The sequence below is a fragment of the Salarias fasciatus genome, chromosome 12 (assembly GCF_902148845.1).
Source record: "Salarias fasciatus chromosome 12, fSalaFa1.1, whole genome shotgun sequence".
NCBI lineage: Eukaryota > Metazoa > Chordata > Actinopteri > Blenniiformes > Blenniidae > Salarias > Salarias fasciatus.
Genome location: NC_043756.1, coordinates 19,463,965 through 19,531,437, shown reverse-complemented (window position 1 = coordinate 19,531,437; position 67,473 = coordinate 19,463,965). Strand labels below are relative to the sequence as shown.

The following is a 67,473-nucleotide window of genomic DNA, read 5'->3' as shown; positions in this document are numbered from 1 at the left end:
GTTTTACTGAACATTTTATGTTCATTGTTGGCATTTGGCACTAACTGGTCTGTCTTCTTACCCTGCAGATGTTCGAGGCTCATTTTGTCAAGTCAACCAGAGATTTCTAGCTAAAACTTTAGATTTTGTTAGTATATAGTTAATAAAGTAAAGTGGGTCTGTTGGTGCTGTACTGTGGCTATTAGTGATTATTGGTTCATTGCTCACAAAGGAGAGGTGTGATTAAATGTGAGAGGAAGATAAATCACTCAATAGACCTGTGAAAAAATTGTCCCCTCACTTCTGAGTTAATGGTTAAGCCCCTGAGTCTGTTTCGTTAAATCTGATTGAAACTGAGTATAAGTTGCTAAAACCAGGATTTTCTCAGTTTTTAAGTTCTCCTCTGGTTCATTTGTCGTATTCATCTGAGAAGTAATCATAGGTGGGACACTGAACAAACAGAGTGCCGCTTTTTCAAAAGAGTTAGTTATGTACTGATTAAAACATTTGCTTTATTACAACCCAGACCTCTACTGTTTTCTAAACCAAAAAGCGGGGTTCCAGTGTGAGGATTCTGCGCGTTGGTGAGCTCAGGATGTGTCAATGTAGTGACATTTTGATTTTTTTTCTCCACAGGGGAATAAATGAGTCCAAGATAAACGACCAGGGCAGGATAAAGGTGACTGAAGACAAGAGGAAAACAAAGGAGAGGGGAGATGAAGAGCAAAGCAGGAAAATACAAAGTCCTGCTGTGACACAAAGAGATAAATAGAGGGATGAAAGTCTTCATCTACCCAGCAGGGGAAAAGAGGAAAAGCTGGTGGGTCTAGCAAGGCTTCCCGTCGATTCAGAAGCAGCCCGGTCCAGTACTGTGGGATCTTGGGACCCCACAAGCAAGACCTTTCAACTCTGCAGAGCAACAGACCAGCGGGGACCACAGAAAGAAAAGAAAGCAGCACATTGTCACAGTATCACACCACTGGGTACAGTGATATCGTCAAATATCTACTCAAACACACTTTGCAGAAAATTGCGAGTGAAGTGAAAATGAGAATGGATGAAGAGCAGATCGAGACGACGTTTCCCATCGCTTGGGACAGATTATGTGCATTCCGGGGGAATATACACTTACTCAGGCCGTTCTGAGAAATCCTGACGGATAGATGTATTAATCGCAGATGAGAAAGGAGAGAAGAGTGAGACAAGATTTCCAAAGTGAGAGTAAAAGAAGAAGATAAACGACTCAGAGAAGATAGAACAACATTAAACAGGCTGAAGGAGAGACGGGAAAGCACACAGGGAAGATGGGAGGAGTGGGGGATGAAGATAAATGCGATAGGATGGTGGGAGGAAACACAGGCGAGGGAGAAAGAGCTGTTTCTAGTTCAAACAAACTGATGCATTACAAGATCTGAGGTGACCACAACATTTACTCAAAACAGAAAAGTGGAATGAAGAAATATAGAGGAGGGAAGGTATGAGCCAAGGAGGGAAAGGGGAAAGAAATAGGCCGAAAACGATGGATGGTTAAAGCTGACATTTGTGATAGATGTGGAAGATTGAGAGAGAGTGAGAAAGTCATTTGAGGAAAGAATAAAAAAAGATGAAAAGAGGAGGATTTGAGAGTAGGAGAGAAAGGCGCGTTATATTGAAGATGGAGAAAGAAATAAGACAAGCAGGAAGGCAGAACGGTCTGTAATATGAATTCATGAAGGCAGCTGATGGACAGCTGAATGTCAGTTTGGCTGTCATTTTTTGTAAACAGCGACGCTGCGTGTTCTCATTTCATCACATGGCTGCGGCCGGGAGACAAAACAAGCCGGCAACAGGCAGAGAGATGAAAGGGGAGAGCAGGAGTGCGCCTGACTGAATCAAAGACAGAGCAGGAGTGACTGAGTCACACACATTTGAGGTCAGAGCGATTATGAACATGACACATTCAAAATGGCAGAATCTCAGAGGCCAGCAGGCCAGAGTGGGGACAGATTTGTGTCACCAAAGATGGCACTGTGTCAATTTTTCAGATCTCTTTGCCCCCAAACAGTCACGCTCACTCTTACAAATAAGCAGTGACATGGAATCTAGCATCAATACATGAAAGCCCCCGTCTGCACGGCATCGGTACTCGGAGTCACTCAAGGTGAAACTTTTTGAAACAGCTGCTACACTACAACCGTAACAAATAGTTGTTCTGCACACGTGCAGGTAGATGAAAAATAACAGCGGGCTCCACAGTGCCAATATTCTCCTGATTTCATAGTTCAGAGTGATCTATAATACATAGATCACTCTATAGCCATACAAAAGTCCTCGTTTATGTTCATCGTTTCTGCTGTTTCCATAAATGTAAAAATCATTTTCTAAATGTTGTCGCGTTAATGCATAACGTTTCTCAAAAACGATGGGTTTTCACTTGAAACTTTGTCGTGTCAATGGGGCATAATACCTTTACCCACCATGTCAACTGGTAATATGTGTATACAGACCTTTGTTGCTTTTTGTAATTAATTTCTATGGAAACTGAGCAATAATAATAGAAACTCAAGTCTTGTTCTGTATTGTGGACATTGTTCCTAACTTTTGTGTGTATAAGGACTAATTCAGAGCCTTCAATCAACAGCACTCCGAGCAGGTTGCTTCCAGTTGAGCTGATGAAGTTGGGCATGGCTCAAGTGGAGAGCTAATCTGGGATCTTCTGTTTTCCTGACACAGCATAAATTCTGCTTTCTGTTCATTGTCTAAACAAGTGGTTCTCAAACTTTCTACACTATGTACCACCTGAGAAAATGTTCAGCTCTCCGAGTACCACCACTATGACCAACTTGAGCGTCGAGTAGGTGAGGCTTACACGATTAGCCATGGACAGTTCACAAAGGAGGCATTGATCATTTTTCACCAGCCACTCTGTACAAAGCAGCAGCATAACAGGCACTTAAACTCACAATAACAAGCTGCGGTGCCTCTGCTTCCTAATACTACAGCCAGACAGGAGACTGACAGCGACAGCCAATTTTCATCCACATACACAAACAGCAGGTTGATGAAAACAATGTGTTCAGTATCTCAAAAACAAAAGAAAAAAAAAAACACTCAAAACAATACGCACGCTAATGATGCAGTGAGTGGATGTGGAGACGAAAGCAAAGAAAATAGAAATACGCATTAAACAAAACTCATTTATAAAATAAGTATTTAAGTTTCAAGTTCGACATCTAAGGGGGAACATATTTTGATTTCAAAATAAAAACAGCTTCTCACGCTAAATGCTAGTTTAACAAATATAAATAAATACATGTCAGTAAATGGGTGCATTTATCTTCAGTTCCTCAGAAAAGCAGCACTCTGACATTTTGTGGGGCCATGAGAGGCAATTCTGCTCTGATGTCTCTGTGTCGGATATTATATTGTCTCCAACAATTTGTAAGCTTAGTGGAGTTGTGCACAGGGCAGCCTCGTGGGGATTATAGGTCACACAACAAATTACTCTACTTTTTTTTCTAGTTGATTTAAATAAATGCCTTTGTAGACAGAATAAAAAACAGGACAGCTTTTGATCAACACAGTCAATATGAGGGCGTCTTGACAAAGTGTTCAGAAAACTATGAATTTAATGCAACATTTCTTTGGTTCCTTTCTTGATGTAAAGGAATAAATAAGTTACACAATAGGTTCACACTGTAGATTTATATCAAGTAAGCAGTGATAAGTGAGGAAAAAGCCTGACAAGCATTTATTTTTTATCTTTAAAAAAAAAAAAAAAAGATTTGTGTCTTTACACTTGCTTAATGTTTCCTTTTATCTGAATACAACTTCAGTTTGTTTTATCCAAACACTTAGATTCTTACTCGAGCAATTTTTTTGGACGCCTGCTCCCTATTTTTGAGTACTATGATACTAAAGTACCAATGTGTTAACATGAGTAAACGTTTGAGGCATTTTGAGCAATGAGCATTTATCTCCAACAACCACTTTTGTGTGCTTGGCTGGTTCCAACACAACACATGCGTCAGAATAGCTTAACCATGTAACTTAATAATACTTTCTGTTGCGGTGGTTTATTCAACAACAGTTCATTTAACTATTTTATCCCCCTGTGGCCTATTGGCCACTTGAGCAATAAATATTCCCAATGAAGGACCTTCTTCTTTCCAGCAGGCTGGAAGACAGTGCAGCAGAGATGGAGCTCAGATAAGACAGTCACGTGACGAGCATTGTTTGTAGAAATAACTCATGATGTAGCCCAACTCCTGTTGAATGTCATCACACAGACACAAGTACCTGTTGTTTGTGCACATGTCATAAAGGTTGGTCTTACACATGACTAAAGGGTACATATTTCTCTGCATCCAAGTATTTATAAGCAGGCAGATTTTTAAATTCCGCATCCAAAAGGAAAATGTTCCACATTCAAAAACAAAAGTCTCTCTGAAAATTTCAAGGTCACCAGTGTATTCATGCAAATATGTGACTCATATTTTCCTCAACAGAGCAATGTTTTTGTACTCCAGGTTACATGTGGTCCCATGCTATTGTGAAGAGGTCCATATTGACCCAGATCGCAGGGGTTAAAGTTGATTTACTGCAAATGTACACAAATGTCTATAAACATCTGCTATTAATCTAATTTCTGTGAGGACGGCTTCACGAGCTACACACTGCAAAGACAGATCAAGGCTATATTTGTCCAGGAATGCATTTGGCCTCAGGTCATAAAGCAGCAGCCCGCTGGTTTCACCCTTTTCCTTCTTGCTTCCAACCTCTGCACCAGAGTGGGAGAAAACTGTGGGAGTGACCTTTGGTGAAGCAAAGCACTTCACTCCCTGTCTGAGTGTTTAAACGTTTTATGTTAAGGTCAAGTTTATAAGACTCATATCAGCTGAGTCCCACTGGCACAGGATGGGAGAACTATGGGCTGTGCTCGCTCGGAAAAGAAAGGCAGACAATAAAGAGGTCTGCTTTTCACTTGTGATCAGTACAGAACACAGTCTGCTGGACAGTGACAATTACTTGATTCATGTGTTGCTCTACCATTAAATCAATATGCATCTCCTTCATCATATCGACCACAACAGCTAAAATAATTTGAAGGAGATGCAGCTCGAGAAATTAAGTTCGTTTTTTAAGATCAAATCGGTTTTTAAAAACCATTAAATTCAGGATTTCAGGCTTCAGTTGTTTTTTCCCCCAGAATCTTGACGAAGAACATTGACGCAAACAGGGAAAATTGTGCGCCTGCACAACTAAAACTGTCAAAATAAACCCCAACAGCCTCCACGTTTCAAATGGTGAATCGTTGACACGCAGAGAGACCTGACTGGGTGACTAGAAATACACCAAGCTGACACAGAAAAATCCCCAGTGAGGTTTGGAGAGAGTAATTCATTTTACACTCCATCTGGCTGAACACAAAAGCCCCCTCTTTAGCTGAATAACCAATTAAGGTGTAACACGGCACCTTTAACTGCAACAGTGGAGTTTTGTTCCCCATTAGCAGTGTGGGAATCAAAAAGCACATTCTGCCATTCTTCAAAGCGTCGAGGTGGACTGAAAGCGTGAAGACGAACAATGAAAACTGAAGAGCGAAAGGAGGGAACATAGGCTGAAAAAGGAGACAAGTGGAAAACTAGGGACCGAAATCTTTTTCCTTTAAAGGATAGTCCTCTGAAACAACTGTGACATTTCAAAAGGCCAGACTTCCTGAGAGGCATTGACTCTTCCTCCATTAGAGTAGGGCACTCCATGATTACACATATCAATAACATCTGAGCACAGACCCTGTGCTTTATATAGGGCCATGTGCTGTATATGTTTATGTGGTGCTGTGTGTGCATGCGCGTGTGTGTGTGTGTGTGTGTGTGTGCAGAGAAAGATCGAAGGATGCCAGTGATCTGGCTCCGGCGTCTCTTCTGCTCTTTTAAAGGATGTGCTGCTCAGTTAGTGGACATAACCAGATTAATGAGGACAAACAGGATGTGTCTTTGCAGGCATTTAGTGTTTCTGGGAAATTTAACAATAACTGAGAGGCACACAAGAACAAGTGTTCGGGTGCGAGAAAAGGAGCAGGAGACCTCATACATTAAATACACAGCAAATTACGTTGAGGAAAAAGTAATAAATTGTAATTTGTTTTGGCAGCTGATATTTCTGGGCCAGCGTTTGGATAATACGTTAAGATGACATTATCATGACCTCTGCTTCCTCAACCACTTCAAACAACTTCAGGGTCGGATGTTTTCCATGTGGGTAAGTATGAAACGGAACAAACTGGCAACTTGAACTGCTATTTGCTTCGGAAAAAACAATACTTCAGTATCTCCAGCTTCTATACATGCTGGACACAAGCTGACTAATCCACCATGAAACTTACAAAAAAACCAAAGACTTTGGTTCATGAAGATACCAATATTTATTGACGTTGCATCTTTGTGTGGCATTGCAACAGCTCATTGTCAAATCAGTCGAAATGCTTAAATTATATCAGATTTTTTTTCCCCCAGCAAAGACTAAACACACGACGGTGACCTCATGTAATTAAAGGTGTAGTAGACATTTTTAGTGGGGCAGCAGAAGTACACACTTTGTCTCCTAGGAGGCGTTCAAGGACAGGTTTGACTGTTGATTACCGAAAGTCAACAAATTTGAGCCGTCACTTCTGGAGTTTCTAACATTCAATCGGACATGAGGAGAAAATTTCCAGCTGTATTTACCCATTTGAAATGGGTCTGTAGGTCTGCCAGACAACAGAAAAAAGATACATTTTGTCTTGGAACTCAAAAGATGGCGCGCTGAGAATTCACTGTCAAGTTGGCCTATTTTGTGCCCTACTGACCGATCAGTTAACATCACTAAACAACGTTAACATGCTGCTCTCATACAAAAATCGACTATGAAGAGCACAGCTGTCCTTAGTGGATAAGCATGACACCAAAAACACTGAAAAGCAGTGTGGAGAGATTTTGAGTTTTACGCTTTGTCCACTTTGATACAGCTACTTATTACATTCTTTAATGGCAAACCAAAATCAGAATTTTAACGATCAGCTTTGTGTTTTACGTCATCATTTCAGAGCTGTCAGAGCTTTCTCCCGTTGTCTTTCTTGCACTGTTACTTTTCACAGAGGCTTTTCATTGTATTATGTGCTCGACGTTCCCAGAATTAAAGCACTTTCAGACAAAGTTTCCCCATGAACCCGCTACCTTTCTATTTTTGTTTGTTATATCAACAGCAAACATCAAGAAACTAAAAGGTTAATGCAGCTCTTCAGAAAATAAAGCCGTCAAGTACAAATTCATGACAGAACATTGGGAAATTCGCTGCAAGTCAGTCGGGAGGATGACTATTCTCCAACTATGTTCTTGAAATTCAAGCACCAAAATTTTTAGTTTGTAAATTCAATCAAAGATAAAACTGTAAAACGTTCGATTACAAAATGTTCTTTTAGTTTTGATATAACTGAAATAGAGCGATAGAGAGAATTAAACGGAGAATATTTAAAACATTCTTAAGTGACATTTTCTTGCCTTCATCATCAACTTCATCTATCTACACCCTCAAATATGGTGTAATTTTTACATTAAATAATTTAAGCTTTAACATATTGGGATTATCTTCTCAGAGAACATTAAAATCAAAACTGGATGAACACAATTAGGCGTGTGGCCCCTCCAAAATGACCAAGGAGCTACCAAAGAGGTTTGAAAAGTGGCTTTCAAGTAATGAATGGCAAAAAATTGAGACTGCTTATCAAAGTGCACATGCAAAAGGAATCGTGAGCTCAGATTGTCAGAAGCTGCGTACACCTCCAACACATCGTCTGTCTCTCTTTCTCGGTGTCACATGTTAACCCGCCCCGTTAACCTGGCGTGGGAAAGATGTGCCAGGTGGCGTGACGAAACGGGACCCAGTCCAGCACCTCCTGCTGCTGCAGATGATGCAGCATAAGTGAGTGGGCAAGTCCTGGCCAATTAACCTGGCCGCGAACAGGTGTGCGAGTCACGGGCAACAGACGGGAACCACCTGATGTGTTCGCTTCCAACAAGGCATCCAGAACCGTGGCGCGGTGCTGCACGTAGCATCCGAGTCAGTACGCCCCCTGTAGCATGATCTTCTACAGTTCTAGAGGGCTCTGGGGAAATTTACAGACCACCGCAGAAGTGGAGAACAGAAGAAAAGCATTAATGTGGACAACAAAAATTGGATGAGACAATGGTGGGACAGTGTCGAGCAGAAAAGGCGACAGAAGAAATCGCACAAAAATACCAGAGAACAGCTCTCCTCAATCCCTCACACAGGACATGCTTCTTGTTTTCTTTAACTGCTGCCAAGTTCTGACCACATCAAAGAGTGGAGACGAATGAATATTTACCTTGTGTGATTTTATTTGTCCACCTGATCACTGATGCTCTTTCATGGTGTGCCTGCAGCAGGAACAATCCAAACAGTGACGTCGACAATCAGGCCAAGCGTTTCTGTTTAACTCTATTAAAGAGGGCAAGGGTGCCAGACTGCCGAAGCCGAGTCACATGGCTGGGATGCAATACTGCTGGCCTAATGGGAAACATGCTGCTGCCACACAGTATTTAATTACAGGCAAAGTCCTCTGACAGGCCCTTGTGTGACCTGGCTAATTCTCCCAGGAAGGCACACACATGCATACAGAATGAGGCCACACTCGGGTAAGATACTCGACTGAAGAATGGAATCAATGTAATTCGATGATGATGGTGACTATGTGCCAAGACAATCTGTATTAATGATACAAAAATCCATCAAGGCCCATGTACCTCAGTCCCACAATCTTACGGCCATTCACTCTCCCCTTTCAAGTCTAATTTATGATTCAAAGAGAACCATTACCGCAGAGCCACAAGCAGCCTGGCACCGTCATGGAGGCTGCAGATATTCAGAGTTGTGCACAGCCTCGAGATCAGAGCACACAGCAAGTGCCACGGACGACAAACAGATCTGAGAGAGTGGCAGAGTTAGAAAATGTCACCTGATAACACACACGTGTCACAAATTAATACACAGGCACACCGAGTGTTGCAGGACGACCCTGGTGTGAATAACACTGCTGATACCAAAGAATTAGAAACATTTCTCAATATTGAAACTAAATATGTGGTGTGGTAAAAAGTGTGTCTCTCAAGAGATTTTTTCCATATCTAATTTATGGAGCATTCAGCTTTGAAAAGTGGAAATAGTGAAATATTTTTCAAAAATTCAGACTGTAATTAATTTATAAACTAACCCATCAGATAAAACATCTGCTACTTTCAGTAGACGGGCAAATATATACAAAATAATCCAACAAAAATACAACACCAATTCACAAGTTCACCCTGACTTGCTACTGTTTTTCCCAATATCAATGGATTCTACTTTAAAATCTGTAACATTCTCTACAAATAAATCAGGGATTCCAGTGCATTATATAAATGATGACGGACATAACCTTAGAACTGTGACCTAGTTTAACACTTCGGACTGGCCCAGATCTGGTCGATCTTCATCTGAATTCCTCCGACTGTGTCAAGGCAAAACCTTAAGAAGTAGAATGAGGGCATTCTCCTCGGCATGGAGGGATTCAAAATCCTTCCAAAAAGTGCTTTTTTGCCTATACAATACCTGATGAGGACCCACTTGCAGCTGATAATATGCCAAAGATTTCAGATTATATTCTTATTCAAAAAGTTAAAGAGGTCATTTCCTTTCACTGGACCGCTGAGGATACGATATGGTATTAGACTTGATAATTAATAGCTAAGATCAGATCTACCGTTAATGAGGGTTTAAGCTTGCAAACACTTGTAATATTTAAATAGGATATAGCTCTGGGCGAAAAAGGGGAAAAGTGGCTGCAGGCGATGATCAATGTACAACTTCAACTCTTGTTTAAAGTGTTTGCAGAACACAACGTGCCAGTAAGACACCACCTTACTCTAAATGTCATGATCACACACAAGGACATCTGTCCTAGCTTTGCAGCTTGTCCCGAACTCATGGGACGCAGCAAATGCACAGCAACTCTTATGAAGTTGCCTACTGGTGGGGATGCAATGATTTTGACTCAAACACCTACAGCACACCTGTAATCTCACTCCGCATTGTTCAGTCAACATATTTGTTGTATATATACAAATTTGTTAGAGGGACACCAAAAGTCACACGACTCTCAGCCACGTTCACATAGCGCTGGGCAATATTACCCAAAATTCATATCTTTATATTTTTCTTAAAATGGCAAAATGATTGAACTCTTGTATTTTGGTGCAAAATACTGTCACACATTTTAAAACTATCGAATAGGGCCGAGCTATACGGCAGGAAAACATGTCAAGAGATAAATATATGTCATGGTATGAAACAAATTTAGAATTTTAAAAGTTCCCTGCTGCTCTAAATGAGATTTGAAAATCATTTTTATGGAAATATAATCTGTTCCGTTGTGTCCAGGCAAGGCAGCGGTTTGGTCTCTTGGGATTATGTCCAGCCTGGTGGCGTTTGGGTGTGGACTCACCATTCCCGGGCTCTTAGCTTAGGAACCAGCAGGCCAGCTGGCCGGGTTTTGGAAGGTTTGTTCGTGTTTGGGCATCGCTGGGTAGGGTGCGGTCTTGGCTTAAGGGACAGTGGAGGGGAGACCGGGGTGCTGGACAGGTTGTCTCCCTGCTGCTGACGTACACGACGGACATGTGTTGGGACTTGATGCTACTGAGCTGTGTGCTAACTTGGCGGCATGGCTTTATTCCAGCCATGTGGCCGGGTCAAGGAGGAGTAACTGTCATTATCATTAGCTATTTATGTTGTCTCTCAAAACATGGACGAATGTGATCTATTAAAAACTCTATCAACCATGTTACATATGTCTATCAAGCAAAAGTTATTTTGGATATATATCTTTATTGTTTTATTGCAGAGCCCTATTCAATTCATGAAAAGCAATTTAAAAGGAACTGAATTCGTGAGCCAGCACATACAGTCTGTAAACACAGTCCCAGAACATGTCTAAAGAGCTCATATTGGGATTCGAAGCCACTCGGGAAGCAGAACCAACAGTGTCACAGGCGTAACTCGATAATCCTAAGTCCACTGAAGTCAAGGGTTTCTCATTGTTGAGGACTGACATACAGTAAACAAGAACTTCTGGCTTCAGTGTGTAATGATAATCTACATTTCTGACTCATTCTGTGGGAATAAAAGAAAAAAAAAATCACAGATCTTTGACTCCCACTGATACGCACTGTTTAAATATGAGTCCAAAATCATCATCACTCAACTGGTAAGAGGTTGCTATCAGAAGGTAAAAAAAAAAGATTAAATCTGCACCACAGTGGATAACGTAACCACGTTATTCCAAGTTAATTTACAGGAAACGTGACAAAAAGGCTTGTTACTTTTCTACTGCATTGTTCAATATGAATGTAAATGAGTCGAGAGTGAACTCATTTCCCAGCTCTCATATCAGCAGGATAAGGAGAACACCTGTTCCATTAGAAAACTCACAAAGAGGAAAACCTAAGGGATTTTCAGATACATTTCAGGACTACGTCCTTTCTAGGTTCCCTCCTCACACTGCTTCCATAACACACTCTTTTTTTTCTTCAAGCAGTAACAGCAAAGTTTTTGTGTGTCGAATAAATCTGTGTAGAAGTGCTGCAGTCAGAGATGACGGAAAGTATGACATTGGTATTCTGCAGAAACCGAGCGAGATGTTATCTCTATGATCACACGGCTAAAGCCCTCTCCGACTGTTAGAAATGCATCACAGGACCAGTTCCATTACATTTCTGACAGTCATTTGTAGAAACGAAATTCATTTTCTATGACTGGCTGACACACCCCAACACCGCATGTTTACTATTTAACAGCGTTAACACTATTTAAATCACTCATGAATGTAAGGCGCATGTGATCGATTTAACAGCTAAGAAAATGTAGGAAAAAAAATAAAGATTTGGACTTTCAATCAATTCAGCTTTATTTATAGAGCGCTTTTCTTCTATGTTAATGTCTAGAAAAAAAAATCCTCGCTACATGAAAGGCAAAAGAGGGAACAGAAGAGAACAAATAACAGGAAACCCACAAAAAATGAAGACAAGAAATCCGTTATTTAAGGTGAGATAGTTACTTGGTCATGCAATATCCTCAGAATGCATGTACTGATGGCTGCTGGCAAGCTCTCAATTTCTTTCCAAGACACACTATACCAGTTGTTATGTAAGGGAGGCACTCTTGAAAAATTAAAAAAAAAAATGGACAATCGTGAATATTTTGATTCATTATCAAAAGACCCCAAAAAAATCCACTTAAATGTCATGTTAGAGGAGAAGTGGGACTCATCCTGCAGTGATAATATATGTTTCTATAGCGTATTGATGCGAGTTGATTTGCCATTTCATGTCTGTTTAGCTTGTGTGGATACCATCATATAAGCAGGACTGCAAGAAACAACAACCAGTAAGAATGACACTCAATAACTCAAAATCTGCAAAGAAAATTGACAGAGGCTGGGCCTCTCTGGGTGAAGTGTGCCTGTTCCCCCTGCGTGCACTTGGATTTTCTTCTGGTGTTCCAATTACCTACATCTGAATAGGACGTCGACCCAGGACGCAGCTGAGAGATTATATCTCTGGTCTGGTGTGGAAGGAGATTTGGGATCCCCACCAGAAGAGCTGGAATAAGTTGTGAGGAACAGATATGTCAGGGGTTCATTGTTCTCTCTACTGCTATCATGATCCCACATGGACAAAGCAGGAATGAAGATGAACAAACACAGTACTATCAACAACATTCTGGTAGGAAGACCAGCCCGTTCTCATTTTCATGGAAATATCAGCACTGCATCGCACAGGGAAAGTACCAACAATCTCATAATGCAATGTCAAAGAGACGTTCTGAAGAGCAATGAGATTGAGGGGATTCGTATTTTTCTACCGAGACTCATGAGTGTGTGCATCCTCTTATGATGGTCTCTCCCAGATGAGTGACTGTGATCTGACAAAGATGTATGTATTTTTTCATCACTCTTCCTATAATGCATTCATCACTCTCTAGCCTCAGGAAATGGTAATTTTTCCAGTGGCATTTGATTATCTGTTTTTTCTTACAATCCTTGTTTGTCTATGGAGGTGAGCATATCACATATAGTGTAAACTGGGAACCTTTAATTATTTTACCAAAAAAAATGTGTGAATGTCTGTTTTCTTTTTGTATTATTTTGTTATATGTAGCCCATTCAGAGTATTTCATATTATACACCGCCCATTTCAGGGGTATATTATATTATTTATTACACATTTCATTTCATGTTTTATGGACTTTCCACATTTTTGTTATTAAGCTTAGTATTTCAAAATGCTGTTGCTCTGTTTTTCTCAGTGATATTCTCTTTTTATTATTCTATTGTTAGTGATTTATTGTATATATTCTCTATTTTTTTAATTCTGGGGGATATACACGTCTACACCATAGAAGGGAAAGCGAGACAAACTTTCAATTCTACTGTCTTACAATAATGCTCGCACTGACTTTAAACTGACATTTTTAAACTTTTGGGGCAATTGCTTACAACACAAATTGCATGCTAGAAGAACGCAAGTATGGTTGACGTCACACACGGCAGTTTTCCATCCGGTGGTCATGGAAGCCACTCATGCTGAAGATTTCCTAGAAAATGAGCCACGCAGCACCTTTTATGGGCGGCTGCAGAGCTAAACAAACGTGCCCTCAAGAAGCAATGCTTAAAAAAAATATATATATATAGGCTCATTTCTCAAATTGTCTTTATTCTAAATCACACAAGGACATGAGGTGTATTATATAATAAATCTCCAGAAGGGTGTCATGCACGGAAAACAAAGCGCTCCTCCACTTGCCACCGAGGGGGAAAAATATTGCTACTCGTTACAACAAAGCTGAGACAAAATGATTGCTGACAATATGAGAAATGAGGAAATATTGTGGAAAGGGATTGATGTGGCAGTGAAACTGATGGATGGCTGCTTCACCTGCGTGAATACAGCAGAAACAATCAAGCAAACTTGGTTTAACATTCAACAATCAGTGGCTGCATACATTTCAGCAAGATAAAGATAAAGTGAAAAAAGGACTTGTGCGAGATTTCTTTGTAGCCAGTAATCTTCTAACTTTATCTCCTCCACATGACTTTATATTGTCGATACACTCTAAAGTGTGTGCCTCTAAGCTAAGCCAGCCTCCACCTCAACGTAATTATTTCTCCTCTCATTCACACTCGCCGTTCCTCCCCTGCTCGTCTCTTACTTCTCCCTCACCGCAGCATCCGGCTACTTAGCAGCATCTTAACTCCAATGACAAACAACAGACCAGTCATTCCCCTATCAATCCCTTCATCCCCGCTCAGAGTCCTGGAGGCTTTGCAATTTCTCAGTCCTATCGAGGTCTGATTTACTCCATTCCTTACTGTCTGTCCGGGGTTGTTCTCTCCTCGTGGCTTTCTTTTCTCCCTAAATCTGCGCCGTGTCAGCCTCTCTGCTCCTCAATCTGAGAAACACTCCTGGTTTACCTCATCAACCACCGTGACAAACGCTTCCCCCAATTTTGCATTTTTTTTTTTCCACAGAGCAAAGACAGATACACTTCGTAGTATGGTAAAATTAAAACACTCCGACAACTGAGGGTGGCTCATGAATATTCATTAGCATCTTAAATATCAATCTGACAGAAATCTAACATATGAAAGGAAATTAAACAACAGTGAGGACATCTCGTGCATATTATGAACAATAAATTGCCCTCATAAGACTTCATAATAGCTGTTAAATGTAAAAAAAAATAGCAATAAAATAAAAAACACTCACAAGAGAGACAACAGCATTAAAAGCAGCACAAACAGCTACCCAGGGTTCCTCATGCTGCACCATGCTTCCTCCATTAGATGTAAAAAAGATTATTGGGATGAAAAACGCCAAAAACAATCATCAATTTACTACTTGAAAGAAAGTGGTTTTAGCCTACAGCCTATGTCTCAAAAGAATCAAATTAACTAAAACTTCTGATATTACATTTCTGAGCCAATTTAATCACGGCAGTACAAGGGGAAGAGAGAGCGAGAAAGAAGAGACAACAGCGAGTAATTGGAGGGAAACTGTATCTTAGTGGAGGATTTTCTACAGTGAGCACAGCTTTTTCTGCCTCTTCAGCACAGTGAATTATGAGGGACAACATCGCAGTCCTGTCTCAACCCTCACTGTGTTCATCACTCTCACCGACGCTACGTTGCTCAGGTTATTACTTTTTTCGAGAGTGCCGTAGCTAAAGTGGTGCAGAAAGACGACAGGACGAGGAAATCAGCATTTCATCCTGGCTGTGTGACGTCTGGACTATCAAGAACTAATGAAGTCTGAATTTCACCATTTCCATCAGATCACATGAACGCCGTTTAATTCACCAATGGGCGTGTGCAGACCGCCAAGGACAGACCACTTGCAAATGGAGTCTCTCTCAAAACTAAGGAGGCTCAATAGTCATTTGTGTCGGGTCAAATGACGACAAGCCATTCTGCTTGAGGTACAAAACAGCTGATGTGTACATTCAGACAGAGGGCGAAAACAGTTTGGAAAACCAGTATTAACCTGTTAAACAAAAGTCATTTATTTTGATTCCAATCTGCTCCATGATTCAGTGCGACATCGCTGACTTTATTTGATTTGGGTGTTTCAGTGGCCATGAATCAGCACAGTCCCATGTTGGTTATAAAAGTGAAATTGTACTTGCTATAAATGTGTGACAGGAGAGTCGTTCCGTGACTGATTCCTGCACTCCTCAGACCTCACAATTAGACTGGAAGGAATAACTCCCGGTGACAGATCTACATGGGGGTGGACAGTGCCACACAGAACACAATATAATGCAATGCAGCACAGCAACAGTGCCATAAATATCACCATACTCCTATAGCTTGTAAATCTGCTCCTTTGAAACAACCCATGGCTTTTTTTTTTTCCACGATATGTGACTTATTGTTCGTAAAATTACTCAATTGGATAACGCAGTGTCAAGCTCACAGTGCAACTCATTTTTATTTGTCAAACTACTGAATGCCCTCAAGCACTCTTACAGAAGTATCTGAATTTTGTCGACTTATTGAGAAGGTTTTCCTCCTGCCTGGCTTTGAATTCCCTTCGACAAGAGTGTCCTCCTATGCCGATGTAAACAGCAGGCAAGGCTCTTGCTAGAAAACCTAATTGTGGTGGACAAAGATAAGCAAAAACCATTTACTGGCCTTGTTTGTTCATTTTCTGTTTCTGCTCTGCCTCCTCATCTAAAGAAGACAACGATAAGCATTTTTAACTTGCCAGCACTGGCTATGGAACAAATGCTCCATCCATCAATCCACCCATCCATTCATTTCTCCCCTCTTGTTCAGGTCCCGGTCATGGTCCCAGCAGCAGGTTCTCCTGCCCAGACTGCTCCTCCAGCTATTCTTTTAGCCAAACATGATAGGTTATCTCTCCAGTATGTTTGTGTTATTTCCAAATGGACCAGTACACAATAACTCCACAGGGAAGCAATCATAAAGCAGCTTGATCCAATATTCACATTGGATTTACTGGCTGATTTCAAGGCAACTAAGCTGTGGTGCTTCTTCAAACTCTCATCTGATAACTCACCTCATTACTCAACACCTGAAAAAGACAGGCGGTCTCGGAGCCCTGCAACAGCCTTGCCAAAACCACTAACCTTCACTCATGGTTTTAAATCTTTTAGAGCTTTATTCACAAACTCATGACTCACAAGCTGATCAAACACCGTATAATCTGTGGATACCCCAACAGTTCCTCGTCCAACTCCAAGGCTGAGATTTGTGATTTCCTGTAAATGTTTTGCAGGCAATTTGTAAACCAGCTTTGTAAACAAATTTAGATTCACACATTCTGCCTGTTGTTGATCAATCTAAGTATTTTCTTCATGACCAACACAAAAAGTACAACAAAAAAACATAGTGGGACAGAATCTTAATTACATAAGTTCTAATTTCAAAGCTACGGTAATGAGGGCTGCAGTGGTACAGGTATCCCACAGTTCGGTCTGCACCTCAGATTCTGGGCTACAGTTTCAGTTTGATTTCAGTGCGAGTTGTTTCTTCACTGGTGTTACCTTCTCAAGTCTCTGGCTGTCAGACAGCGTTACATCAGGGTGCTTGCAACGGAGATACACACTCATTGTTCGAGTTTCCTTTTACATAAGGCACATGTTTCAAGCGTCATTTGCAGACAGCGAAATTTCAGTCAACTGTGTTCACGCCGTCATCGTAATCTAAATGATCCACACTCGTATGAAGCCGGTGCGTCGTGTGCAACAGACCGAGGCTGAAATTCAGCGCTCATGACCTCTGTCTTCTGAGAAACCATAGAGCGCAGGAATGGAACCAGACGCCAAGGCAACATTAAGACTCCTGACAGGCAGATAATTCAAGAAACGCTGGCACATCGGATGGCAAAAGAGGGGGAACAGCGCTAGCATGCTAACCATGCTCAGGGCAAATCACGAACCCGCATTTCGAACTCCGTTCGACTGGAAAAATCTACATAATGAGCTAAAAATACATAATTCGGTAAAGGATGGCATGCGAAGAGTTGAAATCAGAGAAAATGTGCAATAGATTAGCCATGAGACTCAATCACATCACTGATCAGGCTTTTTTATAATTATTAATTGAAACAGAATCACAGATGTGAGTGGACAGCTCTTGTCAGAGGCATCACAAACTATAAAATGAGAGCACATCATTCTTTTTCTAGAGAGAAAGCCATTTCTGTTTGGTTGGCTAAGCTCATGTTAGCTATCATGCATCGAGATAATTTCTTCTTTTTGCCATTTGACAGCTGTCAAGTGTAATCAACTATGTAGTCTTTTGTAGAGCCATATGAAATCCGTGTTAACGGAATCGCGGACGGAATCGCGGAAATGACCAATAAAAATGGAATTGGAATAAAACGCGGAATATTGCGGAATTCGTCCTAATCTGGTCTGAAATTCAGTTTTCGGGAGAAAATGGAACCTTATAGTGCAAAGCAAACATGCCGGGGGGACCGCCCGAGCTGCTGCAACGTGTACTTCACTTCCACAGCGCTGCTAACATGCTAAAGCTGCGATCACAACGTCAAATGCTTTCCGCGATTTTGCGTCAAAATACAATTGAAAACAAATGTGAACGCGCGTTCCAGCCGCGACGAGACGCGACGCAACAACACGATGTCCAAGCGAGCTGCTCCCTCCCCTCTCACACTTTCAAAAAAGTTACGAAACTCCACGCTAAGCGCTAAATACAGAGCAGAACAGTACACAGACTTTTATGCCTCAGGGGAAAAGCTTTTTTCGTAAATGCTGTCAACGTACTGTGGACTGGACTCGCAAAGACGCATGCGACTAATTGAAAATTATTTCTTTGTTGCAGGACTTTAAACATTAAATCGACTGTTATATCCTATTAAATTGTGGACATTTATTCATTTCCACTTACCAGACACCTTTTTTTAATGGTAAAAATGAGCGTAAAAAACAAAATACCAAATTCAGAAATATTAAAACGGAAAAAACGGAATTTGGGAAAAAATAAAACGGAATTGGGGAAAAAAATAAAACGGATTTCATATACCTCTATCTTTTGTTAATGCTAAAAATATATATATTGAGAGTGTTCAGTGTAATTCAGCTAACTTTTGAGTTGTTTTCTGTTGAAGACTGCAGGTCAATATTACTGGAAAAACTGTGCTTTGAATGTAAGACGTTTTTCCACTAATTTAGCCTTGGAGCCTGTAAGTCATGCTTCTGTTTCTTGTGCTTTAATACGACCGACTCTGTAGCTTTCTGAGGCCGTATAGTGGTCCTATGCAAAGCAATCCCATGGAGCTACACACAGTAACAACCATTCAGCTATTTTCGATAAAGTATTTATTTCCCATTATTTCATTAAAACAGAAAAGTCCGTTTCATTTTTCATCTATGTTTTTTAAGTCATTCATGTCCCCCAGTGTCTGTAGCTAAAAAACTTGTGTGCCCATACACCATACTTGGCTATCCAGGTCCTGGAGGGCCACACACATGCATATCCACAAGGTCTTCCTACACTAACACACCTGAATGTAGAAAATGTGGCTTCCAGAAGCTCTGCAGAAAACCTGATAACAAACCACTCATTACAATGCAGCGGGCTTAAGCAGGGACAAATGAAACCATCCACGAGGCCCCTTCAAGCTGAGGAGCACCCAGCTCTGCCACTGAATATACAGAGAAGGTCAATACTTGTCAGGTTACTTCTAGGAATGTCTTGGATGAATCGACAGAATTAGATCAGGGACGACTTTTACCGTTTAATTGATTGGAATGCAACCTCAAAGTCAACATGAGTTTCTGGTTCAAGTGCATAGCAGCTTTCCCGCTGTGACAGCAGGGATGAAATGAGCAATACAGCTGACTTTTCAAAAGGATTGGCTATCCAAACACACAAGAATATTGATCTGCATGCTGTGTTCAGTAAATGCCTGACGGAGAGGGGGTTTATTCACTCCATGTACAACAATGAGCACAAAGGTGAATAAAGTCATGCTCAGTAGCCATGTGACTTTCACGCTTGATCCACATCATGTCTTGCTGCCTCGACAACATCTTTCAGCCAAAGCCTGACTGGAGCTGCACGACTAAATATGTTACATGATCAAGAAGTGGCTATTATGGTGCGTTCACACCGGACGCGTCGCGGGCGTCGTGAGCGGCGCTTTTCTATGCAAAGTCTGTGGTGGACGAGCGTCGTGGAGCGGCGGGCGGCGTGTCAGGAGTGTTGACTTTTCAAGCATTCTGAGCGTTTCGAGCGTCTGACGCCCACGACGCGCGTCCCCGGCGTCAGGAGCGTCGCTTTTTGAGAGTTCGGAAAACTGAACTTTCGATGCGCTGCCGCTGGGCGTCAACCAATCAGAGACGATCCCTCAGGTGCTACGTCACTACGAGTGATCCGAGGACCGATGCGGGCCAGCCAGTGTTGCCAACTTGACGACTTTCTCGCTAAATCTGGCGACTTTCCAAAGTTTAATTGTCAAAAGCGACTAGCGACCTTTTCTGGTGCTCTGGAGACGTGACAGGACGTCTCGTTGCTGTCGTCAATGAGCAGTGGGTGCTGCCGTGAGCCCCTCCTCCGTCCTAAAGCACTCACAAGCGGTCAGTCTCACGCAGCTCTCCCTGCTGCAGTCAGAGCAGAGGAGCAGACCAGCCAATAGCGACTTTTCGTACTGGGGAGTTGGCAACACTGGGGCCAGCAGGTCGTCAAACTGGGCACGGGAGAGACGAAAGTAGCCCCGGAAGTGACCCTTACCCTCACGCAGCTCCTGGAGCAAATGGTGAAACTCCGAAATTCAGAACACCTCTGAATAACAGGATGAACCCAGAGAAGACGCCCATGTGCCCGACGACGACGCGGTCTAGCTTTATTTAACAAATAAAGCCGAGCCGCTCTCCTGATGCGATCCGCCATAGCTGGAAACGGAAATCAGCCTCCCGCGCGCCAATAAACTGACGCGCGTCAAGAGCGTCGCAAGCTTTGTGGCCACCTGGTTTCAAGCGTCGTGCTTGAAGCGTCACAAGCGTCAGCTCCGAGGCGTCCCAAGCATCGACGACGCCCGCGACGCGTCCGGTGTGAACGCACCATTAGTTTTACTACCGATATCAGGAGCTACGATGTTCAGTTTGCACTGGATGGATTCTGACACTTTTCAGATAAAGCCCAGGGTTTAGCAGATGATCTCACTGAGCAGAGCACCTGAAAGACTGATTTTGTCATTAATTTCCATCTTACTTTCTTAACTATAAAACCATGAGTTTCTCATAAAGTATGAAACTCCGCAGCCACAAATAACTTTGTCCCTGTTCGTGCCACCTCGAAAAATGACATGTTCCTCTGTTTTTACAGAGAATGCTTTCACTCCCAAAGAGCAGCAAGTAAAACATCTTTAACACAGATCTTAAATCTCAGGTGCAATACAGCTGGGAAACTGCACAAGTTTATATAACAGCTTAATCAACTATTTTCTGCCTATGTGACATACTACTGCTCACAAAACTTTTTAAACCAAGTAGTTTATATTTCACACGACATGACTCTGCCACCTCTCCAGCTTTAAAACTTGAGTTTGTTTTATATGTAAATCGAGCAAATTACATTCAGTGTTTAGCCAATCTGGATGTGTAAAAAAACAAATCTCTTTTTTTAATTAAAATAATAAAAAGCTTTTCACGTGACACTGAAAACGCCCAACCACGAAATAACAGTAAGCACTGAAGTGAGGAATAAAAAGGCAAGAGATGACACTGAGTATATCTGATCTTGTCCAAAATGACCATTTTGTATGATTTTCTACTGGTATTAAAAGGACTACAAGTAATGTGAAATACTACCGGATTAACCATTTATCACCATGCCAAGAGCATTTGGAAATAACTTTGCCTTAGTTTCTCAGTGTCTGAGGTCAGCTTCCTCCAGTGCTGAGAAACTAGCCTTTAACCCCAGTGAAGGACGCTGAACTGAGACGAAAAGCAGTCATTGGGCTTGAAAATGACGCCCAGCGCATTACAAATCAAGCCCCCCAACTCGTATCTGAAGAGGAATGTACACAGAGACACAAGGAAGTTGAGAGCCCCGAAGAGCAGCTGATTAATGCATGGGAACACAGGAAGAATGTCCACAAACGCCAGTTCAAACAGTCAATCTGACGGCCGCAAATATTTGATTGTTTGGGAGTAAATGTAAAAAAAAATGTAAACAAAAAGCCCACTTGGTCACACTTCCTCCAAGTGAATTGTTTTGTCAGCGTTTCACTGTGTTGCCAAGTAAGACACTACGGTATACAAGGAAAGTTTTATGCATGTAATTTAGCCATTATATTCAAAACATCATATTTGTGAGAAGTAAGGCATTACAAAATGGCACATGACTACTTTGAGGCACAATCTCACACGTGCACACTACAGTCAAAGTGAATAGTCCTACGCATGCGCAAGAAGGATTTATTCAGAAGAATGAATGCAGTGTGTGCTCTCTACTCTTAAATTTAACAGCGCTTCTCTAATAAAGCATACATGCACTTCATATTCATGTGGATCAGATGTGGAGGTACATTATATGAGTTGGCCAAAACTATAAACCAAGACAGTTTGAAGGAGCTTCTGAGTTTTCCGTGTTAGCTCTCAAAAGCTATGTTATTTAAGCCTGGATCATTCATCCTGCATTCACTCAGCACCCTGTTTTCCCACCGTCAATAACATCAACATGAGCCTCTTTCCACTGCAGCTGGGACGCATGTTTATCTCAGCTGTCCTTCCACAGTTACCTCTCAATCACTGGGCTGCATGCAGTTAGAAATACGTTAATAATGACTGATTAACGGAAACAGACCAAGCAAACGTAAATCACAGTACACAACCAAAACTCCAATGAACTGGCATGATGCATTACTAAGTACTTTTTATTGAAATAACTAGTAACTGAATTGTATCAGAAGTAATTTTCAGGAACGTGCAAAACACCACCTTTTGATGGCTTCTTGCTGAAATACCAGAACACATTCATACTAACAAAAGAACTTTGCAAAGTTGCATGAAGAAGGGAAACTCAATATGTACTCTACATTTGAAAGTCTGATTACGATATTTATATGCGACAAAAAAAAGGGAGAAAAGAATGAACTCGAGAACGGTTCATTATTCCCAAAGTGTTAGAGCGCATTTGTAATCCAAATAGGAAAAATAAGATATCAAATTACAACTCCAAATCCCGGGATAAAGCTGGCCCAGTGCGAAAACTTTTGGGAGCAGTACAAATGAAAAACAGACCTTTGGGAATTCTTCTTAATTACATCAAAATAATGACCAATTTGCTTCCCCAAACAACGAAACAGATAAACTCTTCTAATAACACGCCTGCTCTGTGAGATCAAGCCAAACAATTTATCAGCGATATGTGTAAACATCAGAGCAAACGCACTCCAGCTCCCGAGTGGCCCCGCACAGTGACAGGAGGGGAAGAGGTTGAGATGACTTCCACCCAAACAGAAGCGAGGAGTGGCGGAGAAGAAAAGGCAACAAATTGATAAATGGAAAAAGAGTAGTGTTAGAGGAGGCTGGTGAAATTGAAAATGCAAACAGCGAGGTAGAATGAGAGGCATTACAAAAACATCACTGGAGTGTTAATTTGGTGGAGGTATGAAGCCGCTCATGCACTATTAAAAAGCAGACTCCTGCAGGGATATTGAAACAAATAAACACTCCACAAGCCTCTTCACATCATGCAGATGTGATGGTACTGCAGGCACTACAATGTGAAGTGGTAAAAACAATGCAAAAAAAAAAAAGAAGCACCACAAAGGACTCTGGCACACAGAGGTCACCCGTGTGGATGTGAATGTACGTCAGAGAACCCTTGACGCACAACACATTTCGCTAATTTTATATGCAGGAAGGCAGCATGTGAGCAGCAGGCGCCAAGGGAGTCGATCTATGTTATCCATAGGAGAAAAACACAGTCTAACATAATCCACTGTTCCCCCTGAATAATAATAATGTCCTCTGAAAGCTACTTTTAAAACACACACACACATACTGAATCAGCGCCTTGTCAGCTTCCATCTTGACAGGCTTTTCCAGAATATTGTCAGCAGTGATGTTAGAGTTACACAACACCAAGGGTTGGTTCACATAATTCAGAGGTGGAAATATTTGTTTTTGGTCCTTTTCTGCAAATTTATATACTTCTGACTTTGCGCTTAGCCAGAAGATATGAAATAACAAGCACAATATTTGTGAAATAATCACAATAAATCACTTGTCATTCACATTGAAGGTCCTTTGTTATTTGAATGTGCATTTAGGCACAGTGCACGAACTTTTCTTGCAGTACTTTAAGTCTTAAAATATTATGAGCAATAGATATTGCATGATAAATGTGCAGCATAATTTGCAATTGTTGTTTTATTTATGATTCTATTTATTCTATTTATTCCCAAAGCTCAGTGCTAAAATGTTGGATATTTCTATTTAACATCATTCAAATCCATTAATAATAAATCATAGCGATAATTACGTTGCACAATACACTCAATTTTCTGGCCTTTTCATCTTTTTCAAATATCCACTGGAGCATTGATACTTCGGGTAATATGGACCGTCACACAAACTTTATAAGAGGCAAATACACACACACACACCCAAGCCACAGGCACACTTTTTCTCCAGAATTGATGGAAGGTTAACCCACAGCAGGAGTGTAGCTGAAGGGTTATTTTACTGTTAAAAATAAATTCTGGTCCCTGACGGACAAACTATATACTGGCTGAACTGTTGAACTGCCATTTCCACATAACTGCAGACATTTCTTTGGTGCACCAGCTCCACACCCACCAGAAAAAAATAATGTACAGGCATTTTCAGTTACATACAAGTATGTCTAATTCAATCAACAAAGATTAGAGTATTATTAATAGATGTTATTTTAATAAAGGAATCAGTAAATCATGACTCCAGACTGTGTTCGATGCTCAGAATGTGTTCAGTCATCGGTGTTATGTGGCTCATTTTCAGTCATGCTGCTCCTGGTTCGCACTGCCACAGACTCTCACACTGACCTTTTCTGTGAGGTCAAGTTTCCCTCTGATCTGACAGTCTGGGTACGACTTGTCTCGTTTATGTGCTCACTCATTTTTCCATTCATTATTAACACCCTATAATTAGAGCTGAACAAATTAGACAATTTTTCCTTTTAATTCAGTGTCAATTGTATTGAAGTTAAAGTTTCAATAAAGTGCAAATTCAATGACTTCGGAACTTCCATGAATTTCTGAACAGACCATATCTATTAATGCATCTTGATTAATCAGCTTTAATTTATGTGAAAGTCTACATTCATTCAATCAGGTTTATCTGTTATCAACAGAAATCTAGACTCTTTAAAAAGCGCTATGTGTAAGCTTGCCACACCAATGCATCCAGATGCCAGAGGCTTTTTCTCGCCCTCACATATGACTCAGGGAAATAATTACACAGAAAGTTTTTTGTTTCCACCACTTGTACTATTTGAGATGAATAGTTGTTTACAAGTTTTTCAGCATAAAGGGGTGGATCATAGCACATGGTGGAAGTGGTGGTTTAGGGAGTTAAGATAAAGAGATACTTATAGATGCATTTGTACCCATCGGACTGCAGATGCCCACCCACTGTCTTCTGGCGAGCAGAAGTGTGACACGATGTGCAGCTGAGCGAGAGAATACCAGCTTTGTGTGAGAGCATACGCTCCAGGAGAATGAAAATGAGGGCAAAAGTGAGAAGAGAGAAACAGGATTCAGACAGTCTCCCTCAAGCCTGTTCCTGTGGTTCTGCAGCCACTGATACCTCAGGAAGAGGAAAGGGAGGCGGAGGGAGGGGGCACAGTGTCATTTGACTGGAGAAGACAAAAACAGACGAGAGGTACAATCAGCTCTTTGAGCTAGCGCTCACCCAGTGACTAAAATAAGTTCTTTAGAACAGAGTCAGGGAGTGAAACTTCAAGATGCTTCTTGGAGCAACGATTAGGCACATGTCTGAATGAATGCAACTACTTTTAAAGTTACAAGATAAGTTTCTCTGATACTTTCCCATCCTGCAGATGAAATGTGGGATCAGAAAGGCAACTGCCGGATTATTCTAAGAAATAATCAACAAAAGCATGGCTCTTGTGGTATCATTTCTTTTTAGAGCATGAGCTACAGCGTTTTCACACTCAAATCACAGTGAGAAGACACCGTCAGTAGTCACACGGCTCACATTCAGCCATTCGTGCACACAGCCGCCACATATTCATCGACCAGTGGTAAAGGCTGTGATGGGAATTGCTCACACATTACTGCAAGAATCTCGGGCTTCAGCGCCTTTACCCAGGGGCACGTCAGCATGTGGACAGGACCAAAAAGCAGGACTGAACCACCAACCTTGGGATTGGAAGATGCCCCACGGCCACCCAGAGAGCGTGGGACATTTCCGTGTGGTGTGTAACGTTTTTCCCAGGGCCTGCAGGAGGTTTCTCTGAGTCCGTGGGATGTGCAGGTGATCTGTCCAGCGTGTACTGGGAGTCTCATCCAGAGTCAGCCGGGTTTGATGCCAGCGCTCTGCAAATACTAACTTGGATAAAGCGATGTAGAAAAGCAATGGAAGTGCGTTTTAAATTGACTTCTGCTCATGGGAAAAAAAGTACAGGTAACATCTTTTACTTTTTCCACAGGATAACAGGTTTTAACATTGAGGATTGAAATAAAACGTTGCTGTGAAAATCAAAGACTACATTAAACATCAGTTGCAATACTATTTATGCTTAGCTCTGTCCTGAATATTGACAATAAAAATATATATAACAAAAAATGACAACATGCCCTGACAGCCTGTGGAAATCGTGTCAGTGACAGGGCTTCATTTAAGGCCACTAACGTGTCTTCATTTAGACATTTTTAGGAGCCAAAAATCAACTTTTAGTAGCCAAAAACATAAATCCTGCTTAATGTGTCCTACATGCATTGAATGTGAAATCATTTGTCTGTGTATGCTAGATGCAAACCAGAGGTATTGTTAGTGTATTCTGTCGAATTCACATTCACCACCTACCAATATCACCCCCACGACACACTCTAAACCGCCGTCCATCCACCCAGAATCAGTGAAAAGTTGTAAGACAGGCAGCTGTGAGGTACACCAACTGTCCCTGAGCCACACATGTCCAACTTGTTTGTTCACAATCTTCTCTTGAAAACTGTCCACTCAAGACAAAACCATCTTCTTTCTTCCGATGGATCTTAAAAGTGTGCAGTCTACGGAAGAATGACACAAAAGGATGTGGTCCATATGTCAGGCCTTTAGGTGGCGCTGTAACTCAGCCACAGATATACACCAAAAAATGAAGACGACACACAGCGTGGACATTCAACTTGCTTGTTGTAAACAAACAACACAAAAAGATTTGGTCTTGTTGAACCAAACAGCATCCGTAGCTTCTGCAGACCAACCAGCTGATAATATATTTTCTTGTCCAAACAGGCATTTCATTTGGCCCGGAGGATCGGACACACGTCAATATCGAGCCCTGCCCACGAAGATCACATTATCTAAGTCCAACTCTGTGATTTTTGACCAAAACCATTATTCGGAGCCCAAAACAAAATATTTGGACGTCCAACCAGCATGTTCTTTTGTGATTTTTTTATGACCAAAATTGTTTTTTTTTTTTTGTCACAAATGGTGACCTGCTAACCACCTAAGTCGAGCGCTGCAGTAATATACAGTATATATGAGAGCAAGCTTTCAGCATTTACAGGTTGGCTTAATCAGACATACACCATTCATCCACAGCGCCCATGTTCTGATAAAGTGTCGTTCTCTTATTTCTGCCACGTATAAAACAAACTGATGCACAGTGCATCCTAACTTCTGCAGCAATTTGCGCTTCAGTAGCTTGTCTGTTGGGTCAGAGCCTTTACCCCACAATAATAAAGCAGATTTGACCACCCATGAATGTGCCGCTGGTTCAACACTTTTCCTGCATTGCACAACTTTGAACACACACTGATCGCTACAGACAGGGCACTCACCAGAGGACCTGCAGAGATGTGCAAGACCCAGTCATCTAACCATCACCATTTGGCCCTTGTTAAATTCGCTGAAGCCCATTTTTCCTGCTTCTAAGTCATCAGCTTTGAGGACAAACTGGTTGGTGACTGCCTGGCACATCCTGTCCACATCCTGCCACAATAAAGAAAAATAAAATCTGTTCTTCACTTCACTTGTCATTGGCTATAATGTTACAGCTGAGCAATAAACAGGCCCATCATGTTTTCACAGCACTTGTATTTCTTCAATTCAGGAGCTTCTGAATCACATTGAGTCGGTGAATGTCTGATTCTCAGGAAAATTCATTGGGAGCTCTTTGTCGTACATGCCCTGCTACATATAATGTGTACTGATGCAGAAACTCAACCAGTACAGGGGCAGATATTATCCTAATTCGCACAATCTTTGCCGACCCAAAATGAAGGATTAACTTACGTCTTTAAAAACAATGAGATCAGGTTAATTCCTAAACATATATTTTTTTGATGTGTACACACGACTCACATCAGCATTAAACTGTTAAATAAAACTTGCACAACATCACACTGCATGTTCAATGCACTGCTTGCTATCCAAAGTCTTGCACCCCACCTCAGCAGGTGTTGATTGGTCTAGTTTTTTTGTGACAGACGTCAAACAATGGAAAGAGCCAATGAACCACATTATTCTATTAGTCAAGTCATAACACTGAAATCAAGCTATAATACAAAAAGTAAGTCAGTCAGAGAAGTGGCAGAGAGAAAAGCTCATTACACGAAAGGCTTAAATAGCTTTTCCTGCACAGGATACATTCACAGACAAAATATGGAGCTCAGACATCTGGAGGCAGCTTGAAGAAGAATTCCAGTTTGTTCAGGTTGAAAAGAGCCAGCTGAGGTTGTATAGCATCTGATTAGTATGCCTGTGAGCACCTCTTGGGAGGATTTTTCAAGCACATCCAACTGGTACGAGACCCCATGTAAACCTGGAACACTCGGCAGAGATTACTGATATAGATTATAGAGAGCACCTCAGGAACCCCCAAGAGGAGCCCAGGCACACCGAGGAGACAGACATCTGGACAAATCAGCTTGGATTGCCGCCATCGCCATAAGCCGAGGATAAGCAGCAGAAAATGGATAGATGGATTCAGTTTTGGAAACTTTTATGTAGTGCTGCACGATTATCGCAATCGCAGTGTCAGCACGTGCAATTACGTAATCGCAAAAGGGGTGCGATTGTGCAATTATTAAAAAAAGTGTAAAAAAAAAAAAACAAACAAACCCGGAGAGAGAGCAGACGTCTGCTGCAAGTCGTCTGCACTCGCTAACAAGACAGCTGGAGCGCAACAGTTTGGGTGTGTTTGTGCATTTTCACAGCGTGTCCCGACGTCGTGCGGGGTTTGTTCGCTGCGTTTCATTGGTCAGGTAAGCACAGGGTGCGCTCGCGAACAACACCAGCGTATCCAGGAGAGGTGGTAGCCATAATGGCGGACGCAGAGACTAGCGGCTCTGGGAGCGACGCTAAAAACTCAGGTCTTTTTTTCTTTCATGTTGTGATTTTTTTTTTAATAATTGAAGTTACATAAACCAGAGTTTAAAAAATAAAACGGGACAATGAGCAAATGTGACAGTTTGGTTATTTTTAAACCATTATTTGAATTTACAGGGGAAAAATACATACCGTGATGTATACCGTTACCATGAGATGAAATTTCTGATACCGTGATATAATATTTTGTTCATAGCGCCCAACCCTATCTGTGGTAAAGTTTTGTGTTATCATTCCAGTATATGTATCACACAGAAGATACTTCACACTGTTTACAGTTTACAGAGATGTGCCTTTTTAGTTTGTACAATGCATTATTGTGCTATTCTGAATAAAAACAAAACAGTACTGTTGTGTTGGACAATGTTGTTTGTATACAGTAAGTTTGGATATTTTGAGAATTATTACACAATTAAAATCCTCAGTAATCCGTCTCTGATTTTTCCTTGATTTATTCCCCGTGATAACCAAGCAAGTTTGTAGACTCATGAACCAACTTTTTTAATTAAATCGCAAGCACAATCACAATATTTTCCACCTAATCGCCAATCACACCTTTTCCCCAAATCGTGCAGCACTACTTTTATGACTGCGTGCTTATGGCTTCACATTAAAACCAGTAGCGTCATTGTAGCTGCTACTGACGGAATCATGGGTTTCCACTGAGTTAGCCTTTGATAGCAGCGAGAAATAGAAGAACAAAAAACATCTGTGACATGCGTTAAGTCATTGGAACTGGATGAAAATTTGATCTACAAAAGGTGTGAGAATATCCCCAGTTTCAGTCAATGTCAGTTGCCTTTTTGTGTGGCATTTGCAAGGTCTCCTTGTGTATTTTAAGGTTTACTCGTTTCCTCCCAGAGTCCAAAAATGTATACATAGGTTCACTAATGAATCAAATCTTGCCTCTAGGAGAAATGATTGTTTTTTTTCCTCTGCATTTGCACTGCGATGGACTGGAGACCTGCTCACAACGTACCCTGCCTCAGCCATTATTCAGCTGAGATTGGCACCAGTGCTCCACAACCACAGGTTGGCTGATGAAGGATTTATAAACGGACAGACATGCTACTGACACCAACTGGAGACGCGGAAATTTTCAATCCTCTGTACGTGTCGCCTGTTCAGTTGTTTCAATTGCTTGGCAATGCATGCAAATAAACAATAAGCTATGTGATGCATACATGGCAGAAGCGCGGCGACTGAGACCTGGCGGCTATAGCGCTCACAAACAAACATGTCTATGGAGTAACCGCATGATTCCCTCAAGAACACTCAAGAAGATACAGATGCAATCACAACCCACCGGCTAGCATGAATCACTGTTTCAATTCCCCCGGCGCAAGACACTCACAGGTGCAGCACTTCAAAGAAGCACTTGCAAATCAAATAGGCTACATCCCAGTAGGCAAAAAAAAAAAAAGTAAAGAAAGAAAACTAGCGCCATATTCATATTCTCTGTCCAAGGTTTATAGGGTGGTTGCATTCAGAGTGGTAGTGAGACGCATTCTGATTGTACCTCACTGTTCACCAGGTACAGATGGTCCATTTCATTTGATCAGTGTCATCAGCTACCACTGCATTTCCTGACAAAAATACCTGCTTTGAGCCTGGTCATTACACATCGACAATCAAATTTCTCTACTATCATTCCACTCAATTTTCAAACACAAAAAATAATAATAAAAAATCAGCGGGTCATTCTCCCAATTCATGGGTTGCATTCCACTTCAGAGTATAAAAAAAAAAAAAAACACTTGCAGTGACAGTGATGATGGTCTACTGTTGCTATGGTCCCTTGTAACGTAGCAACTAAGTGATTTGTGCAGTACATGTTCCAGAGAACATCTGTGGATCTCCTGACCAAGGCCTTGAGAACAATGTCAAAGGCAGCAGACCCCCACCCCCACCCCCATTGCATCAATGAGCTTCCACATGCCAACAGACACACACAGGGGCTACACACAGATCTGAGCCCAAGCCGCATTTTGCTGTGCGCTGTTGGCGACAACAAGAGTGATGTTAGTCCTACCTTATCCTGATGCAGCGCCACGGTTTGACTGATGACACAAGGGGGGGTGGTTACAAACGCGGCACTGCCTTCAAAGAGACAAAAGACTGGTTAGGAGCATGCAATGGTAAAACAAACTATCAGTATCAGGAATTCATTATATGCGAAATGGAGATCAAACCTGACTCATTTAAAGATTGTTCAGTGAACTGAAACATCACTCTTGGTCAAAGAAAGTTGTTTCTGAAAGAAAATTACTTCGTTAAAATATTGAGGTTTTATTAACTAACTAAAGGAACCTCTTTACAAATGTATTATAATCAGCAATATATGACTTTGTGTGCGTGTGTGTGGGAGCAAAAGAGGTGAGGTCACACACACACACAAGCTCCTACTGTTGTTGCAGAAAATTACGTGTGGCACCCACCACTGCTTCCCCCAGCAAAATAAGAAAGAAAAAAAAAAATCATCACCTCCTCAATGATGAAATGAAAGGAAAGTAAAACGATGGGGACACAGCCTTCAAGAAACTAACGCATGGAATCTCCAGGGTGATGAAGTATTCACAACCAAACAAGTCAAATCAGTGGAAATAGGGAAGACATCAATGCAGCAAGCAAAAACAAATGAGAGGAAGAGATGTGTGGGGAAGGGAGAAGAAAAAAAAAACTGACTCAGAGCTCTCCTGACTGCAGCGAACAAACTCCATCAGCCATAATGTACACCTACTGTATACACGTTGATTTAGTCACCATGTGTCACTCTTTCAGCAAAAAACCAGCACAGATGGACGTTAATGTCTCCTTTAATAAACTCAATCCATTTTACTGCCAACTGTCGCTAACACAACCCCGTGTGGTGCACGGGGGCACTTGAAATGTGGATTAGCTCCTCATCCAACATGACACACACACAGGCTTCCTCTCCTCTCCATCAGAGGGTGAAATGACATGATACCTCTGATCCGGTGGGAGCTTAAAAACATATAATAGGGTTGAGCGGCGCTTTCAATTTTTCTCACTTTTCACCAGTTGCTCCCTTTTTCCTCCCCAGCATCAACCCGGCACATCATGAGGTGTTTAGAGAGACATTCTGGCAACGATGAAGTGCAACATAGGTACATCTTCTGAAATCCTGAAAGGGAAGCTCGTTACATGTAGAGACTTAAAATGCGTCCCTGGGTTGATTCTTAACCTCTACTGTGGGGGACCAATTGTTGAATCCTGCAGCAAGGGAGGTCACCCACCATAAAAATATGGGGATTTATTTTATAAGAGACTTTTGATGAAAACCATCAGACGACACCCAGACGTTCGCTTGAAACACCAGCTAACCTCATCAGGCTTCTCCGTCTGTGGATGCCGCCGTAGGCTTAAGCCAACTGAGTTCATCAGTGACTGACAACACGTGTCCAGGTTACATGTTCACTTGAACTGAACTGTAAATAAAACCAAACCAGCTCTCCGGGTTATTTCATACCAATTTTCTTCTTGATTATGTGTATTATGGTCTCAGTTTGAGTAAAATGTCAGATCCATTCAGCTCCACTCCCTCTGAACATCTGACATCTGCGCGCGCTCCTGTCAGTTCATCAATTATCAACACTACGCTCTGCAATTAAGTCAATTTTATGTAAACAAAGTTCAGCAGCGTGTCCTGAACTACACTTTCACAGCTTGCCAGTCAGGGGAGACTCGTGAAAATCTTGCTGAATGGAACACAAAGCTGCTAACTGTAACATATCAATATGCCATTGAGGGGCTTTTTTTTTCCATTCCATTAATTAAATCAGGGCCAATGTCACACTCATTTTGTGTTCTGAGCACCAGCCTAGTTTCAAAAGACAACAGGACGTCTGTGACCAAGTGGTATCATCTAATAAAAAGCCTTTTCAGAAAACAGCAGGTGGTATTTTGAGTGATGTTTTCTTCCCCAGAGTACGAATCACATGGTAACCCATGACCTGTGCACCTGATGCAGACGGTGAAGTAGAATCAATCCTTCCAGTTCCCATCTGTGTAAGGCTCACACCGAATGCTGCTGCAAGACCATTCTGCAAGTCCAACCTGAAACTCTTCAAACCCCGTCGTACAATAGTTCAATAGGCGATTATGTTTACTGCCAAAGTAACAAAAAACATTTGCAATACTTCTCATCACTGCACAGGTACGTCAGTTCAGCGCACTGCTGCACCTCGCTGAGAGGGAAAAAAAAAAAAAAAGAAGGGAAATCTGAACAACAGCCCTTACAGTTAACACCCGTTTGTGAAAAAAAACGGCCATTTCTACACTGCGCTGCTAAGGGAATGATTTACTGTTAGAAATTGATGGTAAAAACAGAGAAAAGACAAAGAAGACATCAAAGGTTAGGTGAGATGTTTCCTGCCACCAACATCCTAATCCTTTGTAACAGCTTTACTATCAAAACCAAAGCTTTCATATGTGTTAACTCCCCACATACCAGCATTAAAATATGACTGCAGATATGGCATGCGAGGTTAGGAACCCTTCCTGTAACTATATCGTTTCTGGAGCTAATGATTGGGCGAGCCTGATAGTGCTCAGAATGCTTGTAAAGTATGTCTATCCTTAACTCTGTCATGCGTTAGTGGTTTTTGAAAAACAGTTCCCTTAAAGCAGTGGCACAGTCCATCAGAGAGAAAGGTTATCTCGAAGATTTATAACCCTAGTATTCCTGCACGCAGGAAGTAAATGTATATCTCTAGATTTATATGACAGAAGGATTGTAAAATTCTATATCGTTATATTTCTAACATAAAGGAGCCAGACGGACTCACTCCCATGTACAACCGCTTACCTTCAATACCTGAAGCAAATGCAATAATTACCTAAATGCTATGTGAGAAGAAGACTCCGCTCATAACAACTGGATCAACGCCATCATGTTACACAGTGATAACCTGGTTAACACCGTGGGGATCCTGTAGAGGTCAAACTGGAACATTTACGCAGTGCTACACATTCACATATAAACCAGAGACTGTAAAAACGTCAAACAGCATAAATTCTAATGTATACTGAAATGGAAATCCATTCAGCTGAACTTCACCCGACTCCTCAGAGTATTTCCCTCCAATCACGTTATCTGAAAAAAATTCTGATTTGAAGAAATCCCATCAAAAAATCTTTTATATTTCAAATCAATCAATATTTTAAATGGCGACAGAAAGTGACGTCAGAGTTGATTTTAGAAATTTGACACGTTCATCGAATCGGACATATGCGTTTTGAATTTCCACATAAATTCAACCATAGTAGTGAATAAATAACTTCTATGTTTCTTAACATGAACACTCCTTTAATTATCTGCTGAAATTTGATGGCAATGCCTGAAAGTGCAGGTCTCCTCTCCCAATATAAGCCTTTTATACAAACAAAAACAGCATGGAGTATTTTATTTCTTCTATTATATTGTCATGAAGCACTGTAGGCAGGTTATTGAATTGAAACATCAACATGTCCTTTTGATCATGGTATAAACGGAAGCATTTTCTATTAGTTATTTGTGAAACATGCAGCTTTCATGACGAGAGAAGCAGTGCTGGAAAAACATTTTGAGAACAGACAGTACATGTTAGGAAGACTAAAATATCAAGCAGAGTTTGAACAGCTGGCAATACACTAAAAGAAAATATAAACCAAACACTTGTGTTTTTTAAAGTCTCAATGCGACTTTCCAGGTTAAGGCGAGGTTTGGATAAATGAGGTGCACTTATGATGCTTGAAAATTTTGACTCATCTACTCCTTCGAGAACAATGCTTGAGAGAAATAGGACTCTCGTTTACATAGAAAACATCTTAGATCTTTGAGTTTAGCTCGTGAGAAATAGGAGCAAAAACAAAAGGGTTGCATATAAATTTTTGTTCAGTGTATAAGACGGTTGAAGAGGGGAATGCTGCTTCTGTTTTATCATTTCAAATCACAGGTGAAGGAGCAGAGGACATATGTCGCTCTCAGGATTGAAAAAAAAACATGCCTGCTACTACATTTATCTAAAACCTCCATTTTACCTGTAAGACTGAGATTTGAAAAACCTCTTATTCAAAGGAGACCTGATCAAAATAGGCAGTGGAAAAACTACACAAAATAGTTTCAAAAATCACACATTTTAAATGCAAAAACATAAGTCAGAATAACATCAACTTACAAGAAAAAAAACAAGTATATCTTGTATAACACACATTATCATATAAAACATTTAACCAATTGAGAGGTATGGAACAGAAAGTATCAAATAATCACCAGAATGAAAAGAAAGAGGACTAGCATGTTTATTCACAACCAGGTCACAAACATGGGAAAGCCCAAGGATTCTCTTGTAGTTAAGTGTACCAATTACTGAATTGCCAATCCAGTCAAGTGAATAAAACTCAGTGTTCATCGGCGGTGTGTCAGTGATCAACCTCAGAGGAGGACAGTAGGCAGTATCCAACACATGGAGGCACTGAACAAAGGCATCTGTATACATAACAGCTCCGTAATCCAGTGAAGTTTGTTCCTGTTTGTTTGAAGCCAGCTATTGCTTTGGGTCCATGTGCTGTGAACACATGGACCCCGAGTTCTTTCCCTTTCAGAAAATGTTTACCTGTGCAATTACATTCCAGTTTTATACTAATTCTTAAACTCGGAAATTCCAATCTTATGATAGCCGGGCTTTCATATCAGACGAGTTCTACTTAGAAACTGTTAATGTTAAATCATAGACAGAAAATCACAGGTTTAATACAAACATCTTAATCTTGACACAACCTGCAGAGGAACTACGTAACTGCAGCCAGGTTGTAAAAGCTCCACGAAAATGTTATCTGATTGAAGCACCAATGTGAAAACCAACAGGTGCAAACACTTCAAGCGATTTACTTGATCTCCAAAAGGCCCAAAACGCTGCATTTTATAGATTACATTTTCTGAGCTAAAACTGATGCATAATGAGCAATCATGTATGATACTGAAAGGCTCCAAATGTGAGTGAGAGGACAAAACACTGACATTCTCAGGAAATGATCCCAGTTAAGAACAGAATTTTAAAAAAAGTAAACTCCTTTGCCAGATATGCTGAAATCTAATTCAATATGGGATATTTAATTTCTTATCCACATTCTGGAACTGATATCTTTCGGATTGTGCATTTTGAGTCACTTTGGGAATCAGTCATAAATCAGTCCATGTTTACAAGAACATTTGAGACCTATCCGTCATGGATTTACAATGGATTTGCCACATGTTGCTGAGTCTGAATCAAGAACACAAAAACTCAACAACTGATCCCAGATAAGACAGGAATACAACAGGCATACTGACGGTGGTCCATTACAAACCAACATGTCAGTAGACTCAAACTACAATCCCACAGGAGCCTTCAAACCTCCACTGTGCGCAGCGTAGACTTAATTGTCACAGCAGGTCCAGAAAGCAATTTAGTTGAAAGATCTCTAAGAATACCATGCAGCAAACATATAACGGAAGAAATCAGTTAGACATGAGTAAGTGCCATGAGGGAAAAACTGACTCTTGATCGTATGCCAACAGCCGGTGCACAGAGGCAACAAAAAAAAAAAAATTTTTTGCTTATTCTAAGTAGGGCTGGATTTGGATATTAATTTTGCGATCTGAATATTCGCTCTTTTAGTCAAACTGCCTGCTTATCCTAAAGGCATTTCTCACACTCACCATTTCCACTACATATACACAAACGCTGCCTGGACAGCAAAGGACTTTGGTTTTCTCACTGGATGGTGAGGAACAAAGACTTATAGTTCAAACGTCGACTAGCACTGTCAGCAACACGCATAAAGATGTGCAAGATCAGTTTCTCCTGCAGAACCTGCAACTGTAAATACTGAAAAGCAGACAGGATCTGAAGTGGAAGAATAAAAAAAGCTTGAGTTTACGGCCACACTGAATCTGATCTGTGTTTGCAGGGCCAAAACACAGTCCCACACCAGCTAATTTACAAAAGACATTAAACATTCATCAAAGTCCTGCAGATTTACGATACAGAGCACAACTGACCAGCCAGAGGAGGGATGTACTGTATGTGGCCAGAGTTTCAGTGAGTGAGTAGACATGAGCAAGCTGACACAGTCAGAAACAACCCTGCCAATCAAAGTATAAGCATATATTAAATAGTCTGGTGAAAATGTTAGGGTTACAGATAGATTACTTTAAGAATGTATTCTTGCAAGTAGTAAAGAATTTTAATATATTTTGTTCAGCTGCAACATACAAGCCGAGGCTGAGAGAACAGTAATGCATTCAGCATCTAAGCCATGGTGTAAGGGAGGATTTAACTCATTTGTAAAAATACAGAGGTTGGATATTTTGCATCAGGAGAAATTGTTTTTTGTTTGTTTGTTAAAGATAAAAATATTGAAAGTTAAATTTGCACTCATATTTTTTCAAATTGTGTGAAAATGTTAGAAATGAAATTCATTCTTCTCAATAATTTATTGAAACTCCTTTTAACCAGTGGTATTCCTGGAGGGCCTCTGTCCTGCATGTTTTAGATTTCTCCCTGTTTCAACACACCTGGTTCTAACGATCCAATCATAAAGCTTGTAAAATAAAATACAACCCAGTAATGTGCTGATTGTAACCAGGTGTGTCACCCCTAAATTCCACATCCTCCGGTCCGCTCCGTCTGCGCTCAGCTCAGCTCCGGTCCGACCGCCGCAGCAAATACGTTGCTATTTTAATGACTGTAGCTGATTTCATAGCCTCCGTTCTGCTCCGGTCCGGTCCGCTCCGCTCCGCCCCGCTCCGCTCCGTCAGTCCAAAATAGAGCCGAGGTCTATTTTTCTCTCCGGTCCGGTCCGTCAGGTCTCCGTACGCATAAATTTCCACAGTTCAGATGCACCAAAAAGGAAAGAGAACTCCAACAACCTCCGGTTTTATACAAAATAAAATCATTTTGTCTTTATTAAAAACTTTAAACTGTTAAAAGACTTTTTTTTTTCCGTCACATTAATTGTCGGATATATCACGAATAGACGTACCATACTGATTAAAATATACACTTTAAAAAGCGGGCAAACAAAAATTAAAGCACACTATCAAATTTTATTTGACAAACTTCTGTTTTGCCTGTAATCAAGCTATAGTCAAACGTTTCTGAATGTTTACACAGCTGCATATACGGCCCATTTGCAGGCTATTGTCCATAAATTTCGTGTTTTCTACAAAATACATAGCCTATTCAGGACCGTGTATGCATTTTATTCTGAAAGGCCCGAATGTCAACATCCTGTCGCACGAAATTCAGCGTGTTGAAGCACAACAACCAGGATGAAGAGACGCTGATTTTGGAAGTGGAGAATCATAAAATTTTATATGACCCCATCATCCTTTCTACAGGATGTACAGAGAAAGATGCCAGTGTGGCCCAGACTGCTCAGCTTCTGGAGGTCGATGTGAAATAGCGCATGCGCTGCTCTGCTTCTCCGGCCGGGCGGAATAGAGACGCAGCGGAGCAAAGCGCACGCAGTGGAATTAAGCAGTCAGTGAATTGACAGATGTATTGGTAAAGCCCACTCGCCCAAATTCAGCTGTATGTGCCGCCTTCTCACCTTCAAACAGGGCGCTGCCCATGAGCTCTTGAGCATTGAGCTCTGAAGGACTGCAAAACGAGTGGAGACATTGTGTGAGAGCTTTCAATCAATATGACAGCACTTTTAATATCACTGGCTGGACGGCAACAACAGCTAACTTATTAAAAACGAGTGTTTTTACAATAGTCACGCATGGGGTAAAGAAAATCACGTCAAAACGAGCGGAACTTCTACAATAGCAGAAATACAGTCGGCAACAATCACTTCATGGTTCAGTAGATTATTGTCATTACTGGAGACGTGACTTAAAAGCAGAAACACGGTGCAGGATAATGAGTTACGCTGCAAGGCCTGCAGCCACGGACCACCGCCTGATGTATTCAGCACGACGTTCTCTCACACATTAATTCACTTCACACGTGCTGACCTATCCGTCTCCGCCAAGCCTGTAACAACCCCCCGGAAAGTGATTTCCACAGTCCACAAAAAGACACCAGCGTAGAAAACAAACCAAACTTACATTAGAGGGCGTATTTCTCTGGAAACTCGCCGTATTTCTGCCGAAAAGCTCAACGCGTCGAAGTATCCGCGAGGTGTTCTTCTTCTTCTTCTTCTTCGTTTGCGTTGATTGGTAGAATAAAGCATGTGAAAGGTGTTCTACCGCCATCTAACGGCCGCTGTGGGAAGCACCTCAATGACAGAGACAGAATGGGCAACTTAGGTTTTACTATTGATTCAGTGGAGGGAACACATGAAACACTTATGATATCAGATAGATAGATAGATAGATAGATAGATAGATAGATAGATAGATAGACAGATAGATAGATAGATAGATAGATAGATAGATGGAGTAGTATACTCTGTAGAAACTTGTTGACCAAATTACTTAAGTGAGCTTGTTGTGCAGTTCGGTCATCTGCCTGGCAGGACTCCAGTGATAAACAACCTCTTACCGATATGGTTGCTTCACAGAGGGAAGGTCATGAAGTTAAGGCAGATAAACTCCCCCTTGTCTAAAGGAGAGGCTAAAGAGGTGAACACGGTGAGTCAGATAAGACATTCTCTCACACATTCCACCCAAGTACAGAAATGTGGAAGGTTTTTTTTTTTTTTTTTGCAGCAAAAACAATTCAAAATCAAGTCCTGAAAGCTTACCTGCAAAAATGACATTCGATAGATTGTAGCTGGCTGAGTGGGGAGCATCAAGATTCTGCACAGGTCTGCTGTGCTGTGTGTAAGTGAGCTGGATTTAACAGATGTGGAAATGAAGAGCTGCGAAGACCTGACTGCGCACAAAACATCAAGCACTCTGTGCATTTGATCTCTCTTTTTACTCCATCTTTTGCAAAGATACTTATTTTTTAGACAAGGTTCTCTCTATGGTAAGCACGTACACAAGTTCTGACCAGGCATTGATGGATTACATATTCATCTGAGGTAATTCCACAAATAAATTCCACCCCTCTAAGTGGAGAAATGCTAATCAGTAAAATCACCAGGAGTGATCCCCAAAGGTCCAGACTCGTTCCTGTTTTCCTCTGCGACATAAACATCGACGGTGGCATTAACTTAATTAAAGAATCGAAATAAAGAAGCTGGTCTTAAAGTGTCCTTTGGCAGAAGCATCTGCGTTTCCTCACCAGGCTGGAGGTAAAAAGCCTCAGTGGGGTCACACACATCATAATCTACTTCCAGAAAAACATTAAACTCAACTATTATATCATAATATATTATATCATAATGCCATAAGTATTTAGAGAATGTGTGCAACAGAGCAAAATAAATCATATTGTAGTCCTAGGCTGTTTAACGTCTCAATTAAATTAGCATTAAATGATTTTATGGCCTCTCGGGGACAACATAAGAAATTATCAACTATCATCTACTTGTAAATAAAGAGACAGAAAAGGGACAGCTCATGTCGGACAGTTTAATGTGAAAGTGAGAGAGGTGAGGTTGGGATGGCTTTGCCATGTTTGTTGGAGAGATGATAACTCTGTAGTGAAATGGACACTGTGGACTGAGCTGCCAGGCAAGAGGAGGAGAGAACAGCGTGAGAGGAGGGAGGTCATGCAGGTGATTGGTGTGAGGAAGGAGGTGACAGGAAACAGGGGATTGGGAGAAGATTACATTCTAACAGAAGACGGAGACAGAAAAGATCTCCTGATATAGTATTTGAAAGGGAAGCAAATGCTGGAATTCATTTATAAATGCATCTCAGAAAACTTCAATTCAAGGTCATAATTCACTCCTGTACACCTGCTGGGAAAAGCTGGTTAAAAAAGAGCCAGTGGCTGGTGTTCAGAGCAAGGCTTATGTGCAAAGCATGTGGGCAGGAAAATGAAAACAAATCTTAAAAAAAGAGGCAGTAAGCTCACTTGAGCACAAGTAAACTGTGTGTGTGTGTGTCCGTCAGTCGAAATGGTGACTGAAAACTAAATTGAGCAAATGACTCTGTTCTATAAGACAAAAATACCGAATAATGCTTGAAATTATTATTCATAGTTGGTCATCAACTTTGAAAAGGCCACACATTTCGCATGAACTGTCAGGTGTGCGGCAAGATCAATTTCACATTATTTTAACAAGACCTGCAGGAATGTGTGAAAGTGAATTCCTTGTCCTCCCCTTCTCCGTTCGCTTCATCTTCCTGTCATTAACTGATGGAGGGAGTGGAGGTGAGATTGCCAGAGGAAAATTAAAAAGCTGCACCACACCGTCCCATCACTCAGAACTGCTCAAGCCGTATGAAATATACAACAGGATCTCCACGCAGAAATAAAATAAATCCCATATGCTTCTGTCTAATTATGTCTCTCAACAAAATACTTACTGTGGGTGTAACATTTCAAACCTTTGTTTAAAGCCAATTGTTGTGACTCATCTGCTTCCACATGAAAGACGCTGCCTCTGATTCACCATATACTCTCAATCTCTATAATAGGACTCTTTCCGTTTGTACTTACAGTATGATACCAATAAACCGTTAAGTGCAGAAAGAGTGTCTGCAGGGTCTGGACTCCGCCCACATATGAATTGTTTATGTAAGGCAGACATGTATGGACGATCCAGCCTGCCAGGTACATGAGGAGCCTCTCCACATCATGTCAGCGTGACGCTTCAGCCAAAATGCACTTTTCTACTAACGTGTCAACACCATCATTAAAAGGCTCACATGTGTGCACAAATGTACCTTGATATAGCAAGATATCAGACCCAGAGTTGCCTCCGGCCATGTGACGCCTCAGAGGGTGTTTCAATTGTGTGCTTTGTATTCACCAAAGCTCAGCTGATTTCAGACTCAGTATGCATCACTGCGCTCAGAGGTCTGGCGCTCTGCTGCTGCCGAGAGAACTTGTACGTTGCTACTTTAGTGATGAAAAAGTGCCGAACACTCATAATGTCACACATGCACTCACATGTGTGTGTGCTTGCGCGCATGCAAAGTTACAGGTACACAGTGAGAGCAACAGAGGCCCACAGTTACCACTGCCTTAAATTAAACACAGTTAGGTGCCAATTTTGCATTAGCCTCATGTCGGGATTCATTATAGCTTCGTTCCAACATTCAGTGGCCGTGATGCTGGATAAGCCATTTGGGGAATGCAGCTGCTGTCCATCAGTACCACCAATGCCAATCAAACTACCCCGGTGTCTTGCAGCTCTCCTTTTGTGTCCGATCACACAGTTAGCTGCTTTAGTCATGTGGCATGCAGTGATAACCACAGGAGGAGCTCTGCCTTCGACAATCGTTCGCAGCTGCACCCTGGTTCCTCCGCAACCCCCCCACACTGGAATAAGAGTGTGAAATTGTCTTCAAGAGGATAAAAGCATAATCACACACACGCACACAAACAGTGCCGGTTCTGAACTAAGTGCCAAGTTGCATATTTGGCCCGATGTTCTGCAGCTCTCAGATTCTTCAATATACAGCCTGGCTCTTTGTTCGCCAACAGGCATGGAAGTGTAAAATTATAAAAAGAATTGTTTTCAGATACATTACTGCATTGGAATCCAGATGCTGTTGTTTTAAACACTGATTCCCAAAAGGGGGGGTGGCTGGGGGTGGGGGGGGGGGGGGGGGGGGGGGGGGGGGGGGGGGGGGGCTGACCCAGGCTTTTTGTTTATCTCCATGATATCCTGATCTTCCCCCCCGACCTCGACTCTCAACAGACTCTTCGAGAACCAGCGAAGGTCGACAAAGTCAGTAAGTTCCACATAACCGGAGTCTCCGCCTCCCTAAATTGTAAATAATAGCTTTAATAGAAGAACGATGAAGAGGTGAACAATGTGACCCCTTGGCTGTGCTTGCATGTCATTCTTCTGTGTTGCCACCTTTCCAGTCAATCTTTTATTAGGAAAGCAAACACATTTTAAAACTTCCACATTTCTCTGTTTTGCTTACATATAACAATAATAAGTTGATGGCGTTCACAAAAATATATAACTCACTGATGACAAGGCATGACGTTTCCGCTTTATACTCCTCACAATAACACAACGCTGTTGTGTTTTGACCCTTCACTTTTGAAAAGTGTTTTTTACTTTCAGTAAGTGCACACCTGCTGATGGTTTTAATTTGAACATCTGAAAGAGCGTCGCTGTATTTCAAAAAACCCGATGTGAATAACAAAGCCGTTGCAAAATAAAAACACACACCTACTGCATTCAGTAAGTCAGATTTGAGGTCAGTTCTCCGCAATTAACTCATGGTATGGCTGCACGGCAGAACTCAGTGGGATGTGGCCAAACAACTGTGTAACTTTCAACCAAAATCCCGTTATGTATGCCATTTACATAAGTTTTATATAATACAATGGTGAAAAATATGCTATTTGAGATTTTGAAGTATTATTCAGCAGCACAATCACAGTTATTTCAGCGAGTGTTTCATAAAGTGTTAAATTCATTAACATAATTGAGTTATGTAGTTCCAGTAGCACTCTTTATTAATATGTTTCAGGATTCCTCAGCCTAAAAATAGCATAATCAGATAACTGTGAGTGGCTGGAGATGTTGCCAGCCATGTCCTTCAAACATGAAAGAAACAGTGATTCTCAGCCACTGGAAAGACTTTCTGGTAGTGTACTATTGATGAGCTGCCTCTTTAATCACATCACACCCGGGTAGCAGTTTCATGCTTTCACAACTCTTACAGAATGTCTTTGGGTCTGTTCAAAGAGCTTAAAAAGACTAACTTTATTAATAATTTGCATGCAATATTTTTTTTTTCATAAAAAGTTAATATGCTTGCCGTGATCGGTTAGTAAAATGACACCTATGCCTCATCACTGATTAAAAAATTCATAAAGTGTAAAAATTATTACTCGTTTTAAAATGTTTGACTGGGCTGAGGCTGGCTTTAAGCTATGAATTAAGACTTTGGGAGAGCAGCTCATTCTGCACTGCGAAGGCCAAACATCCGAGACAAGTAACAGTGACCATAATCCATCTGAATGCATGAGGGCTATAAATAACATATATAGTCCTGCATAATCTATAAGGCCCTCGGTTTACTTGTGGGGATTTGATGTATTTGCAGTGTGTGATGCAGGAAAAGTCACATCAATGTCCCATGTAAATGATTTGGACATCTGACATTTACCATTACATTACTCAAACACTTGCATGGGAACACTGTATGTCGAATTCACCCTCCTGGAATGAGCGTTACACTTTTTTTTTCTGGATATGCTTTACAGAGTGTTATCTACTTGGCACAGCGAGACTCGCAGGAAATATTTATCTTAAACGTCTCAGATGACTTGTCTCAAATCTGTTGGCATAGCTATCAAGAGAGAACTTCTTCTCTTCAGAGTTGGATTCACACATTTCTGCTTAAATGTTGAGGAGTGATGGATATCAGCGATATTAATGCGTTAAAGAAGTGTAAAATGTGCCTACAGATGGAGATGACATCGATACACTACACCTACACATTCTAAATGCATGGCAAAACGACTGAAAGTGTGGATCCAGTGTCGTGGACATGGAAATACATGCAGGAAAATAGATAAATGTAAGCAGCGGTGGAGAGCTAAATGAGCAGAGGAACCTTTGATTCACATCAAAACGGCAGCAGAGCATGACCTATGCTGCGCCAACAGTTTGTGTTATCCTTTTCTGCTGGCCTCATTCTTGACTTTTAAAGTTGTTTTTTTTTTTTTTTTTTTTTTTTTTTTTTAAATAACATGTCGTGAAATTAAGATAGAAGCTCAAAAACCAAAAAAAAAAAAAAAAAAAAAAGAAAAAGAAAAGGGAGATTCTTGATACAGAAGCCGTGACAAGGATTGAATGTTGAGTCTGTGATAAGGAATAAATGCCTCTTTCTTTTTGGAATGCTAGATGCTGCTCTCTTGTTAGTCACATGGAGCTCTTCATCCACACTGATGATGAGAGGCCAACTACTGAAATCAGGCACTGTTAGAGCTTCAAAGCACAGAGGGGAGAAACTGTCAGATGGTGCCAGGAAACTAAGGTCAGTGGCCTCATTTCATTGGTGTTGCAGTCACATTTCTTTGTGCAAAAGACCCAAATGTATGATCTATGATTGCAAACACAAGAAAACTTTTCTCACAAAAAGAAAAACTACAGGAAAATAGTTTATTTTTCTGTCTGCATTATCAGTTCATTGAGAAAGTATTGTGTACAAAAAAAAAAAAAAAAAAAAAAGGAATGGATATGTTTTTGAAGCAAATTGAAGCACATTCCACAGAGCCATGACCCAGATGAGGGTAAGAAAGCAGACGGGACCCCTGGAGTCAGGATGCTGGTGGGCGAGCGCAGTGGTGGATGGTTGAATGGTGGCTGACCTCCCCGATGGAGCGGAAGGATGAAGGAATGATGGGGAGGATGGCTGCATGTCAGATGTTGCGCAAGAAAGGACGACTTCTATTTTCCAGCTCTATTTGTAGAGCAGGGAAAAGAAACCGACCGACCGACCGACTGATTGGGAAAACACGGGCAGAAAGTTCACTGGACAGAAGCGATGATATCAACATTCTAGTTCAGGTGTGTAAACAGAGAGAATGAAGAGATGAAAGTAAAAGCAACAGTTGATGAATGAATGAAGGTTTCATTGTAAGCAAAACCAAAGACATCAATGATGAATGTGAGTTTAACACGCTAGAAGAGGAGGAAGCATATCAAATCCTACTGCCTTCGCCGCCCCACCGCAGTTTCACTCCACAAATGGAAATAATGACAGTTTCAAAAGATGTGTGGGCAAAAGTGTCTAAAATTTAGGCCCCCCCTTGATTTATAGTCCCAATCTCTTTGAAATAGCTGTTGTGGATGTTAGCTGGGAGTCGGTTATTTATGGTGTCTTCAAATGATTTGTACTGTTTGAACATGAACCAGATCAGTGAATTTGAAAGTCTTCGACTCTGGGATTTATGGGTTTGTGAGTTTTCTGTAACTGATGTAGTGAATTATTCTTATAGCCTGTTTTTGCGGAATAGACCGTGGTTTTACTGCATTTTTTTAAGTATTACCCCAAATCTCTGCATGATCATTTAAACATGGAAACATTAATGAACAGTAAAAAACGTGGCGTAGGATTGTGGTCCAGAAATGTTTTTCCTAAATTGGTTACTGAAACATTCAATGACTGATTTGCATGTTTACCCTGAGATTTCCATTTTATACTGTTATCTTACTTCCTCCTGTTACTTAAATAACTTATCACCCTTTGCAAAACTATTCCCTTGATCCCACACCATTCTAGTTTGTTGATCAAGATGTCATGGTTTATAGTGTAAAGCTTTTTCAGATCAATGAATATTCTAATTGTATGCAGTTTGTGATCTAAAGTCTGACTGATTTGTCTAATTTATTCCATTAATGCCATTGATGTTGCACCGTTTGATCTGAACCCATACTGACTGCCGTAGAGCAATTAATCTTTATCAATGAATTTGTCTAATCTGCTACTGACTATTTCATCTGGAATTCTTGAGAATTTTCAGAGTGAAGAAACAAGCCTGCCGTTTGCAAAGTGGTGTTTATCCCAAGTTTTACACAGTGGCACAACTTCAGCTTTTTCAATTCGGTTTGCAAATGTACCAGCTTGGCATAACAAGTTACAGATGAAGGTGAGTGGTTTTAAAAACCCTCTCAATGACACCTTTCACTGTTTTCTTATCAGTAGATGTTTTATATTAGCATTTATTTGCAAAAAAAAATCGAAGAAACTGCTTTTCAGTTTTGCTCTAATTAGTCATCTTAAAGTACATTCATGGCTTCGTCTGTCATCAGTCGGCTGTAAGTTGGTCTTTCAGTTGAGTGATTTTCTTTTAAATTGCTGTCTTACACTGAAAATACTGGCAGATGGTCACCGATGTTAATGATGAGTAATCCGCTCACAGTATTGTTTTCAATGTCATTGGTGAATATGTTTTTTATTAATGTGGAAGAGTGAGGTGTGATTCTGCTGAGTCAGGTCATGTTTGAACAGACCAGTTTTTCTCTTTTGAATACATAATTCATAATTTAGCATTTTTTTTTTAACTGACTGATGCCAGTTCTGGCATTTTGGTGAATTTTCTTGCGTCGTGTGAGAAAAGATTCACTTGATTCAATATCAGGATATTCTCACAGCTGGTCGAGCAGCAGGTTTGGAAACAGATCTAGTTTAATTTGGTCTAATAACTAATCCGCCTTTCAGTTTCTGGAATTGAGAAACAAACTAGAAAGTAACCTGATAGTTTAATAAACAGTTTTCATGCTGCCTTTTCTGCACTTACAGGTATGGAACTGAAGTTCTAAGATGTCTAAAAAAGTGGGTCTGATCAGTGAAAAAGTCTGCAACTCCAGCAAGTCTTGGTCTGAAGAAATTTCCGTGCTTCCTCGAATGTTCACTCTTGAAACATTAAATGCATTTCAAACGAGCGTTCTCAAGAAATAAAACTGAAATTTCGCAGTTTGCTGCCACAGTGGTGTCTAATCTTAGCCTGTTGCTTCCAGCCTTCAGCATACAATTTTTATGGCCTTGATGCTCATGATGTTCCTCTGAAAATAAGTTAAAGAAATTTATATCTCTGATCTCTCAACTCTGAGCAATGTTGCAAATTGCCGTTCAGTTGCAGGTGTCAGTGTTGCATTATGACTCACACTTATGAGAACAAGGAGAGCAACAGGAGCAGAAATCAGTTCTATCTTTCCTTATTGTCCTGGAGGCCAGATTGGGCAGCATGTGGTCCGCCCTCTTCTTGTAATGCAGGGTCACAGAAGGCTGGAGTCCATCATGTTTTTACAGAGGGAGAAATCAGGGTAGAGCGAGAGAGAGAGAGAGAGAGAGAGAGAGAGAGAAAACCACACAGTCACATTCACATCTAATGATCTAATGATCATCGATTTGCCTCAATTAGCCTATTTTTTGGACTGTGGAGGGAAACGAGAATATGTATTGGAAAATTCACAAATGTACTGAGAGAACAAACAACACACACACACACGCACACACACATACACAATGAATAGCATACAAATTTACAAATGTCAGAAGAATAGACTTTTAAGCTACTTCACAATCCGTCATACTCTCAAGTAAAAAGAGCCATGCTTAGAATTTCTGGCATGTTTCGTCAATATTCACCACTTTCAAGAGGACTTTTTTTTTTCTTAGGTTGTAAGAGTGAAAAGAGATGGTTGAAGAAATGGATTGATGTTTCAAAAGTGACTGGCATCCTTCGTGAAGAAAATCCATGGCATTTAGAGGAAGAACTCCGCCGCACTCTGTCTTCATGTGGACTTCCTAATCCACTTGAATACATTGCCACTATCAATATCGGCATCTTGACGCTTACCTTTAGGACGATTTAGGCCTTCCAGCTCCTGCAGTGGCCTGAAAAAATCCAACGATGGGACTTTTGGACTGACACTTTGTAAATCAGCAGGAGCAGTTGTGTTGTGCAACTTATAAAAGCTGCTGAGTCATTGTTTCTTTTTTTCTTTTGAATGGATAAAGTGAATTTAAAACTCCAAGTTTAAGTATAAACACTCAGCATTTTCTTGAACCAAAATAGAACACTGTGCACCTGGATGGAGTCCCGGACACGAGACAACAAGTCAGCAAAAAAAACACAAAGAAATAAAATACCATACAGCGCCAAAGATGTAGAGACCCCAGAAGAGCGCAGGGTTCTATTAGGCTTTTAATGGGATCATCGGTTTGTAATGGAAACTGTCCACAGTGTGCGACAGATAATTCTAAAACTGCTGCAGTACTGTAGGCTACAGTTCAGAAAGAACAATACACTTTCACATCCTGTCCCACTTTCTCTGCCAAACATGACACACACACTCGCGCGCGCCCACACACACAAACATACACACACGCACAGCATGAACCCTAATGTATTTTTGTCAACAAACATCCAGAGTATTCTCATCATTCTGACTCTTCTCTTGTTAATATAACACACGCACACACACACACACACACACACACACACACACGCACACACACGCACACAGAGGATTGCTGGTGATCAATGAATAAATTACACAGTTCAGTGCCTTGTATCAGAAAATATCTAAGTTTGGACATGTCTGATAACTTTTCAGGTTGTTCTTTTTTGAGATGTCTGCTTCTCTCACTCTCTCGTTCTCTTTGTGTGTATGTGTGTGTGTGTGTGTGCATGTGCGTCCACGTGACAGCAAGTTTGGCCACATTCAGTATGTGTGTGTTGACATTCATAAGTGTCTATCTGTTTGTTCTCTTGAGTGCTAGTCATCTGTTTCTCTATTTTAGGCATCAGAATGTTTCTCTTGTGCACGTGCGAGCGCGCACGTGCACCCGCACGCTTATTTAGAGTTTCTATGTCAAATTGAACTTGTGCGAACTGCGGCTTTTCCACAACAGCCCGGCTAAATAAAGGCCCGGCCGGCTTTGTCCTGCTCCGAGTTCGGCAGCCGCCTCCCGGAAGTCGAAAACAACAGCCGGAGCCGTCTCTTTTATCGGGCGTTGAACTCAGCTGCAGAATTTATGGTCACTTCCCAGTCCAAGAGCGTACTTTTCAATCAGATGATTCACTTCTTATTTGAATTCCTGTCAGAGTTCTGACGAGGCTTCGATTCTTGGAACAAACAGCTCTAACAAAGTTATTTCAGCCGCGCACGATGCCGCCCGTGATAATAACGTGACAGCTTTGCCTCTTAACTCTTTTCTTTACCGACACCAGGAGGCACAATAATCTGCGAGGGTTTATATCCATGAAAAACATGAGCGTAATTGTGTCCACAGGGAAAGCGCAAATGAGTCTCATTTCTAATTCAGCGATGAGGCAAATATATTTTTCACAAAAGTGTCACCCACTGCGAAACTGCACAGACTTAATTTTGACACATCATTTTGTAGTTAATTAGTATTGAAACTGATTTTATTCCGAGAAACATACAATCAAGAAGACACAAGTCTGTTTATGTACATCCAAACACCAAATCTCTCTCAAATAAGACAAAGCAAACCACACCAGTACCATAAATAAGTCGTAATTTAGAAATCCATTTCTTTCTGGAAGGCTATCAGGCTTTATGTCACATAAATCTCTCAGTACATCTCAGCAGGTCAAGTACTTTCTGCTAAGTTGCAATATTAAATGTCTTTTGCCCGTTGCAATTGATAAAAGACCCCAATTCTTAAAAGGTGGGGATGGTGTATTTAGTTCCTCTTTGATGAAACCGTATTTTACTTACAACAGAGCAACTAAAAAGTTAATATTTGTAATTTGTTACTTTAAAAACAAAAGGTATATGAGAGTGTACTTGTTAACATTTTCTTTCTAGCTCTGTTGAAAAGCACTTACAGCTCATTTCTGTGAAAATCACAGTACTTTACATTTCTGTACTGTACATGTTGCACTGGGGGTTATGCGTTTCCTAATTATATCTGGCCGTTGCTGCAGGGCCCCTATGCAATATCAGTTACTGCAGGACTCAAAGGCAAATCTTCCCCCAAGTCAACAAACATGTTTCACAACAAGTAATGAAAGGGTAGAAAGTTTCCTGGTAATCACGGAGCTAAAACAACCAAAGACTGCAGAAGCTGCATTGTTGTTACTTATATGTGAAAGGAATCCATCCCCAAAACCACTTTATCCTGCCAAGGGCTGCAGAGGGCTAAAGATGATCCCAGCTGACTGTGAATGAAGGCAGGCTCCACAAGGAAAACACTCAGAGAAAAACAATTACACACACACAGACACACTTGTTTGCATTTCAGAGACACAAATTCACCTAAAATGCACGTGTTTGGTCTTTGGGAGGGGATGGGAAGAAACATGCAAACTCCACACTAAAAGTCCCAGTCATTAAAAAAAAAAAACCCTTCATTTTTTCGATTAAACAGTGCTAAACACAAATCAACAAGTACAGAACGTGACTCAAAGAAAATATTTACCCAAAATAATCTATAGCAACAAAGGTACTTAGCCTTATTTTCTCCAAAAATTAAAATATTGAGTATTTATTTCTCATTGACTGTTGGTTCCTGGTAATGCAATGGCACGGTTCTTTTGTTTCAACTTTGAGTCAGTGCAGCAGTAATGAAAAAGTTACACAGCAAGCATAAAGGTACATAAAGTGTGAATAATGCTAGTTTAGGAGTCTAAAATGAGTACAGATAAATTAAAAAGGACTTAAATGTGCTGAGAGATCATCTAAATATGGACTGAAAAGTGGCAGGGTTGTTGTTAACATTCAGGGATTCAGGAGTTGTCTGGGCCTCTGTTGCTCATATGTGTGTTGCCTGCTGGTTTGGGCTTTGAGGATGATCGTCCAACAGGCTGTGTTTTAGCCGTCCTCGATTGAGATGAACAGAAACCCAGTGATGTTCTGGTTTGTTGACACAACCATCTACAGCACCACAAACACTTATTCAGGACCAAACATATGCAAACTCATCACAGAGGGAGCATCAAGCTCATCTAGGACTCGAAGCGCAGGTCTGTGGAGAGATCTGGAAAGGCAAAAAATGAAGAGGTATTGACTGTATTGTCGACATTAGGCTCATCATTTCCAAATTCTGTAATATTATGACAGCGGGGATGTTCTAACGAGCAGAAAGGTTTACCGCTAGCTGACATCTGCACGCCACTGATGGATAGTCAAGAAACTCACGGGTCTCCTCTGAGACTCAAAGGTGACTGTTGACTTTACAGACTGTGACAGACGATGACAGCTCTGTCCGTCGCATTCTCCTGCCCTCGGCAACATTTTCAGTGTAACGCTGAACAGCAACACATTCGGTTTGCGGCGTGACTGTTGCACCTGTGCTGTCAAATTAGGGATGAGATTTTCATGATTTCTGTGTAATTTCCCAAGTTGCACTGCATTAATCAACAATATAATGTGTTCTTGCCTGGGTTGTGTTAATTGCTTGAATAATTTTTTTCTGTTGCTAGGGTAACGGCGAAACAATGACAGGTCTAACCCATCTCCAAATTATTTGCTTTTAAGTTAGTCTTTGTGGAAAATATGGGAATAAAACAATATGCTGGTCAAAAAGAAGGCCAGTGTGCACACACACGCGCGCACACACACCACTCAGTTAAACAGTCACAGACTTGTGAAACGATTGTAATCATAATTGCCTCTGCCCCTTAAAAATGACGTTTTTATCACAGACTTCACAAAGCCAAAGTGCATTTTAATGCCTCCACCTTCGGTATGAGAGAGCTAGTCTATGTACTGTCGCTCATTTTTCATCCTGCCTCTTGGGTGTTTTCAACAGCCAAATTACAGAGTGAAGAAATTTATCTGGCATTATAACGTGGAGGAGATTGAAAAAGGAAAGCGCTCAGTGCTGGAACGCCCTCCGAGCACATACATATTCATACCCAGGAATGTGACATCCATCATAAATTTGTAAACTGAAGTTAATGTGCATCTGTGTTTCCAAATATGCATGAATGTCTCTGGATTTTTGCACCTGTCCGTGCACAGGAGCGTGCTATCGTGCGTGAATGGGACTCTGATGTGTTTGTTATATGTTATGTTGAGCTCTCTCCACTGACCTTAACCAAAACTGCTTTATATTCCACCTTATGCCAAAGAATAAGACGCTAAGGTATGCTGTGTCTGCATGAATATACAGCACTGTAAACACACAGCTCACCGCTCCCCGCGCTTGGCTCTGATAAGTTGTCTGTTCAACCCCTTGTGCGACTAAAATCTCAACACAGCTATGAATATGGAGATGAAACTGTAGGGTTGTAAAGGCGGAGAACCACTTGGGTTGTACATTTTCTTTGAGTGGGAACGTGTGTGTGTGTGTGTGTGTGTGTGTGTGTGTGTGTGTGTGTGTGTGTGTTTGTGTGTACATGGAAAAAAAAAAACCAGGACAGAGAGGCTCAATTCTGTGCTGAAAATTCTCCAAACTGCCCATCAGCATAAATCAATTACTATTCACCATGGGCCTGATGACCTCAAATATAACAAGCTGTCACAGTGTGCGTGCGTGCGTGCGTGCGTGCGTGCGTGCGTGCGTGCGTGCGTGCGTGCGTGCGTGTGTGTGTGTGTTGGGGGAGTGGCTGCATCTGTATGTAGACTGAGAATGTTTCATGACTGGAATACAGTATGTGACAGCTGGTGCAGGAGGACACATTCGATTTATGTGTGTGTGTGTGTGTGTGTTTGTCTGTGTGTGTGTGTGTGTGTGTGCATATGTGATATTTGGCAAATGCACTAATACCTGAGGGACTGTCTCCATGTTTGTTGGCAGAATGCAACATTAAGCTGTTTCTGCTGGAGCCTACTTCCATCTCCCACTGTGACGGGAGATTTTCACATGAGATCTTGAGCCGCCATCGGCCTCGCGATGTTATGGACTATTTCCGAAACTTGAGTTGCCATTCAAAGCTGTTTCATAGCGCTGAAAATGACTTTATATTGTGCTTCAGTTCAACATGTATGCTTGATGAAAAACATCACTCTCTTAAAACACATTGCTAATTCTCCTCCTTGGAAATGAGCTTCTCTTTTCATTTCTTTCCTCGTGATGTTGTATCATTTGAAAATATATGAAATAAACGAACCGGGGGGTAGATGACTCATGCTTTTTCAAGTAGCTTTATTTCCAAACTGGAGGGGGATGATGACAGATGGGAGATGGAAGATTGCAAAGCGCAGACCAGGCAGTTCGGTCCAAACACAGTTGGGGAAAAGACAATACAGGCGGTTTCGGGACAGAGGATAGTCATCAAAAGGCAGATTACTGCGTCTGTCACCTTTAAGCCTTAATTCTTACTTTAAAAAAAAATACAAACAAACAAAGTAGTATTCTCAGCACACAAAGCCATGATTGGCAAGTCTGAAAAGCATCGCAATGTGTGTTTGTAGGAAATGGCCACAAATCCATGACCTCTGTGATAGCACTGGTTGTAACTGTGTTGCCTGTGATGTCTTCCTAGATATTAAATAACTACAGTAATTCAAATGAGGACCGAGAACAGTTTTCTATGTGGAGCTCGTTTAATCATTTGTATAACTCTCCCAGCAGCTCGGAGTGGTATGGATTGTTGCCCGCAAATCAGCCAACTGAAACTCGCTGTAGGTGCCAGCGACATTTTCATGTTTGGTTATTTTTTTCAGGAAAAGTAGGACAAAAGCGGCACTGGTGTTGAAGAGATCTTCCCCATGTTGCAGCCTCCTAAACTCTAAAGCCATGGATGTGCTTGTAGCTCCGATTGAAAATGTGCTCACACTACACCTAGATGAAGCCATGATGACGAATGCTATGTAGCAGTTTCTGCGTTGTGTACATAAAAGTCCATGTTCTTTCACTTGATCACAAATGCGTCCCCATAGCTTGAATAACAACTCAGTCTCACAAAGCAAAAAACTTGATGGCAGGACTCTAGTTTGCTCTTATTAGAGATATTAAAAATCTGTACAGTGTTCTCGTTCTTAACCACTTCATCCGTCTTCATCTCCAGAATTTAAGCACAGTAATGCAACAATAAATAAGCAACAGACAGGAAACACAAATATAGTTTGAAATAAATAATCTCTGTCTCCCATCACATACACCAAATAGAAACTAATACTTAATTAAAGCGACGCAGAGCCAGGTATCACTGAGTCAGACTGGTGTCCTTTAAGGCTCTTTGGTCCCTTCAGGGTTATCGCTAAAATGTTTATTCTCAATACCAAATATAAACACAGACTTTCAGTTCAGTAAGATGTTCTCAGTGTACATACAACTGTTTGTTTCTTTTTTTTTTTTCTTCCACCAAATGAAACTTTCAGACATGACAGACAGCAATGTGATGCCTGCATCAGAAAATCTGGTCTCTGGTCTAATCAATATTACAGTAGATCTGTAGTACATAGCAGCCAGATGAGGCACTGACACACCCACACACACACACACACACGCTCACGCACACACACACGCGCACGCACACGCTCAGTCAACACACATATACATACAGACACAATCACACAGGTCAGCAGAAGTAGACAATTAGTAAATTGATGCGTTGCTGCTGACAGCCCTTGTCCCATTGAGTCAATAAGCCTGTGTGCTGTTCACAGTTCTTTTTTTTTTTTTCGTTGTTGTTGAGGAAACAGACAGAGTCTCGGTGTCTTGGTGAGAAAAAATATAAATGCACCATTTATCCTCTCTTGCCTCCCAGCAACAACCCAAATGTGCCATGTAAAGGTCCACTGCAGGCGATGATGATGTGCCAGAGGCGGCGGTGAAGAGTGACTCAGCGAAACGCTTCTCAGCATAACCCATGTGGGTGTAATTAGGGGCAACATCACACATCTGTAATTGCATTGTTCATCTGTCCATTACAGTCAGTGTAAATGTCTACCTGGTATATGCGGACGCTCATCACAAAGTAAGGTTGTTCTTTTTTTTTTTCAGTCTTCAGCAGATTCACCTCCCAATACATACTGTGAATAATGTCTAGAAGGAAATGGAATATACTGAAACCAGTTTCAATTACAGCTGAAGAGTCCTGTTACTGAGGCAGTTCTTTGGAAGGGATGCTCAGGCTTGTCTTTTATTGATAATCCAGGTAAAGTAAAAGCAAACTCAGAATATGAGGGGGAGGAATGGGTGCTCACATGTCTGATCTCAGTAGTCCACAGGATTTTACTCTTTTTTACAAGTCAAACATCATCCAAAACCACAGTTATTCAGTGCATCGGGAGATTTGAAAGCCCAGATCATTGTCCCAAACTGCCTGAGTGTCCACTGTGACCCATACCAAACCGCAAGCAACGAGTCTGACGTGAGGCTTGCCGCACAAGAAACTCCACAAGACTGAAAGGGTGCCCTTGTTTGTGCTATCACACTTGAGATCATCAAAAACCTCCTCTTGTTGTTGCACAGTTAGATAAAAGCCAAGAAACACATGTTTGCCCTGCAGCTGGACAAATTAAGACTGCAGACGTAAGAAATCACCACTAACCTTGTGTGCTCCTTGTGCTCTGTAATGATAAAGAAAGGGCCCTAGGCTCCTCAGAAACTAAGGCCACTTCTCCTTCTTTCCCCATCAGTCCTTTAGTGTCTTTGTGAAAGCACAACATTGTATATATTTATATGTACGTATACTTCAGTCAGTTTTTTTGTGTATCTTTTTCTGATTATGTACCACTGTGCTGTCCAGCATTATCCATTAATCAGTGTAATTTGAAGGTAAAACGTTGCAGTCTCGTCATCAGTATTGAAGTACTAAGCATTTCAGTAAAAGTCGCTCTCAGTCTCCTTCTCGTGTCCAGGTTTCGCCACGCTCCCTGTAAAAATGTGGTCCTCTCAGCCGCAAGTGGGAATTTCACAGTCCAAGTTGCCTGTTCGCACACTGTGGCTGTAAAAGTGAGTCTCAGTTCAAATTTTATGCTGAAATTTCCACAGTTCAACATATTTTCTTTTTTAAACAGCCCTTTGAGTGATTGAAAAAAAAATGGAAAAGATTGTTTCTGTATGCCTCAGAAATAGCATTGTTGTTTCACTGTGGGTCCATTTTGCTAGTTTTAAATGCTAAAAGAAGGTACCCTTGGTGTTTCTGCAGAGAATCTTTTTGAAAGCTTTTCTGAAGTCTTTGTTAAAAATGGTGTATATAACTGGGTTGAGTGAAGAGTTACAGTAACCAATCCAGAAGAAAAACTTAAAGAGTGGCTCTGGGATGATGCAGGTATCTGGGCACACTGCTTGCAGGGAGTAGGAGAAGAAGAAGGGGAACCAGCACACCACGAACACGCCAATGACCACCGCCAGGACGAAAGTGAAGCGCTTCTCTCTGTTGACCATCGCTTTACGCCTCGCCGCTCCAGGGTTGTTGTCTGTTTTCGACTTCCTCCCCGGCACTAGCCGGGCGCCCTTTGAAGTGGCGATCATGTCCCGGTAGCGCTTGACTGAGGCGGGGGAGTGGATCCCCCCTCCGGCAGGTGACCCCGGCATGCTGGTGCTGCCGCGGCCTCCTCCATGGCTGTGCTCCATGTCGCTCTCTGTGCTCGAGCTGTCCCCGTTGTTGTTGTCGGCCTTTTTCCCCCTCTGACGCTTCCCCTTCTTGCCCTCCTCTTTAGTCTTGGGGGCAGGTACGGAGGAGGGCGTCGGGGGGCCGTGAGGAGCATCGTGGGCGCTTGTGACAGGGGACGTGGCTTTAGATGGGGATGGAGGTTGCAGGAGATTATTGGCGTTGGGGTTTTCAGTGGTCTGGGACTCTCCAGGGGACGGAGATGGAGTGATAGCGAGGGTGGGGGGTCTTGCATTTGAGGTTTTGTTGGACGAAGGGGGCGTGCTCTCTTCATCGTTCTTCCCATTGGCCTGAAGGTGTCGTGGGGGCTGACTTGGCGTTGCACAGCCGACCCCCTCTTTCCTGGGCTCTCCCGGCGGGCACCGCGTTCTCTGCTTTGCGATTTGGTAAATTCTTATGTAGACCAGAATCATGATGAGGCAGGGGGCGAAGAAGGAGCCGATGGTGGAGTAAAGGATGTACCAGCTCTCCCCGTTCAGCTCGCACTGAGGTCCCCTCTCGGTCCCCTGGTCGCTCGCCTCACTTTTGTTCAGGGAGAGCAGGGGAGGGAAGGAGATGACGGCGGAGATGAGCCACACTACAACAATAGCCGCTTTGATGCGTCTGGGAGTCCGCTGACGGCCGTAAGTAACTCTGGAGATTGACAGGTAGCGGTCCAGTGAGATGGCGCACAGGTGCACAATGGAAGAAGTGCAAAACAGCACATCCAGCGCCAGGTAGATCTCGCACCACAGAGACTTGAAGTACCAGAAGCCAAGCAGTTCATTGGCCAGGGAGAAGGGGATGATCAGCGTGGCCACTAAGATGTCAGCAGCAGCCAGTGACACCAGGAACAGATTCTGTGGACCCCGGAGCGACCGGCTGGTCAGGACCGCGATGATGACCATGATGTTACCCACGATGGTGAAGACAACCATCAAGGTTATGGCGGTGGCAAAGGCTGCCGTGGCTTCGGGGGAGTAAGGGGCGAGCTTCAGGACGCTCTGGTTGCAGGGCACGGAGGCTCCGGAGCTGCTCGCGCTGCTGTTCCAGCCGTTCAGCTCCATGGAGCAGCCACTGTCCACAACAGACGCCATGCTGGGAGGCTCTTTCTAGACGTCTTTATAGACAGAGAAAAATACACAAATGCATAATGTTTTTTTTTTTTTTTTTGTCTCTGATAACATTTCCTTGAACAATCAACTGAACAGTTCACTTTAGATGATAAACCATGAGATCACATGCTCTACAGTGAAATAATACAATATTGAAATATCCAAAATACAAGGAAAGAAAATAGATGCGTCCATAAAAGTATAATTCTTTTATGATTTTTACCTCAATTCTTCTAGATGTGTCACTCAGACGTTTCCAAATGTTAGCTCCCTTGCACCCTCCACGGCAGTTCATCCAAGTCCATTTTAAGCGCACAAACAGTCCCGAGTGATGCGTCAAGACACAGTTCGGTGATTTTCAATTAAAATACCGCACCGCTTAGTCGACCTGAATTTCCTTTCAAAACTGTGGTAATTTCTGCCTCGGTGACTGTTGTGCGCCAGCCCGAAGAGCTCAAACTTCTTATGCACAGCCCGTTCCGTCCTTCCAGGCGTTGATTACTTGTCTTGAAAAAGGAAAAAAAAAAAAGGATTTAATCTGGATTTTTAAAAATCTAATATGTGGATAATTGTCGAAAGAATAATCCCAGGCAATCTCATCTGGCAACTGGACACTATATCCGTGCGTCTTCGTTTGGAAGCGCGCGTATCGAGTCTTTTCTGGAGAGAGAAAAAAAGGTTGATAGAAAGAGAAAAGTAATATATCACACTATTTACAGTGACACAGTAATACAAGATACTGATATCTCCCTGCGTAAAATATCTTGCGCTGATTCAAACGTTTCCAGTCAGTCGAACATGGGAAAACATAAAGTTAACCTCAAGCTCTCCAGCTCTGCGCACGAGCAGATAGTTCAAAAAAAGCTCGTTTCCTCAGTAGATAAACGATCTCCGCTGAGCTGCTTCAATCTGTGCGTCTCCGGAGTAGTTTTCTGGTCCTTGGTGCGTCCGAAGTTCACCGGGATGTCATGATTCAGCCACTCCGCCGGCGCACACCAGCTTTCCCTCACAGAGGCGCAGCCGCGTCTTCACTTGTGAACAGGACCTTACGACGAAAATCTAATAAGTGGGGTGCCTCCCATCTCTCTCCTGCGCCTCTTTTAGACCCAGTGATGTCATTGTGGAGCAGGGCGTCATGGGATCCTTTGCCTTTCCTCCCATGTCTGAAGCTCTCCTCCTTCCCATTGCATTTATATCCGTGCGCGCGGAGCGGCACGGTCCGACGCACTTATATTGGAAATGGCTTGTCGGGGGGCACGGCTCCGGTCAATTAACTCCACGGGATGCTGAGGTGTCCGGCTGGGAGTGTACGGTTCATACCATCTGCTTTATGGAAAACATCATTTTCCTTAAGGACTCGTGCACTTAGTAAAACGTATTGAAATTGTCATCATTATCTTTTTCTTTGATGTGAGTGTTTACATACTGGATAAAGCTTTTTAAGAATAAAAAAAAAGTACATTCTTCCCATTCCACTCCTGATTTTACAACAATAAGATGAAACTTGGTTCAGAGCACCTAGAGAAAAACTTAGAAATGTATTTTCTGATTTGGTTTGGAGAGGTTTGGCTGTAAAAGAAAGAAACTCTACAGCTGTGCATATGTTGCAGTGTTTCAGCTTTCATACAGATGATCTACTCATGATCATAAAAGCAGAACCAATTTCACATATGAGATTTTTCTTTTTTTCTGGCGACAAAACTATTAAAACTTCACTTCTTCCAAAACTTCTGATAAAATTTAAACTCTCATTTTAAAGAACGACTCCCATCGGGAGTGTATCTGCTGATATATCGACGCGTTAAACTGTGGGTGGTTCACTCTCTCGTTTGGGTGGTTTAATCTAAAGCAACTAAGTTAAACACAGCGATCTGACAAAATTGGTGGCAATGGAAGTGAATGATTTTCCTATAGTGAAATGGGCTCACATCGCGCTCCCCTTCCCCGGTAATTGCACCGTTACCCTCCAACCCCTGCTCATTGTGCGGGGCCATAAGGCACTTATTGTAACTTGCTGCGCTCATGCATTTACATCATCACTTGACTGCTATTCAGATCCCAACGCATTATGCGTCCCGCAGCACCTCCTCCTCCTCCTCCTCCACCTGCTCCTCGGAGAAGAACAGACATCCGTGGCGTCCCTCGTGATTTTTGTTGCCTACCTGAGATCAAGTGCCCGACTGTTCAATTATCAGGCAAAACGTCCTGCTGGCTGTTTTACTGAGCCGCAAATTAAACTGCAGCCGAGTTGATCCTGTTTGGAAGTGTCTATGCGGCCCCGGTGGTGTCAACACGCGCGCGCGCGCGCGCATTCGGCGCATTCAGCAGTCTTATGAATGGCGTGTGGGTGGGAGATCCTGTTTACTTGTTGTTGTTGTACATCACCCACACGTCGACGCTCCAGTGAGAGAGAAACCCAGCTCGACACGCCACTCGTGGAATCACAATTGGGAGGCCTCGCGCTCTGATTGCGTGACCCGACGACGCGGCCAATAATGGCTGCGCATTTTCTGCGCTCCCGCGCCGCACATTCTAAATATAAAGGGCGGGAGAATAAAGCTTTTAGCGGCAGAGTGCACTCCAATCAAGTGTCTGTTTCCGTGGGTGAACCGCGCTTAGTAACGCGCTGGAAATGCTTTCTGGGGGTGAGGGGTGTGTCACCGGTGCCGGGGTTATGGAGACCGAGAGGCACACCGCGTTCGGCGCAGCAGTACACCGCTTCCACAACGGTTTGTTGTGTAATAGCATGTGGTTTACGCACACACACACACACACACACACACACATATATGCATACACATACACACACTCACACACATACGCTTACAGTGGACTGGTCAGTCATGGAGGAAATTCTCCGGTCACGGATCACCCACAGCGGATCGGCAATTCTTGCTTGACATCTAGATTGGAAAGAATGCACTGGGTCCGAAAAAAGGGCAGTTTTCTCTTTGAGAGAACTTCCAGGAAGTTTAGGAGTCTTAGAAAGTTGCTGAGTGAAAGAGAAAATGAGTGTGAGGGTTGTAGAAAAAGAGTCTTTAAAAAGCACAGTCCAAATAAGATTACTGCAGGTCAGGATAATGCTGAGCAGTGATGGGAGACTGTGCGCATTATGGTGCGGGTCCAAATCAATTATAGCACCGTACCTTCCCATTAGATACTCTGAAATGAGAGCCTTGTTGAGTCACTGGCGTGATTGTGTCTTGTGTTTCTCTTTTCCACCCTCTCTGTGTGCTTCTTCTTTTATGAGTACCACTTACTTTTTTTTTCTTTTCTTTTTTTTTGTAGTAGAGAAAGTGTATAAGTGGGGATTTTAAAAGTGTTTAGACTTACACTGAAGTTTAAAGATTGAATTAGGCCCAGATTCAATGCAATACTGGCTGTGATATGAGCTATGTGATGCCTGGAGACACAAGAAAACTAACTTACGAGAAAACTGACACATTTGTGACTCCTGTATTTTGCTCAGACTGTTTATACGAAAACACTCTGGAACCAAAAGAAGTCTTTCCTTACAAAATGCTTTAAAATGTAGTGTGCCGATGTGGGGAGATATGCTCTTGTGACTGAAAAAGTTGTCAAAGTTCATAAAAAGTCTGCTGGCGCCACCTGTTGGTATCTGTTAATGTAGGTAGTTTTCACTGCATTCGCCAGAGGGCGCTATCTCACTATAAATATGAGCCAAGGCTTCATAACAGGCAGTCAGCATACAGCTTCCCCTGGAAAGCGGTGGTGGGGGTGTATTTTCAGCAGAAATTAAAAAGTAAGTAAGCAAGCAGGTAATTAATTAACTAATTAAGTAATAATAAAACACACAAAGAGAGAGAGAAAGAGAGAGAAAGAGAGAGAAAGAGAGATGCTTCCAAATGTCCAGAGTAATTTTCTTGATCAATATTACCAAAGTAATGACTTTAAATTAATTTTATTGTGAAGATCAATACCAATATATTTATATTTAAAACGATACCAAAAAAATATTGTTTTAATAAATAAAACATTCAAAACTCTGAATGCTGTGTAAACCACATTTTCTTGCTATAACCTTTTCTTTAGAAACGTAACAAATTAATGTCCAAAACGGGTGACCACTGTTCCATGTGAGTGGATCACATTTAAACCTGTCAACACTGTGAGAGCGAGCGCTGCATTGATTCTGTGGCTGAAATTCAGGTTCAACTTCTCAACAAAGCCTTCATTTACTCAAGCAGAGATTTTAATCTTTATCTGTAGAAAATGACCAGCTGAGAGGTCATGACTCAGAAAAGCTAGGACTGATGGGAATCTTCATTCGATCTACTTTAAGTCTTCCAACTATGTTTTGTCCTAAAGTTGAAATAAAGCAAAAACAGTGTAGTTTTTCCAGAGTTTTAGTTGAACTAAACTTTGAGATTTAACCTTCAAATCTGCCCCTCAGTCTGGAAAACTGCAGCTAATGGAAGGAAGAAGTTAAGTGTAACTCTTGCACATGTTGAGCGATGGGTACTTTGCAAATGAGAGGAAGTAAGGAAGTTAACCATGGCCGGCGTGGACGTGCACGTGGGATAATTAGAATGGAAAGATGAAGTAGTGGAAGCAATTCAGTGCACTATTATTGGTAGTTCCTTATCATCAAAATTCTGTCAAGCTATGTTTTGTTTTTGCGGGGTAGATTGCACAAATTACAGCAGAGAAAGGAAACATTTATCGTGAGATAGTTTGATATTTCCTTTCCTACAAAGACCTAAAAATTGACAACAACAAAAAAAAGAAGAAGAAAAACTCAACATGTGATTAAAAAAAAAAATTCTTGAGTATCTTTAGTCAGTTTGAAGGATTCTCAGAGAGGATAAGAAGCTTTTAGTTTGGGGAAGGAACCACTTTGCTGGGACAGAAGACTTCAAGGGTGTGTGTGTGTGTGTGTGTGTGTGTGTGTGTGTGTGTGTGTGTGTGTGTGTGTGTGTGTGTGTGTGTGTGTGCGTGTGCGCGCGCAATCATATTTCCAAAACAAGTTAAACAATTGAAGCTTTAGTTAAATTAAAGTTATTACTGCCCCAAACTGCATTCTGATAATAACACACTTTGAAAACTTCTGCTCTACACACACACACACACACACACACGCACACACACACACACACACACACACACACACACACACACACACACACACACACACAAAATCAAAATAAAAACCTCCTTCCCACCAGTCACTCAGTGACACTGTTGGACTTTCCAGCTGCTGATTCCAAATTTCAGTTCAGCATCTTTCTACTCTAAGAACTTTCCATCAAATATCCAAAGTAGTTCTTATTGCCCGAGTAAGTGGATATGAAATGTGTGTGACAGTTGTTTCTGTGGTGAAAAGCTCTTCCCCTTTCACAAGAGGATAATCTTCCACAATATCAAAAGAAAAGTTCTTATTCTTTCTAATAAAAGACCAATATCAAAGAGAGAAATAATGCATTTGAAATGTGTTGTGCAGTGCGGTCAGGGTTCAGTGGTATAGGCTGTCTGCTTGAAAACCATCCGGTATGAAAGACTGTGGTCTGATTATTGGAGAGGAAGAAAAGGGCGGCACACAGCACGCAGTCGGGGGTTTAATACACAGTAAATGACTCTCATGTGTGTTCCAGCATGTTTGTTTGTTTCTTTATTTCTGTGGAAAAAAAAAGCCCACAATAGTAGGAACAAGTCCAAACTTGAGAGGTATAAAGTGCAGTCACCGAAATGAACATTGGTAATACTTTCATAACAAATAATAAATACAAAAGACAAATCCTATTTACATTGAGAAAACAAATTCCTCCTCTTTAACTTAACTAAAGCGACCAGGCATCAGCTTGTATCTTAGTGTATTTTATAGACGAAAAGGTGAGATTCATGTGTTATTGCTGTGACTAGTTAACTCACTGTTGTGGAATGACTTCACACTTCAGTTATCTGTATTGAGGAGTGACTCTTGTATTAAAGCAGGGCAGCCCTTACAAATGATCAGGCACATAAGTCAAAACCAGACCAGCAGGCACAACTGCCTTCGAGCACAAAACAGCGGGGAAAGCAACAACCTGGTGGCTGCTCCGACTTGCTGGCTCAGAATCACAGTTCATAATGTGGTTATTAAAGTGGGGTTTCACTGCCAGCTGCTGTTTGTTGAATCAGGAACTCATTTGTCAGCAGGAATCCAGCCATGTGACGCCAGCAACACAAGCGGCTTTTTCTCTGAATGCACAGAGCACGCGTCATAGATGTACTAGTTTAAATAGTACATACAGAACAGTAATACACATGTCTTGCATACTGATAATGCTGGAATCCCAAAGAAATGCCATCGAGTCACACAAATGTCCTCACTGCATCTGGATCTTCATCCCTGACAGAGGACGTCAGTCTCAAACTGCAGCAGCTGTCCCATGAAGGCCAGATTGGGGGAGATGACGTGGCGTCGCTGCTTGACAAAGTCGAAGGCCTCCTCCAGCCGAACGCGCTGCGTGTGCATGAGGTAGGCCAGACAGATGGTGGCTGAGCGGGAGATACCTGCCTGACAATGCACCAGCACCCGGCCGCCGCTCTGCTTCACTGAGTCTGTCCAGGAGATGGAAAGAGGAAGAGAGATTAGCACGTTCTGCTCCGCTGCACATCAGTGATTATTTTAACAACAGAGATACATGACATGAAGAAGGATCCCTCAAAAAGAAAATGTGTGAACAGAAAATCGTTCGTAAAAGTACGAAATTCCAAACCAATGTGGCCAAAACAAGCCAAAGCAAAAACTCGAAATGTTGAATTATTTCTTGTATTCAGCTTCTGGAGTTTAATCCAGTTGTTTTGCAACCGAATGATTGGTTCACAAATCTAGGAATAAGCTGCTTATAAATGTTTTCCCCCTTCATGTCTCATGCAGAACAAAACGTTGGCTTAAGATGAGCCTATTTTGATTTGAGTTTGGACTGTGGTGGGAACTACAATTTGGACAGAAGGGAACGACAGCACACAGGTTGGAGAGACTCACCTATGAAGGCTATAGCTGTGGAAAAGCATGCCTTGATGTCAGCGGCCAGAGTATCCTCCACAGTGAGTCGAAGATACTGAAGCTCGCCTTCGTAAAAGTTGGGACAGGTGGAGGACACGTTGAGCACAGCTGTGATGCCTGCTGCTGCCAGGGCCTCTCGGCGGGACGAGTGGATGGCACTCCCCAAAAACAGGAAGGGCAACAGCTCCACCGGGCCATCCTGTAATTTACAGCCAAGAACAGTCACTTTACAATTTTGTTTGATTTATTTTACTGTGCCAACATAATAACCAATCTGAAATCTTGGTTTGCATTCAAAGTCACCTCTTACCTGATCGTAGGCTGGTGTGCTGCGGCCTGTCACTGCTGGCTCTGGCTCCACAGCAGAGAGGTGATTGCTGGCGGAGCTGTAACAAAGCTCTGGATAGGCCTCTGAAAATCCCTCAAATCCACCTAAATGGAGGTCACAGAGTATAAGCTGTAAGCCTTCACCACAGTCCTCCTCAGAAATGTGCTGTTTGTGAAAGAATTAAAATAAGATTTTTTTTTAATTTAAATTCAAAAATTTATATTCATATTACTTTCCTTGCTTTTTAAAGATAGAGCTCTGCTGCTCTATTTCTGTCAGTATAAACACATACACATTGTTCAAACTTTTTTTTTTTTTTTTTTTTTTTTGTACCTTGCAGAAAACAGATGTGCGTCTGAGCTTCGTTCTGCAGGGCCGTGAGCAGCATCTGGGCCACGCTCTCCGCCTTCAGCTCGGCCACGGAGCCGCTCCGGTCGTCCACCACCACCACCGGGGAGAACTCCCCGCTCCGCAGCCGGGACAGGAACGCCTTGTCCGGGATGAGCCACTCCAGAGCCACCACGGAGCCTTTGGACCTGCGGCGCAGCATCGAGTTCCAGTTCACGTTGCGGGACTCGGAAATGTGCGCCAGGGAGAAGTCGAGGAAGGGTCTGCAGTCCAGCACCACGCACCCGGCAGAGGTGTACTGATCCCTGGGGGTCCGGAGAATGTGGACCAGCTCACTGCCTGCGATCTCTAAAGGCTCGCTGGTGGAGATCATGACTAAAAATGGGGTAAATATAATTTCAAAGTCAAAAAATATCAATGATTAACGACTTAAAATGATAAATGATTTAAAAAAAAAAGTTTCGTTGCAAGCTTAAATAATCTATTTGATAAAGTAGATTGTGAATGCACGTAAAAAAAACAACAATAATCTATTGTAAACGAATCTGGTGTTGTTGCTGACTAGTCCAGCGGATTTAGTTTGATAGTTTCTCTTGTTCATTGATAAGAGTGGAGAAAGGGGCGGGGTCGACCGGACCCGCCTTGTTTTCCAAAAGAAGTAAACGTCATAGTCGGAAGAGCCATATAAGGCCTGCCCGGCACTCCTTATATGGAGCGTGACGTCAGGCCCGATTTTCCTACTGCGCACATGGTCGTTTGGGGCTCTCCCGTGTTTTTGTGATGAATGACGTGATGTTGAGAGTTAAAACTCTGAACAGACTGTCCGCTTCTAAAGCTCCCAAAGCTCAACACTGACCTGCACTGATTTATGCCCCAGACAGAAGCGTCTCCTGGTGTATAAGATTTATTTTTGTTTTGTTTTGAGGAAACGTGTAAGTGAAAGATATTAACATTTGTTTGGTCTGCTGATCGATCTGAAATGCGTCTGATTCCTCTTTTCAGTTCGACAGCAATCTATGCTTGTGGGATCAAACACATAAGTGACTTCCATAAATTTCACAAAGTTCCAGGGTAGTTTGAACACATAATGTACATTTTTCATGAGCAGACAAGGGTGAAGGAAATAACACCGTAAAACTGCCCTTCCCGTCCTGAATGTGTAAACGTCAGCATATTATTGTACTATTTAAAAATTGGCAGTGGTGTTATATTTTCTGAACAAACAACACATTCCAAGAGAAAGACCCTCATCCCAGGATGTTTTAATATTTCATAAAAATAATAGTTCAGTTTAAAAGTAAATAAATGTTTTAATTTTAAGTAATTTTCTCAAACCATATCTTTATTGCGTATTATTTTCAGGTATGGAGTTATGTGTCTATAAACATATTTTTTATTTAGTATTCATTTGCTGACAGGAAGTACAAGAACATATATTTTGGAATATTTTCAGATCCATTAAAT

The 67,473-nt window shown here is 41.7% G+C and overlaps 2 protein-coding genes and 1 long non-coding RNA gene across 3 annotated transcripts; 1 reads left to right on the top strand and 2 right to left on the bottom strand.

Moving 5' to 3' along the window:
• Nucleotides 1-31,543: 31,543 nt before the first annotated feature.
• adra2b (adrenoceptor alpha 2B) lies at nucleotides 31,544-58,657 on the bottom strand. The gene is made up of 4 exons (XM_030104766.1): nucleotides 58,548-58,657; nucleotides 56,002-58,329; nucleotides 49,933-49,938; nucleotides 31,544-31,559 (listed from the first exon to the last, which is right to left on the bottom strand). The coding sequence occupies exon 2, from the start codon at nucleotides 58,304-58,306 to the stop codon at nucleotides 56,735-56,737; it is 1,572 nt and encodes a 523-aa protein (XP_029960626.1). The 5' UTR covers nucleotides 58,307-58,329; nucleotides 58,548-58,657; the 3' UTR covers nucleotides 31,544-31,559; nucleotides 49,933-49,938; nucleotides 56,002-56,734.
• LOC115398119 (uncharacterized) lies at nucleotides 42,586-56,080 on the top strand. Its single transcript, XR_003932554.1, has 3 exons — nucleotides 42,586-42,599; nucleotides 50,447-50,456; nucleotides 56,005-56,080. It is a non-coding gene; the product is annotated as an uncharacterized LOC115398119 (long non-coding RNA).
• Nucleotides 58,658-63,938: 5,281 nt separating the features above from the next.
• On the bottom strand, nucleotides 63,939-66,497 carry dusp2 (dual specificity phosphatase 2). Its single transcript, XM_030104767.1, has 4 exons — nucleotides 65,995-66,497; nucleotides 65,644-65,765; nucleotides 65,313-65,532; nucleotides 63,939-64,885 (listed from the first exon to the last, which is right to left on the bottom strand). Exons 1-4 carry the CDS (start codon nucleotides 66,380-66,382, stop codon nucleotides 64,668-64,670), a joined length of 948 nt encoding a protein of 315 aa, XP_029960627.1. The 5' UTR covers nucleotides 66,383-66,497; the 3' UTR covers nucleotides 63,939-64,667.
• Nucleotides 66,498-67,473: the final 976 nt, after the last annotated feature.

Bases quoted from the DNA above. Each gene is read 5' to 3' on its own strand.
- adra2b (XM_030104766.1), bottom strand. From the start codon at position 58,306: ATGGCGTCTGTTGTGGACAGTGGCTGCTCCATGGAGCTGAACGGCTGG.
- dusp2 (XM_030104767.1), bottom strand. From the start codon at position 66,382: ATGATCTCCACCAGCGAGCCTTTAGAGATCGCAGGCAGTGAGCTGGTC. The intron at 65,766-65,994 runs GTACAAAAAAAA...ACCTCCATTTAG, and splicing joins GCACATCTGTTTTCTGCAAG to GTGGATTTGAGGGATTTTCA. The intron at 64,886-65,312 runs GTGAGTCTCTCC...TCTCCTGGACAG, and splicing joins CACAGCTATAGCCTTCATAG to ACTCAGTGAAGCAGAGCGGC.